This window comes from Miscanthus floridulus, chromosome 18, assembly GCF_019320115.1.
Source record: "Miscanthus floridulus cultivar M001 chromosome 18, ASM1932011v1, whole genome shotgun sequence".
NCBI lineage: Eukaryota > Viridiplantae > Streptophyta > Magnoliopsida > Poales > Poaceae > Miscanthus > Miscanthus floridulus.
Genome location: NC_089597.1, coordinates 2,404,264 through 2,465,484, shown reverse-complemented (window position 1 = coordinate 2,465,484; position 61,221 = coordinate 2,404,264). Strand labels below are relative to the sequence as shown.

Below are 61,221 nucleotides of genomic sequence, written 5' to 3'. Positions count from 1 at the left end.
TACGTCTGAAATGCATGAAACATATGGTTGCAATATGTGCTCATCTAATTGCTGCCATCCAATGAAGGATCCATGACGCGGGAATGGGGGAGTGCAGCGCGAGGCGTGGCAGCGCGCAACGCGAGGCACGAGGCGCGGACGGCGCGTGGCGTGAGACACGGACGGGTGCACAGCATGAGGTGGGTCCGCGCGTGAGGCGTGAGGCGCAGGGGTGTACTGCACGCGGTGGGTCAGTCCCAATGAAAGTGTCCAGATTTTTTTTAAATGGAGAAGGCGTGAGGGGAGTTGCACCGGTCAGACCTGGTCCGTAGGCCCAGCAAAGGCGTGCGTCCGTCCAAACAGACACTCGGTAGAATGCAGTACCGTAAAAAAAATGCGGCATCAAATAGTTGTTCCAAGAACAATTTAAAATATCTCATACAATAAGACCATCGGCTCCGTTCGCTTCGCTGAAAAAACAAGCTAAAATATTATTCCGGCTGATTTATTGTGAGAGAAAAATACTGCTCCAGCTGAAAAAACTAAGCTAAAAAAGATGGATTATAAGAGAAATGGACATGGCTATTATTACGGTAAATTCAATAGAAAAAGTGACAGAGAGAGAATGTGAGGAGCAATCATAGAGTGGAAGGGGAAAATATATTACCTTCGCGTAGAGTAACCTAAAGCGTCGTTTGATCCATACGAACAACGAACTCCAGTGCCATACTTTGTCTGTTATTAATATCACAACTATGAATTTGGCATCATATAAAACTACTTTTAACCATGAATCTGACGATACTAAATTTGTATGGCATCGTCAAAAAAAGTTATATAGTACAACCTACAAAATCCTGGTGTAAGTGGTAGCCAAATATTAACAAGCTTGAATCTTGGATTGTGTGTGCCATAATCCATATAGACAGTATTTTCGGTCATTCTATTCCACTCCATAGACTAGACCCTTAGTTACAATCAATTTTAAGACAAGCTAGCAAGCAATCGCGCACATTGCAACAGAGCTTACAACTTATTATACGATTTCTTTAATTATAGAATTTAATTAGACTTGGTCCGACCTCATTTTAACTAAATCAAATAAATTCTAAGAAAGATATTAGGTGCAATAAAAAAGATTAATCATGCATTGAAAATTGGCTAGAGATTGACTTAATATAAAGGGGCTCTTGCGTTTGTACCCTGGTTTTGTATCAAAATTGTGATTTTGCCCCTATTTTTTTGACTTTGTGAATTTACCCCTACTGTGCCATTCACGAAGCATCAGTTTGCCCCTGCTCCGTCATCCACCCCTAACGGTGTTAAACTTTATACAAAAGACATGAATGCCCATACGATTTTGCCCCTTATTTTTATGCCTAATTGTGATTTTGCCCTTGTCTGGCCAAGGCTCGGTTCCTCGGTCTCATGCCGACCTTACTTTCATCACCGTGTTGACTATTATCCTAGAAAACAACAGATCATATATAGGTACACAGCAAAAAAAACAGTAGTTGCCTTTATTGTTGGCGCATTTGATGCTGCCTGATCAAAAGTTGAGCATAAACCAGTTCATTCCAGGAATCTGGTACTCCAGGAAGGCACCAGTGGCTGCAGTCCTGATATCTTTCCGGCGATCTCCTCTCCTCATCAGTAAGGTTCTGCTTGCGGTAGATGGAAGGGTGTGCATCCTTTCTGTAGTCAGTCATTCTCGTTATGTTCAAATAAACAACAGGAGTTTTCATCTTGTGGATCACATCTTCCAGAATGCTCATCTTTGGTGGGTAGGTTGAAAGGTACTGTTCATTGGTTATTGGTTCGCTCTCCTTGTCACAGCTACCGCCTGAATTCCATTGGCCGCCACTGCATAGTGGAGATGCACAGCAAAATATTTGTTCAGTTGACCAAGATCAAATATATCATGTGGTAATTTGCAATATAAAAGGTGATGCACACCTAAAATGAGATGCTGAGTAGCCTCTGAATAACACAACAGTTTTTCTGGGGTTAACATTGGCATCAATCCACTTGGACCAGGTGAGAAGGGCTTTATGAAAGGCATCCATGACATTTAGCTCATTATACACATGGTTACCTTCCTGATAGTAGTCCTTCCTGTGGCACATTAAATCTGTCATCAGTGTTTAAGCAATAATGAAGTCGAGATTCTTGTTCAACCAAAGAACAAGGTGAGTTACCCAAGAGCAATTTTCTCATGTGTCCACCAATGCCCAGTATTGAAAATGAGAAAGTCTGCATCCTTGTACTTCAATGATGATTGCTCGACCAGATCAAGCCTGAGAGTTTCCTTTTTCTTTCCATTGCTCACTTGCATCTCCCATTCCTGGACTAGGAATGGGGAGCGAAAGAACTCCACGCTGCAGTTATAATCCTGAATGACACGAGTGGAAAAGAAAATTAGGCAACAATACTAAATAGTTCAACCTTCGAAGGAGCCGACGATGGTGACCCTCCAGGCAGTGTTCTCTGGCTCCGCCGCATCGAATCCTGCAGCAAGGTCGCTCGCCCGGGGACATCTCAGCGCGGAGAAGAGAATGCGCCGAGGGTCAGGGAGCCTCAGCCGGTGCTAGCGGCTCTTCGTGTGCGAGGACAGCCGCGCGACGATGGCGGAGCAATCGGCGGCCGTCGGCAAGGCAGTCGAGCCCCACCGGAGCTGCGCCCGGCACCCGCCGCCGCGCTCCGTAGCGCCGCACGCCCCGCCGCCGCTCTCCGGAGCCGCGTCCTCCGGGGTCGCGCCTAGCCGTGGCCGCGCCGGCTGGGACAGCACCCGCTGGGGCCGCGCCCAGCACCGGCCGCCGCGCTCCGGAGCCCCGGCCGCCCCACAGCTCTCCGGCAACCGCACCGCCGCAGGGAGCCGCCTCCGCCCAGCGATGTCGGGACGTGCGTTCGGACGCCACCGGAGCCCCGCGGCAGGGAGCCGCCGCCGCCCAGCGTGCGCACACCGAGACCCGCGGGGGGGCGCTGCGACCTCCCCGCGGCCGCCTGGAGGAAGCCCGCGCCCCGCCGATGCAGCCGCCGCGCCCAGGAGGCAGCCGCGCCCCGCGCCCTAGAGGCAGCCCCGCCCCGCTGGTTCTTCCGCCGCTGACGCCGCTGGAAGCCCGCGACCGGATGCAGCCGCGTAGGAGACTTGGGATGAGGCTACCCGTGCTTCTGTTTGGGACGAGGCGATAAGGATAGAGGGCAGTGTGGTCATTTCGCCTTTGCTTTTTAGATTTATAATTTTTTTAATTCGTTTAATCCATGTCCATCTAACGGATGTCTAAAGCAGGGGCAAACGGACCCTTCATTTCAAAATAGCAGGGGTAAAAATGCAAAGTTGAAAAAGCAGGGGCAAAATCACAATTAGACTACTGGAGAAGGGCAAGAACACCATTCTCCCTAATATAAATGAGTGGTCTTTGTGCGCGCTATGTTGAGAAAGGTGGAAAGTGAGCCACACAAGTGCACGTTAAGGCGTGCAAGTCACGACACGACACGGGGGCTCTGACTCAGGCTAGCTAGCCCACAACATGTCACATGAGTGCCACAATGCTAGCAAATATTTTATAGCTCGAAGTTGTAACCGACGCATGGAAGGAGGATATAGTCTACCTTGGCTTGGTGCCTAGGCCTTAGACTAAACTCGTGCCATAGGTTTATATTTGTCATCCATATAAGCCATAGACGACTGAGCTAAGAACAGAGAGGACCAGGAGTAATGCAAAGAGGGTTAAAAATGTAAGATGAGGAATAAATTATCTTACTTAAATATTAAACATATAATATGCATAGTCGTGCTGTGCCTCTCACGGTCACAAAAGAAAACCAGTTTTAGATATTTATGAGATCATCAATATATTACTTTAAAAGGTAAACACGAATGAGAAAGTGCATGCAAAATATGAAATGCTATAATAATAGAACTTTCCGAAGTGTATCTTAGATATATACTCCCCCCAACCAAAGCATTGTGCGGTCAAACAGCAGTAAATAAGCTGATTGGTTTACGGATGATTTCGGCTGATTCAATAGTATTCTGTGAGAGAGAATAAGCTGAAAAAAGCGAGAAGCTGTCGAACAGCCCGTATATTGCCATAATTTCCATGCCTGTAGGCTGCTGATTAACTGTTGATTAAACTGTGCTTTGCTGTCAGAATCTGATGCTTACAACTGAGTCAGCAGTGAAATTTCCATATCCCTATTTTTTTTTTATCCCCAAAAACCGGTGTACTGTTTCTCCAACGGGTCAAGCGCGACAGGAGTGCGCGGTCTCCGTCTTCGGTCCGCGGCAGTTCTTGCCTTCCAACTCCATTTTCGGTCGCCCTCCCCCCGTCTCCTCACTTCCTCGAACTCCGAGCGGGCGGCTGCGATTCCCAGCGTCCGAGCACCCCGCCCCCAGTCTCCTCCGCGGGGAAGGACCGGCCTTGGGCTGCTACGGCGGCGGATGAGCGAGCACGGCTGTTTCTTGGGCGAGCTGCCGGTCAGTGTAGCGGCGGAGTAGTGGACGGGCGGGCCCCATGAGGTTCGGCTCCGGGAGGGTGGAGGACGAGATGGCGCTCACGCGGCAGAGGACCGTGAGGTGAGCACAACGCAAGGAGTACCGAGCTATTTGCTGTTTCTCAGAACGTTTTGGGGGCTTGGGGAAGTGGTTGGTGGCCTGCAGGTGATCGAAAGCCTGGGTAAAGCAGCAATTTTGCAGCGAATTTTCTTGGTTTTGGAGGGGGTGGGAGGAAGACTCTTGGTTTTGGTTTTCGTAAGTTGGTTGTTCCCGTGCTCTTGGTCTCGGACTTGTTTGTAGCTCGTTAGTCGTAGCACCTGTGTGAAGTTTTTTTTCCTCGAATGTGCACTGTAGCATGTATTTTATTAGGAGGAAAAAGAGAACATCGTAACCAAAGGTTGTCCCGTCGAGCTGCACAAACATAAAACAGAGCGGTAAAAGAAAAACAAGAGGAAGCCGGCAACCGCCACACAAGAGACTAATTACATGAACGAAGCGAGCGACGACAGGGTCAAATACCCGGCCCGCAACCACATGACGGCCTCCTGTAGGATCTCCAAACACAGCTGGCGAGCGTCATTGGCTTTATTCCTGAACGTCCATGCGTTGCGTTCCTTTCAAAGCACTCAGCAAGTTAGCATGAGGAGCGAATCAAAGCCCTTCCTACTTCCTCGTGGCACCCTACGCCTAGCCCAGGCCCATCAGAGGAAGGGGTTGACGTCACCATTAACGACCACGGCTGTGAGCCCAAGCTTGGATAGGAGCATATTCCAAACCTGACGGCTGAGGACACAACCCAGCAGGATATGATCCAGAGTTTCGGAGGCTTGAAGACACATGATGCAAGCGTCACTGTCCTGCAGCCCATGACGCATCCGCCGATTCGCGGTCTAGCAACGACGATGTAGAGCCAACTAGAAGAAGAACCTGACCTTGGGCGGTGCGCGCGTCTCCCAAATCAACTTAGCACCGAATGGCGAGGTCGATCCGATGAACATCGCACCATACGCCGACGCCGCAGAGTACTTGTGGTCAGCGAACCAACGCCAGATGACCGAGTCCAGAACCCCCGCCACAAGCTGGACACCGCGAACCCGCTCCCAGAGGTCCAAGTACTAGAGGAAGACCTGAACAGTTTGTGCCCCAGTAATGTCGGACACCCAGGCGTGATCAGCCAGACCCAACGCCACAGACCTTGACCTCGCCTTCGCCCGTGGGACTGATGCGAACACCGCCGGTGCAATTTGTTCAACACAACACCCATGAATCCATGAGTCTTGCCAGAACAGCGTTGAGGTCCCGTCTCCGACGACCATCATGGTAGCTGCACGAAAGAGGGCACGCGTGGCTTTATCTGATGATGACGGAAGGTCGATCCAAGTTTTGTTCGGGTCAACCTTCCGCACCCACTCCCAACGCATTCTTAGAGCTAGACCAAACCTTCGCAAGTCGATGATGCCGAGACCACTGAGCTCCTTGGGCCTACAAACGACCTCCCACGCCACGCGACACATGCCCGCGCCCACTGTGGCCGACCCAGACCAGATGAACGATCGACGTAGCTTATTGATGCGGTCGACCGCCCATGGCGACAGGCACACGACAATGGAGAGGTGCACTGGGATGGCCGAGAGCGTCGCCTGTGTCAACGCCACCCTGCCCGTAGTGTTCATGAGATGAGCTTTCCAGAGCGGAATACGCGCCGCGATGGTGTCAATGAGGAATTGCTCCTCGGTCCGGTGTAGCCTGTGAGTAGAGAGAGGGATGCCCAAGTACTTGCACGGAAAGGCTCCGATTGTGCAGGACAGCATGTTTTCAACCAGCTGAAGCTCCTTCTGTGAACAGGCAATCAGGTTGGCGACACACTTGCCCAAGTTTGTGTACAAACCCGATGCATCGCCGAAGATCTGTAGGATGGTTTTGATGGCGACGATGTTGTTCATCTCTGGCTTAATGAACATGACGACGTCGTCGTCCGTGTATAGCGACACCCGTGAACGCACCGCGGCGCACCGGAGAGGTGAGAAGATGGACTAGGACTCAGCCCACCGGATGAGTCCGCCAAGCACCTCCATAGCTAGGACAAACAACATCAGGGACAAGGGGTCACCTTGCCGCAAGCCTCTGGCATGGCAGATGCGGTTGCCCGGTCTGCTGTTGAGGAGGACTTTGGTGCTTGCCGATCCAAGGAGGATGGACATCCAGTTCCTCCACCACCAACTGAAGCCAAGCCGTTGTAGGACCTCCAAAAGGAAAGGCCAACAGACTGAGTCGAAGGCTTTCGCAATATCGATCTTAAGAAGCAGGCAACTCTGCTTCTTCTGGTGCAAGGTCTTGCAGGTCAGTTGAACGGCTCTGAAATTATCATGTATGGACCATCCCTAGATGAACGCGCTCTGACAGGAATGCACTAGATCATTGAGCACCAGAGCAAGCCAACGGGCAAGACATTTGGCAATAAGCTTTCCAAAGCTATGCATAAGGCTGATCGGGCGGTAGTCTCTGATCTCCTATGCTTCATTCTTCTTTTTGAGGAGAATCATGAAGGCAACATTGATTAAATTGAAGCTGCGCCCGTCCAGCGACCAGAACACGCTGAAAGCGTTTACGACGTCCTGTTTGATGATCGGCTAGGCTACTTTGTAGAACAGCCTGGTGAAGCCATCCAGCCCTGGAGCTTTGTTCGACGGCAACTCCGAGATGGTCACCCAGATCTCGAACTCGGAGAAGCAAACGTCCAGCATGGATAAATCGTGCTGGGCGAGACCCAGGCTGTCGAAAGACCCAGGCTGTCGAAATTCATAGCGGTCGCTCGATGGAATGGAGTGCCAAGCAGGGCACTGTAGTTGTCATACACTGCATCCACCATCTGCTCATTGAGGACAAGGTCGTTCCCTTGGACCCTGAGCGAGGCAATGTGGTTCTTTCGACTGCGGTGGCAAGCCTGAAGATGGAAGAACCTCGTGTTGGCATCCCCTTCGGCTAGGAACAACAACCTGGAGTGCTGCCTGGCGATTGTTCTTTTGAGGGACGTGAGGCCAAGGCATTTGCATTTCATGTCCTTTCTCAGCGCAATCTCCTCAGTCGATAGGGGTCACCGGTCTTGTGCGCAGTCCAAACGCAAGATGACCTCACGTGCAATGGCGAGCTGCAGCCAGACGCTCCAGATATTGCGCATACTCCAACTTTTTAGCGCGCGAGCGATGTTCCTGAGTTTGTAGTCCATGATACAGAACACGTTTGCATGAAGCAAGGTCGGTTCCCATGCCGAGGCGACGACGTCGAGGAACCCAGGCAGCTTTGTTCAGAAGGACTGGAACCGGAAGCGCTTGCGCACCCAGGGAACGACATCCATGCACATTAGTAGGGGCGCGTGGTCCGAGCAGTCCGACGAGAGCGCACACAGCTGGTGGTTCGGTCTCGACAGAATATGCTCGACAGTCCACCGAGGGGTATCCCGCGATGGTAGATTTGTCGGTGGGGGTGCGCGTAATCAGGAACCGGATGGTGACACAAGGCGCAGAGATAGCAATTTAGACATGTTCGGGCCGTCTGATCAACGTAATACCCTACGTCCTGTGTCTTTGGTGTATTGTATTGAATACATGATGTCGAGTAGAGGACCCCTGCCTCTCCTTATATACTCTGGAGGGGTAGGGTTACAAGTAAAGTATCCTATTTGGTACTATACAATGTCTTGCGGTGCACGTCGAGCAGCGCCGTGTATGCCTTGATCTTGTGGGTCGGGCCACCTCTGATGGTGCGGCCCATGTCTTGGGGGCCATACCCCCACAGCTAGTCCCCGAGCCTAACAGTAGGTGATATAGTCATGTGGTGCTAGGGTCATAAAGTAGAAGACCAGCCGAGCAGGCAGCTAGTCCCCGGGCGTAGCCTCGAGATGAGAGCAAGCACATTTACCGCAAGGTGAAGTGTGCCCACTTAGTCCCCGAGCCTGCTAGAAGATGAAGAATGAATCTTGTAGCAGGGTCAAATAAGTCTAAAAGCTTGCCGATGTCGTCTGACATGCGCATATCAAGACCCTAGACGTGCTGCCCAAGATCAGCACCCTGATCCAAATAGCATGGAGCAGCTTGATAGCACACCGATGAGACGTAGCAAGATCTGAGCACCGAGGAGTTCCCGGCGTAGGCGGCGATGTCCGAGCACCAAGTAGCGAGGAGTCCCCAGCGTTGCTGGCGATGACCGAGCATCGAGGAGCGAGGAGTCCCCGGCATCGCTGGCGATGACCGAGCACCGAGGAGTCCCTAGCGTAGGCGGCAATGTCCGAGCATCGAGGAGAGAGGAGTCCCCGGCGTCGCTGGCGATGATCGAGCACCAAGGAGCGAGGAGTCCTCGACGTCGCTAGCGATGACCGAGCACCGAGGTGCGAGGAGTCCCCGACGTCGCTGGCGATTATCGAGCACCGAGGAGCGAGGAGTCCCCGGCGTAGGCGGCGATGTCCGAGCACCGAGGAGCGAGGAGTCCCCGGTGTTGCTGGCGATGATCGAGCACCGAGGAACGAGGAGTCCCTGGCGTCTCTGGCGATGACCGAGCACCGAGGAGCGAGGAGTCCCCGGCGTCGCTGGCGATGACCGAGCACCGAGGAGCGAGGAGTGAGGAGTCCCCGGCGTCGCTGGCGATGACCAAGCACCGAGGACCGAGGAGCGAGGAGTCCCCAACATCGCTGGCGATGACCGAGCATCGAGGAGCAAGGAGTCCCTGGCGTCGCTGACGATGACCGAGTACCAAGGAGTCCCCTACGTAGGCGGCGAGGTCCGAGCACCGACGTAGCTGACGACGCCCATGCGGTGAAGTGTGCCCACTTAGTCCTCGAGCATGAAGTATCCGTGCGTCGAGGAGTAACTGGCGTAGCTAGCGATGAAGCACGAGCAGCGAACAGTCCGATCAACTGGGCGGCGATGGAGTCCATGAACCAAGTGGTCTGACCAGTTGATCGGTGGAGAAGTCCGAGCACCAGGTGATCCGATCACCTGGACGATGATCCTACAATATAAACATGTAGAACGGGTAGTACATGACGCACAAATAAATAAACTCCGGAGAAAAATTAGCAATGGTGATGAAACGGCGTATGCAGTTCGACGATCAGTTGGCGTGAAAATATATTTATGTTTAATATAAACCGCCCGAATAGTTAGTATGTAGCTAAGTCTCTAGCCCTAGCTAGCCCATAGTCCATAACGTCGAGCGCGGAGCCCGTGCACGTGTAGGAGGAACAGGCGTGACCAAGGAGCCGCTGCCGACCACCCATAACATAGAGCGCGGAGCTCGTAGCACGTGTAGGGAGGAGCCGGAGACAGGGCCATCTCTGGAGGTGTCCGAGCATCAACACGACTATTCGGGGGTTCAGAAAATCGTTTGGAGAGCAAATATGGAGAAAACAGTTCGGAGAAACATTGCGGCGATATATGAAGATTGGAGAATATTTAGAAAAATATTAAAGCATGACTTAGCTTTGGATAGAGCGTCTGGTCGGTGATGTATGGCGTTATCTGGTCGGCGTTGACGGCGAACACCTGGCGGGCGGTGAGTTGTTGGTGAAGGCGACCTCGGAGGTGGTTTCGAGATCAGATATGCTGTCGCAGGGGCTGGTGTAGCCAGTGATGAATCATCGTCATGGACCGGCATGGATCTCCACGAGATTGATGATGAGAAGACGCTATTGATTTGAGGTCCATCTAGCTCGCCATGGATCAAGCGCACACCCCCAACCTGGCGCGCCAACTGTCAACAAAATATGCTCGGCAGTCCACCGAGGGGTATCCCGCGATGGTAGATTTGTCGGTGGGGGTGCGCGTAATCAGGAACCGGATGGTGACACAAGGCACAGAGACAACGATTTAGACAGGTTTGGGCCGTCTGATCGACGTAATACGCTACGTCCTGTGTCTTTGGTGTATTGTATTGAATATATGATGTCGAGTAGAGGACCTCTGCCTCTCCTTATATACTCTGGAGGGGTAGGGTTACAAGTCGATTAGATCTAAGAGATAACCAGAAAGTAATAACTGATTACAGGAATCTTGAGATCATACATATCCTAACAGATCTCGTAGTATCTTTAGTATATCTTCCTGATGTCTTGCGAAAGGCGCCGAGTAGAGTCGTGCCTCGCAAGGCTTCTTCTTATGGGCTGGGCTACCCCTAGGGGCGCAGCCCATGTGGTCTGCCGTGGGTATCCGGGGTCGTACCTCCCACAGCTAGTCCTCGAGCACCTTGTACCCGTTGTGCAACGCCACCTTGAGCTTGTCCGAGCAGTTACAAATGATGCCGAGCAGTCAAGCCCATGGTCCAACCACCATGCTTAACTGCCGAGCAGCGTGAACCGCCGCCGAGCAGTATGAACCGTTGTAGAGCAACACGACCTATCGCCGAGCAGCGTGAACTGTCGCCGAGTAGCGTGACCCAAGTATGGCTTGCCATAAGGGTGTAAGGAGCTCAAGTACAGAATCAAAAATTTCTCTGCAGTGAACCAAGTGTGCCCACTTAGAGTACGAACAAAATTGTAGGAGTCAATCTTCCTCTATAGTCATGCAGTCTTCAAGAAAAATTCTCGCACATTCGGGTATAGTTCCAACCAATCCACCAAAGCGAAAGCGCGGTCAATGCGCTCGAGCGTTGGGTGCAGGCGCTCATTAGACCATGTGAATAGGTGACCATTTAGGTGTAGCTCCTCGACCGCCACTGCACCAAGAAAACGCCCGAAGCGGCGCATGCACCGGCGATCAAGGCGGTCGTTGTTCTTATCCGCCGCGCGGTAGATCATGTTGAAGTCCCCGCAAATGAGCTAGGGACCCAGCAGCGAGGAGTGGAGAGCCACGAGCTCGTTAAGAAAAGCCTATTGGGCATTAGCATCCAGTGGCCCATAAACGACGGTGATCCACCAGGCCATCCTGGGATCATAGCGGCTGGCGATTTTGGTAGTTATCGAGTGTGACTGCAGAGACACATGCAACGCCGACCAGGCGTCCGTCCTCTAGCCGAGGAGAACTCCACCGGCAGTATTCATAGCAGACAACAAGGCATACTCAAATGATGTTCCTAGGCATTCAGAAGCAAGTTGGTTGCAGACATTGGAGAGCTTAGTCTCCTGCAAGCAAACAAGCGAGACCCTCTCCTGGACGATGAAGTCCCTAATGATGTTGCGCCGTGCGCGACCATTGAGGCCACGAACATTCCAGACTAAGATGTTTTCGTCCAACATCGACAACATTTGGCGATCAGGATGCAGAGGTTGCCTAGACCTCAAGCTCGACCCCCTCGGCAAGCTGGATGTTGTCGATCGCACAACCGGCCGGGAACAACATCCTGATCGCTTCCCGCTTGGACTCCGAGAGTGGCCCGCCGAACAGGGCCAGGTACTCGTCGAAATTGTCGTCCGCTCCAGTCTTTGCCGGCTGCCATGGGCATACTCCCCACTTGGCCATCAACACATTTTGTGCCTGCACCGTTGGGTTAGGTGCCCTACATTTGCTTTTGGCCGCGAGCCTAGCGCTCCGACGCGGCGGTGAGAACGCTGTGTCCACCACATGGCTCCTCCTAGGGGCACATAGTCGTGGGGGCTCAACTATGATAGGCTCTGTGATGACAGAGCACAGCTGCGACCAGAGGCACCTTGAGATCTCCCGCGGTGTAGCCGAAGCCGGCACCGCCGTCGTCGACCCTGCCACCGAGGCCGCCGCATGTTGCCCAGGCTCGGGTGGAGAGGCCGTAGTCAGTGCAAAAGGCCTAGGTGGCGTCCTCGCGTGATCAGGCCTTGGCGTCGTCCATGCAAGGTCTGGGCCATCTTGGTATGTTGTGCATGGCGGCCGGAACGGGCCGACGAACTCTGCTTGGACATGATTATTCGAAGCCATAGGCACATGGGGACCCACGGACACGTCTGCCCCTAACGTTGAGTAGGACAAAAGGGTTGGGCCTACGAACTCGGCCTCGATGCAATGAGCCCACCAATCCTCGTAGGTCGCCGAATAGGGGGACGCCTGGATACTACGGCCCCCATGGAGTATCTGTGGGTCGCCTACGAGCAAGCGGCCCACAAAGCCAGCCGAAGGGCCTTTGGGCGCATGCATAAGCATAGGAGATGGGCTCGGCAGTACCAGCATCCGGCAGATGCCCTTAGCACCGAGGCAGAAGTCAGCGCTACAGCAACCGGCGTGGGCGGCGTGGAAGCCAGCTACAAAGGAGATACGTCAGTGGCGTGTGTAGCAGTGTCCGACAGTGACGGGGCCTCAGGCACGCGCTCCCGAGGATGCGCAGGCACACGCACTCAAGGCCGCGGCGACGCGACATCCGGAATCTCGCGTGGACCACCAATTGCGATGCCCGCACGCATGAGCCCATGCCTGCCAGGGACCAGCGGGCAACAAACCATCCTGACTATTACGGATGGTCGTGCCAATGCGGTCGGGCAAGACGGCGATGAGGGACGACAACGATGACGGTCGATCCCAGGATGATAGCGGTTAAAGTTGCTATCGATGGAGCCATCGTCGTCGCTGTCATGGCCGCCGAAGTAGTCATCCTCAGGGGTCGGCCCCCATGGCGGGCCACCGCTCCCGTCATGAACCCCGTAGCGGTAGTTGCCATCGCTTGTACCATCGTCTTCATCAGCATCACCCCCATCATGGCACAACCAGGCGTAGCCTCACGAGGTAGCGCAGCCCCGGAAGCACGGTCAGAGCGGCCTCGACGGGGCTGAGGATGCACGGCTCCAGGATGAACACGACCTTCTCGTCGGGGATGAACCGTGGATGCAAACACCATGTTGTGACAAAGAATTCCCGGTCGTCATCCGTCGGGACGTCACTTAGCCGGACAACATCAACCTCAGCACAAGCGGGGCCGAGGATGGTCTACGCCGTGGTCGCGTTCCGAGCATGGAGGGGGACGCGCCTCATCCCCACCAGCACCCTAAACGGGAATGACCCAGCACTGGCCAACGACGTCCTCCGCCATGGCCGCCAGATGAGGGGAAGCAGCCCCCCAGCGGCGTGGCAAGGACGCGGTCTCTGTCCTCTTGGCGCCTGAACCGTACGACGAAATCCTCTGGATCATGTCGCCTAACCACTGCATCCTCTTCCGTCAATCCGAAGCGGCCGAAGTGGAACCAGGCCACCATGGCCGATGACACCGGTGGGCATGTACCGCCAACCACCACGACAAGCGCAAGGCCGAGCGCGTCCTCGGCAGCCAGCAACTCCGCCGAACGAGGGACGACGACGAACTCCATGTGACGCCGGCGTTTCGCACGGCTTCCCACAGGCTCCTCGACGGCCGCCCCCACTGGAGTCACGACGGCGCCAGGGGACGGCGGTGGCGGCGGAGGTGGGGGAGGCGGAGTCGGTGGAGCGCAGCAGCGTGGAACCAATGGCGACCTTCCCGTGGAGGCAGACCGCGCTAAGGGCGTGTCATTATCGGTGCGGCGAGCCCGCCGTCCACTAGACTTCGTCCGCCGCCGGGAGACCCTTGGACCCCCTGGCGACGCGGCGGAGTGCGCCCGCGCTTGGTGCCCGCGGGCCTCGCAGGGAGCGGGCATGCGACGGTGCGGTGCCCAACGCACCAACAATTGAAGCACCTTGCCGGGAAGCTGCACTCTGCCTTGACATGGGAGCTCGCCAAGCAGTTGAAACAGAGGCCTACCAACGCCGGCGGGATAGGCCTTGCCGGCTTGGGCGGTGAGCGACGACGCCATCGACGGCAACTCCGCACCTAGAAGAAACCGTCCGCGTCCGGTTCTTCCAGGGTACGAGCAGGGTGCGCCGTAGGGGTGTCACGGCGTTGGCAGGAGGCGGCAGCCGTAGTCGGGTCGAGCTGGGGGTGTGAACGACGAGCTGCAGCCATGAAGTCCCCGTGCCCCCGCCGGAGACGACGACGACGACGCGCACGCCGAGGGTGCCCACACGGCCCCGCGACAGCCTTACCTTTACCAGACGGCGGCGGTGAGGGCGGCTCGGAGTCAGAGTAGTCCTCCGAGTCACTGAAGGAGATCCGCTCCCCGCGACCACAGCCGATGAACTCGCCCGAGAAAAGGCCCGGTGACCCCGCTCCAAGGGATCTCGGTGACGGGAGCTCCTCCTCGGCTTCATCGGCCCAGGATCGACGGGAGGGCGAGCCATCCTCCATCATGGTGGTTCACCTGTGTGAAGCTTGGAACTTAGTGTTTGATTTTAGTTCCTTGATTCGGATATAAAATTAGTTCGGTACTAAGACTATAGCGAGTTCCGTGATTTTGATAGCTAATTGGAGTTATAGTTTAGTTTCTGGTGAGTAGAAACAGATAGGAGATTAGCAGTATGTGGATGGATGGGATAGCACGATATACCATTTTTGGGTGTGCTGATGGCGACGAGCTGATAACTGATACTCCTAAGAGCAAACAATCACTGAAGTGTCCAATATGCTATTTTTGGTGCTACCTATATAGGGCAATCCTAATGCTATTTTCCATTCACAGATTCCATGATGAGAGGGCAAAGGCAACTATTCCCATTCACCAGAAGCAGCATGGGCTGGCTGCTAGCAGGCTTTCCTTGGGAAGTTGGGGGAAAAACAAGGTCTTTGTGGCAGGAGATGACTTGTGGTACAACAAGATTATTGACCAGGGTTTACAATTTCGGCGAAATATCGCCGAAATTTCCGAAATATCGTCTTTTTCGCTGAGGTCCGAAATTTTTTTGTATCGGTCAAAATTTTTCGGTTAAATTCATCTTTCACTCTAAAATTACACCAAACCACACTAAAATGACCCTCCATATCATCTAGTCTTATCAAAGCCCTAAATTTCTTCAAATTTATTTAATTTTCTCACTCACACATTGGACGGCACTAGTATATGCAGCTCGCCCACCGTCAGCACACTGTATTACCGCGGCTCTACTTCTGTGATATATTATGTTATTTCGTCGATGTTATATAAATTTATGATGGATGATGGATTATAGAGTTTTTCTAGTGAAATGATGCTAAATTTGTTTAAAACTCAATTTAAATTTATTTAAATTTGAACCGATATTTCTGAAATTTCGTATTTATCGCTGGGGACCGAAATTTTTTTCTTACCGGTATTGTAAACCCTGTTATTGACCCGTCAAGCGACTTCATCTTGACATGGATATACGTCTTCTGTGTGTCATGCTTCATTGCTCTGTCTGAAACTGGCTGAAAAACACTGTTCCGGCTGAATTGTTGTGAGAGAAAAACACTGTTCCGGCTGAAAAAAAGAAGCCGAACAAGCCATTTTTAAAACAAGCGAACGGGGCCAGTGCCTGAAATCGATTACAGGCAAACCAATCATTGTGTCAGGAAGGATACACGCCTAGCCATCATCGTTACTGTATTCCGATCAGTTGTCGACCTCTTTTATGTCATCCAGATGATAATAAAGTTCAGGACTGCATACCTTAATCCAAGCTCAAACTTAGGGGTTTTTGGTCGAGGAGATCTCATCACAGATCCTAAGGAAATCTCAAAGCAGTACTTGAGATCTGACTTTGCAGTTGATTTGGTGGCTTCTTTGCCTTTACCACAGGTAATTCAGCTCATTTTCGGAACTGAATGCTGCAATCTGTTAAGTCGCATATATACTTCGTTATTGACTTGTTGTTTTAATTCAAATGGGCGCTACTGAATTACCAAATATAACTTTCTTTTTGAGGTTTCACCCATTGTCTCATTAACCGTGCCCCCCTGGTACACCTGCTCTCTTGTGGGAAAGAAGTTACTAGGAAAAAAATATGAAACATGCCTTCTCAATTTCTTAACTTTGAGGATTATATGCTATAGTTGAGAGTTTGTGGATGGTAAAACCATCTGATATCTGATGTTCTTAGTTACAGCTGTAATCTGACTATCTCTAATATATACCTTTTCTTCTTTCTTGCAGATCATTGTTTGGTCTGTGATACCAGCTATCAAATATTCTTCATCTGAGCATGGCAATGACATGCTGCTTCTGGTTGCTCATTTCCAGTATATCCTAAGATTATACCTCATTTTTTCCTTGAATGATAAAATAGTCAAAATTACTGGAGTTTTTGCAAAGACTGCTTGGCAAGGAGCTGCATACAATCTGCTGTTATATATGATTGCTAGCCATGTATGATGTTTATATGAGTCATACTTGAATGTTTTGCCATTTCATATTTTTGGAATTTGTCATATTACTTTTAGAATGCTACCGTTTTTTTTTCTGTCTTGCTATCCTACTGTGGAATATCTAATCATGCAGTTCTCTTATTTCAGGTTTTAGGTGCGCTGTGGTACCTTCTATGTGTTGATCGCCAGATCGCTTGCTGGAAAAGTTTTTGCAATGAAACTGATTGCCACACTCGGTATCTGTATTGTGATGTAAAACCAGATTCGAGTTGGAATGGGACCTTAGTCTTTTCTAGTTGTGATGCTAAGAACACTAATAAATTTGACTTTGGTATGTTCCAGCCATTGTTATCAAACAAAACTCCTAATGAGAGCTTCCTGAAGAAGTATATCTATTGCCTTTGGTGGGGCTTGCAGAATCTAAGGTATGACTTGCCGAACACATGTTCTTTTATGACTGTTAATTGTGTCTCAAAGAAAAAAGGTACCGCTGTAATTTACAACTTGTGGAAGTACAATATTAGTATTCTCTGTTATTAAAAGAGAAACTCAGAGATAATATAAGCAGATCTATGTTAAGTGCTAATATGCTATGCTAACTTGGGTTATGCATGGAAAGCACGCACAAAGATATAACAGGAGCAATTAACCTAATAATCTGTATGATGATCATATTATGTTTCTAACATGCTATTTTGGTACCCATTTTTTTCTACAGTTGCTATGGCCAGACATTGAATGTGAGCACCTTTATTGGTGAGACACTTTATGCTATACTCTTGGCAGTGGTTGGTCTAGTCTTGTTTGCACATCTGATTGGAAAAGTTCAGGTACTTTCATCTATGCTATATGCAATGAGGAATAGAATCCTAAGATTTTGCTCTTGATTTGTTCAAACTTCCCCGTTCATATCCCACTTGGTAGTGTATGTGTGTTTTTACTAATGTGTGATAGTACATACTGACTCTCAGTCTGTAAATATTCTAGCTTATCTTAAGTTGGTAGGTTGAAATTACCGGTTAACCTTACCGAACAATCTCCCCAGTCCCATCATGTTCATGCATTAAGTTAGTTTTGTTTTCGCTGCGTAATGTCAGTGGTTCTTTGACAAGGAACATTGTTCTGATCAAATTATATTTTCTGCTAGACCTACCTGCAATCAATCACCGCTAGGGTTGAGGAGTGGAGGCTAAAGCAGAGAGATACTGAGGAGTGGATGAGACATAGGCAACTGCCCCATGAACTACGGGAAAGAGTGAGAAGATTTGTTCATTACAAGTGGCTCGCAACTCGAGGTGTGGATGAAGAATCTATACTGAATGCCCTACCTACAGATCTTCGCCGTGACATCAAGTGCCACGTTTGTCTGGATCTCGTTCGTAGGGTAAATTAGCTTACTACCTTTGCTCTCTTATATTTTGGTCAGCAGCACAGTTGATAGTGTTAGTTGAATGCTTATCCCTTTGTGAGGTGATGAATGGTACACCTGTAACGGTTACAGTCTAAGGGATAACCTGATCATGAGCATTACTTATTAATCTTTTATATTGCAATGCTGCAGGTCCCACTTTTCTCCCAGATGGACGATCAACTTCTAGACGCCATATGTGAGCGTCTTGTATCTTCCTTGAGCACAGAGGGCACATATATTGTCCGTGAAGGCGACCCAGTGACTGAGATGTTGTTCATCATTCGTGGTAAGCTGGAAAGCTCCACCACAGATGGTGGCCGAACAGGTTTCTTCAATTCAATCACCCTCAAACCTGGAGATTTCTGTGGCGAAGAGCTCCTCGGATGGGCTCTTGTTCCCAAGCCTACCGTCAACCTGCCGTTATCCACTCGGACAGTGAGGGCGATTGTCGAAGTTGAGGCCTTTGCTCTCCAAGCTGATGATCTCAGGTTCGTCACCAACCAATTCAGGCGCCTCCACAGCAGGAAGCTGCAGCACACATTCCGATACTACACTCACCACTGGAGGACCTGGGCCGCGTGCTTCATCCAGCACGCTTGGCGCCTCCTGAGAAGGAGGAAGATGGCCAAGGACCTGAGTATGAGAGAGTCGTTCTCCTCCATGAGATCATACGAAGGCGACAACTCCCCTGAACAGAATCTCGCGCTTAGAAGAGGAGCCAGCATCATCAGAGAACTGCCTAAGTTCAGGAAACCATCGAGTCCAGATTTCTCAGCAGAGCATGATGACTGACTGACGAAGAACTGAATAGCTGATACATTATTTGTTAAGGCAAGATTGCTGCTTCTGTTGCAAACAAACCCTGCTAGTCGCTTGTCCCCTGCAAACAAGCATTGGTTTCAGGCTGGCTGGTGACTGATTGTGGATAATAGTGGCTTGATATTGTGGGCTAACCTATTGTTAGTGCATTTTCACCAGGTGTGCATCCACCGGTTGTTCATACTGTACATACATATGTAAGTTGTGCTTGTGGCATTGTATTGTAGGGATCTCACCTTAGATTAGATGATTGCTTGTATCGGCTGGCCGAGCAGATTTTACTTCCCCCGGCCAGGGCTCTACCATTCTTATTTCTTCCACGTGTGTAAATTGCAGCAGGATGTACTGTTATCTGTTTCTCTTACACCGGTTTGGTTATTGATTCTGTGGAATTTGTGGTCTGATTACCGAGAATTTAATCATTTTACAGTTGTGCCTGCTCTCTTCTCAATGTCACAAATGCGGTTGGACTTGAATAGGCTGTACGTCGTAGCGCGTACAGCAGTTTTTTGTCACGTTGTTTTTTTACGAGGAGCTCCAGAAGTTCCATCCCGTAGCTTCTTTGGCAAACACCGCATCACCCTTGATGAACTTCTGGCTGTACCCTGCAACAACGCTTAACCTGAAAAGAACATTTTTCACGATATTTGAATGAAGAACATCTGAATTAGCAAATCTCCTAAAGATCGTTGCATCATTGTCAGAGAGAATTGTTTGTCTAGAGATACCAGGTAACCATCTTCTAAAACTCAATTACCATTGTTTCTCCTTGCAAGCTTGCATGGAAACATCGAAAAGGGTCAGACTCACAGGTCGAATCTTGCCCTGCTAAAAGCCTAAAACTTCTTCTGGGTCTGGGGTTGCCGGCTTACAATGTTCAGAAGGCACAACTGCGAAATCAAAATGCCTCACAGGCAAATATAAATTATAAAACCTCGATGACAACCCAACTGAACTGCTATTACCATCGAAGCTACCCAGCCAGCCGAGCAATGAAACCAGGCTAAACGGAACATATATACAAAGATCATGAACCATTTTAATGACAGCAGCACACTCATCAGTCATCAAACCTCACGCGTTATTATCTTCAAACAAGTGAATCTTTTAAGGCAAAATGGTGCGGTCATGAGATCCACCGGTTGGACTTACCTATATAAACTGCTATAAGATCAAGGAAGGAAGCAAGTTCATCTAACAGAAGGACAAAAAGTACATCTGATTCCCTTATGCATCTCCTTGACGCTGACTTGATCCATACCCATCCCTCTCATACTCACCTTCCTGCCTATTGATGATGGGCGACTCCCTGTGCTTGTACTGCGAAGGTGTTCAAGCCACATGTGCAGTCTCTGCAGTGACATCGACCTGGTGCGAGACGCTTCAGCCCAGAGCTTGTCTCGCTTCTGGTAGACGAAACTGCTGAGGCTGATGAGGAGCGCAAGGCCAGAGGTCACGCCTGTGATGAGGAACAGCCCACTGAAGTTGCTGAAGCCAAGCCTGGACGAGTTGATGCCACTGCTACTGCTCACACAGGCTCCTGGGTCGCCAAACCATTTCTTCTCTATCTGCGCCATCTCTTCCTGCACTGCAGGTGTCATGATGGCCCGGGATACGTCATCCACCATCGGTGACCCTATTGGGAAAGCCTAAAATATACAATGAAAATCAAATAAAATACTGTTCTTTCTACATAGGAGTATGAAATATCAGATAGATTAGTGAAAGGACTTACAAAACCAAAACCTCCCAGCCTGTAGGTCGGGCCAACCAAGGTGTATCCTTGACAGTACTTTGACAAGAAGATCTTCAGGTATGGGTTTTCGTCAAATATTGCAGAGGCCCCTCCATTTTCTGATCCCATCTGTAGGGCCTCAGCATACTCTTCCACTGTGTCATAACCCAGCAAGTTCTCCTTGTGGAAGCCCATTTCATCCAGCCAGTACTTTACGGTAGAATCCCTTTGGTACCCAACGAAGTGACCATTTCTTACGCCTTGTTTAGTTGGACTCCAAAGTCTAAAAAGTTGCTACAGTACCTGTCACATCGAATGTTTACGGCCCGTGCATGAAGCATTAAATGTAGACGAAAAGAAAAACTAATTGCACAGTTTGGTGGGAAATTGCGAGACGAACGTTTTAAGCCTAATTAGTCAATGTTTGGATACTATTTGCCAAATAAAAACAAAGATGCTACAGTATTTCCAAATTCCAAATTTCGCGAACTAAACAAGGGCAGAAGATCTTGCACGCTAGTCACTGTTGGCTGGAGCTGCTGGAATGTCAGCATTGATGTCAAACTAGCCGTATAGCTTGAGGTCAAGATAAGCACGACAAATACCCATATAGTTACGACGAGTCTTGATAGGTTGCTCTCCAGTTTCTCCTCTGAAATCAACACGTGATACTGTAGGTCATCATTTAACCAAGCATCTTTTAGCAGCAAACATGGAGGAAATGCTTACTGTGGGAGAAGACAAGAGTCGAGAAGGCAAAGTAGAAGATGATGCCAAATTGTTGCCAAGGTGTGCCACGGAACTCAGGGTTTATCTGGTGCTCTATCGCCAACACAACAAAACCAGTTAGGAAGAAGAAGGCAAGGCTGGTGAGCCAGAGGGTATGAGTCAGTGGCTGCAGGAAGATCCACATGCTCCTTCTTGAATCTTTCTTCAATACCACGATCATTGACAATCCTGTGTCGGTGAAGGGCATTGTGAAGGCCACCTTATCCATCCTGTCCATGGAGATCGTCGTATCACCAACCATGGCATCAACTTTCTGCAACCATCACTGCAAGCTGTCATTCACACAAATCGCTTCAAAATTTACCATGGTCATAATTCATATTAAGTACATCTGTCATGTCTACCTGTACACTAACCTTTTCATACACCAGATTGAGAATACCATCCTAAGTTCTATTAAAGGGTACATATTGGTAGGCCACTGAATAGGGCAGATTCTTCATCAGCACATCAAAAACATCTATGCAGTAACCTGTAACAATAAAGGGAATTTTTGCCACAGGACATCACGAAAACGCATATTTTGCTGCAACACACCGCCAACGCCATCGTTTGCTGAGTACCATTATGAATTCGATTATGTTTGCCACAGCACACCGCGACCATTATTTTAATGATTTCCAGAGTTTGGGAGAGAGAAACCTTCTAAAATGACATCAGATGCCCCTGTGGACCGGCATTGGTCGACCAGACCCGACTTGGTGGAGCCAAACCAGGTTTGAGCCGGACCCGACTAGGTCGAGCCAAACCCTAGCCAAACCAGGTCAACGCCGTCGCAGCTCGTCTTCTCCACTCTCCCTTCCGCCGTCACCACTCTCCCTTGCAGACACTCTCCCTCGCCGCTGTCACCTCCCTCACGGCCTCACCGCCACTCTCCGTCGCCAACCGCAGCTGCTACCCTCGCCGCCACCCCCGACTCCACCCTCGCCGTCGTAGCCGCCGTGCCATTACATGGATGCGTGAAGATGGCTTCGCCGGTGCAACAGAAGCGGCTCCGCCCGAGCATCGATTCACCGTCGAAGGGGGTGAATCTGTCATGGGTTCCTGACGGGTATGCACTTTCCCCTCTTCCACCAATTGTTTGTTGTTCTTGTCTTGCAATGAAATCGAGGACGATTTAGTTAGGGTTTTCACGAATTCTTGTTTTAGGATGGACATTAGTTCTGCAATACGGATAGCGGTGCGTGTCCCAGCTTACTATGAGGTTTGCGATGACGGTAGGCACGTTGGTCACAGTGCAACAGATTTTCAGCTAATTCGGGATAGGGACACTCTTAATCTCAAGGATTTAACTACGGATGTATCTAAAAGGGTGTGTCCTGGGAAGAATCAGGGGTTCAATTTGTGTTTTTTTAACAAGCACAAGCGAAGTTATACCAGTCTAACCTCTGATTCAACTTTGATGAATGCTACTGAGAACTATTGGGAGCTAAGGAGGCTACCTTTGTTTGTGAGTTTCTATGATACAGTTCCTGTTTCATTTAGTCAGAGTGTGTCTTTGGATAATGAGGCATGTGCTACTGTTGATCCCCCATTGCTTGGTAATGATGGTGGGCAGAACAACCAGTCTGTTGATGCAGCCATGTCTAGTTTAGGTTCCCAGGAAGTTGAGTCTCTCAGCGAGGAAGTGAGTGATTCAGACACTGCTGACTCAACTAACTCTGGTGAATCAGCTGAGAAATCCATACCTGCTCAAGGAAGAAAGGGAAGAGGCAAGAAGCCTGCTGATGATGATGTGGCATGGGAAGAAGATGATGAGGAGTATGTTGGGATCAATGATGAGAACCAATATATGGCAGACCAACAAGATGACCAAGAAGAAGGAGCTGCTGACTCTGACTCTTTTGTTCATGATGATTTGTTAGTTGATGATGAAGCTGGTTGTGAGACTTCTGAGCATGTTACTAACTTAGAGAACCCAACTATAGCTTGTGGTGTCACATTTGAGGATGGGGACACCTTTAAGAGGGCTATTAGACAGTATGCTGTTCTAAAAGAATTTGAAATTGCAGCTCATTATAGTGAAGCCAAAAGGTATAGAGGGCACTGCAAAGGATACAAGAGCAAGAAGAAAAGGTGCAAGTGGAGGATACATGCTTCTCAATTGCAGGATGGGAAAACTTGGTAGGTCTGTTCATGATGTTTAATGATGTATACTTATTGATGACTTTTGTTGATGATCATGATGTTTACTTATTGATGTCTACTTGTTGTTGGCAGATAAAGAAGATGTATCAGAAACATACTTGTGCTACCACAGCAAATCTAGAAAAAAACTGCATGGCTAACAATCACTGGGTGAGGGACAGGGTTATTAACATCCTGAGGCATGACCCAACAGCTAGAGCTTCCCAAATGAAGAAGGATTTGGAGAAAAAGTACAACATCACACTTTCATACTATGTTGTTTGGGATGGAATGGCAATGGCTCTGGAAGAGCTTCAAGGCAAGTGGGATGACAGCTTTGAAGATGTTTTCAGATTCAAGGCTGAGGTGGAGAGGACAAATCCAGGAAGCATTGTGGACATTGAGTGGGCTCTGGTTGGGAAGAAGATGATGTTCACAAGGATGTTTGTGGCATTCAACAGCTATGTTCAAGGTTTTTTGAATGGATGCAGACCCTTCCTTGGTGTGGACTCAAGCCACCTAACTGGGAGATGGAGAGGGCAACTAGCTTCAGCTTCAGCTGTGGATGGACACAACTGGCTTTTTCCAGTAGCATATGGTGTATTTGAGTCAGAATCTGCTGACAACTGGCAGTGGTTTTTTGAGAAACTAAAAGTTGCCATTGGATCTCCTCCAGGCCTAGTGATCTGCACAGATGCAGGGAAAGGTATAGATAAGGGAGTTGCCTCTGTCTTCTCAGATGGAGTAGAACATAGGGAGTGCATGAGACATCTAGTGAAGAATTTCAACAAGAGGTATAGAGGTGCAGTGTTCAAGAAGCACTTGTGGCCAGCCAGCAGGGCTTACAACCAAAGACACTTTGATCGCCATTACAACATCATGAAGGTTGCATCACCAAGAGCAATGCAATGGATATAGGACAACCACAAGCACTTGTGGTGTAGATGGAGGTTCTCCCATGCATGCAAATGTGACTATGTTACTAACAACATAGCAGAGACTTTCAACAGTTGTATTAGGAATGAAAAGTCCCTTGCCTTAATTCCTCTGTTGGATAGGATTAGGCAAATGATCATGGAGAAGCAAGATATCAGAAGGGCATTGTCACTGAGGTTGATAGACAAGATCTTGCCTCAAGTCACCAAAGAACTTCATGCTATGAGTAGAAACTTGCAGTATGTCATACATAGGGGGTCCAACAACACTGCAGAGATTGAAGGTACTACTAAAGAATTGAAAACTTGGAGGCATACTGTGGATCTTGAGAGCAGAACATGCAGCTGTCAAAGGTGGCAGATTTCTGGATTGCCATGTACTCATGCTCTCTGTCTCATCCATTCAATGCGCAATAGAAGTGTTGAGGACTATGTGGATGACTACTTTTCAGTTGATAAGTTCAAGAAGGCATATGAACATGTGATCAAGCCCATGACCGATAGGAATCAATGGCCTGAAGTAGATATGGGTTTCAAACTTTGGCCCCCATTGTTGAAGAGAGCTGCAGGCCGTCCAAGAACTAGGAGGATCAAAGGTGTTGAAGAAGGTGGAAAGTCAACTTCCCAGAGACAGTGCAAGAGGTGTGGTCAGTTTGGTCACATGATGAAGACATGTAATGAGACTGTGTATGACTCTGATGCACCACCACCAGCAAAGAGACCAAGGACAAAGAAGACCACTGCTGCAGCAACAACTGTATCCACCCAACAATCACAAATTGAAGGTGCACCAGCTCTGTCTCAAGAAATCAGTGTTGCACCACCAGCTCTGACTAACAGCCCAGCAGCAAACACTAGGAGGTATTTAATCTCTGTCTTGAAATAGCCCAGCATTGTCACTTGTTTCCTCACCTTTTCCTGTCATTCCTATTGTTTTATGTGTCTAACGGTCGCAAGAGGGCATTGGAGTATGCTGCTGAAACTTCCCCCCCCCCACCAGCTGACATGAGGCAGAAAAAGAAAGGGAAAAGAATGAAGAAGGACCTGAGCAAGAAGACAACCAAGGCAAGCAAAGTGAGCAAGACAACCAAGAAAAAGAAGTCTGAGAGTATGGAAACAAGCAAGACAGTGGCTGTTTCAGAAGAGATGACCAACAAGAGGATCAACAAGAAGAAGTTGATCTGAGAGTATGGAAACAAGCAAGACAGTGTACTGAACCTAGGGTTGGCAGACTATGTTTCCCTTTTGCGTTTAAAGTCACAGCTTATGGCTGCTGTGTTATGAACACTGATATGTAAGCTTGTTATGAAGGCCAGACTTTATTGGCATGCTGACTTTATTATGTGTTATGCCAATTTATCTTAATTCCTGAGTGTGATACAATTATGTGTTATGCCAGTTCAAAAATGAGTGTGACACAATTCTGTTGCAAGAAGATGCAAGATAAGATGCTGGATACATGATTACATACTGATACATGATAAGGTTCACAAATTGAGTCTTTGAAATAAGCTGCTAATAGCTTGATACATGATAAGCTGTTGTTATGCATCACTTAACCAACAACACTAACAAAACCAAAACTAAAATAAACACCTTTACAGCACCAACTACAAGCAGTCTCTCTCCAAACTTATCCATCTTTGTCATCAATTTGCTATTGCTATCAACTAATGCCTTAAGCAGTGCCTCTGAATCTTTGAGATGAATGACTGCACTCTCCATCAGTTCTTGGCAGGCATCAACACCTTGGCAGGCCTTCAACATGTCCTTGCCATCCTTCATCACCTCCAGCCCCACGCCATCACGACCTCTAAGCTGACTGAAATGGCGAGGAAGAACACCTTTGGAGACCAACAAAGGGACATAGTGTTCTTCAAAGTAGTATGTGCGACAGGCATAATTGGTCTGCAAACCAGAGATGAAAAAATCAACAAAAAAACGCATCCAAAAAAGAGATGCAATTCCACCACAACTTACATGCTCCAACAGTGGACACTTGTAGAACCGCTTCCCCTTGCTGCCCTCCTTATGTGAAACGCGACCGATGAGAAGGGTTCCGCACTTGGAGCAAGGTACCAATGGCAAGAATCCTGCTTCATCTCTGTAGGGCTCGAGCTCTGGAATCCGAAGTTCGTCTCTGTAGGCCGAGTGCGACGCTCCGAACGGCGTGGATTGCGAGCTCGAAGCCATGGAGATCTAGGGTTCTGGGAACGGGACGGCGCCAGCAGAGGAAGAAAAAGGGAGGCGGCGGTAGGAGGGAGACGACCGGGCCGACTTTACCTGGTCCAACCAGACCAGCAACGCGCAGGGGCAAAATTGTCTCCTCATTGCGGTTTCTCTCTCCCAAACTCTGTAAATCATTAAAATAATGGTCGCGATGTGCTGTGGCAAACATAATCGAATTCATAATGGTACTCAGCAAACGATGGCGTTGGCGGTGTGTTGCAGCAAAATATGCGTTTTCGTGATGTCCTGTGGCAAAAATTCCCAACAATAAAACTGATGTTTGCTGGGCTGTAGGAAACCTTCACGAACTCATTGAACCCATGTCTTGAAGGCACACTAACACGAAGCGGGCTTCCAGTTGAAGACACATACCACCCTCTCGGAGGAGTTGCTAGATCACCTGGCCATAGGATTTGTTTGAGCCCTTTCTCATTATTGGCTTTTACATTCTCGAAGATCCCAGATTCAGGTGTCCAGAACCCAACTGTCCTTGCACCTTTACCAATGATGTTAACGACCTCATATGTCGAGACTTGTAGCAGGCCATTTACCAGCCTGAACCTCCCAGCCAGCCCATCAAATTTTGTGTTGAGCACTGCACCAAGAAGTGTTTTTCCAAGTGTTGAGCAGGACACTCTGTTTCTATTGACTGCTGCAGCAAGAGACCATGCTGTGTCATACACCCAGAGAAGAAGCAGGCTTGGGTTAGGCACATCTCGAATACCTGGAGTCTCCATCTGGAATTTCTCTTTGAACCTTACAGTGAAGTTCATGATACGGTCTGTTGACTGGACATAAGGTCGGAAGGTAACAACCCCCTGCATGTCATCGATCCTGTCAGGATCAAGGCTGTCCACTGCACTGCCATAACCGGCAGTGGCTATCCAGACATAGCCATCAGACATCATATCAGCAACGCTGGCCTATCGGCCGCGTTTAGTTCCGAAAATTTTTGGCTTTTGGTCACTGTAGCACTTTCGTTTGTATTTGGTAAAAATTGTCCAATTATGGACTATTTAGGCTTAAAAGATTCGTCTCGCCAATTACAGGCAAACTGTGCAATTAGTTATTCTTTTTACCTACATTTAATGCTCCATGCATGTGCCGCAAGATTTGATGTGACGGGGAATCTTGAAAATTTTTGGTTTTTGGCTTGCATCTAAACGGGGCCTAAGCGAGCAGCAAGATCTGGGAGCATGTGCACAATAAACACCCGTGTGGAATTCTCCCGGAGACTGGATACTACCGTGTCCAGGTAGTTCTCAGTCGCATCAATGGGCAAAGCTACACGATCCGCAATGAACGCGTTGTAACCCTGAAGGGCGTACACAAGCTCTGGGAGAATGCCAACTCCATATGGTGAGTCTTCATATACCAGGATGGCTTTCTGCCATCGGCAGCAGTCAGCTCAGCCTGGGAGGAGTAAATAGGTGCAGTATGCAGAAAGAATGGTGCTACCGATGGCGTCAATGCTGCAGAGATTGGAGCAAGTGCGAGGATTAGTGTGAGTGTGTGCTTCCCAAGGTAGGCAATGAACTCGGCTTCGGCTGAAGTCAAAGGCCCAATGATGGCTTGCACTCTATCGTTTCTGATCAAATCTTCAGCTGCAACACATTCGCATAATTTACACTGGTCCAGTCAATGTTGAAGAAATCAGATATGCATCCATTCTTGCTGACAGGAATCAAAATTACATGCTGACTTATGTATCAAAATAACAGCTGCATCTTGTGCCTCTTGTGCCTAGAGGATGAAGCCAGCTGTTCTTCCTTTATCTAAAAAAAAATATCATTCCTTGCTTTTCCTACCGTCACAGTTCTCTATTTCCCTTGTGTAGGGTGGTTAATTAATCTATAATCTTCCAACTAAATGTAGCACTGCTCACTAATAGTCTTTCTTTAAAAAGAGAGGAGGAATTCAATTTCCAATTTTGCATACTACTAGAGTGAAGTAATTGCTTCGCATTCCCAGCAAATAGCACATGATATTTGTCGCCGACGAATGTTACAGATTTGCAGTTAGGAAAGATCCATCCACTTATCTGTATCTAGGGTTCATACTTCTTTCCACACAAAAATTTCCTAAACATTCGTCATCAGTTTACCATCTTTCACATTTTCTTAGATCTTCTCATACGTGAATACACTCGTTCAAACAAACGCACGGCTCACTACCCGATCGAGTTGAATCGATCTAATTAATGGAACAGCGTACCTGCTCCGTTGAGCTGCACTTGACAGCTGTAAGAACAGGTTGCAGAGGCAAGAGGTGTGCGCATCCTGGCTCCTCCGAGGAGGGGATCAGCAGCAGCCTTGCCGTGGGGATTGTGGAGCGTGGCGACGGCGCAATTGAGGTCGAACCGGGGGCAGTGGCAGCGTGGAGTTCATCAGCGCCTCTGCGGGGTGAATGGTAACGCGCATGGCATGCAACTCTCCAGATGGTCGCCGGCTGGACGCCGTCGAGGATGAGTTACGAGAGAGGGCGGGAGCTCGACGGCGGCCATGGCAGGGTTGTGCGGGCGACAGGAAGAAAAGTCTTTTTACCCCCTCCGACCGACATTGCGCGGAGTGTAATTTCCTTCATCCTCAATAAAATCAAATGTTAGTTAGCTTTCAAAACGGTAACGCTCCCTCTGGGCATCCGTCCTTCGGACGTGGCGCTTCCGGGGCCTGCGCGTTACCGGTCCAACGATACCTGCTCTCTCTCTCTCTCTCTCTCTAAAGTCTCTCTCCCACTCTCCATGGAGAGTCATCCCCTCCACTCCGCTCGTTCCTTTCGAGGCAGATAAGGCCTGCCGCTGTGCCCGCGTCCGACCACCGCCGGCCATGGTCGGTGCCGTCGTAGGCTTTGCCCTCGCGACGGTAGTGTCCGGCGTGTCTTTTCAACCAGGCCCTGCCTTCCACGCCTCTGGCCCCTCTTCATCGGTGCGGTTCCTAGCCAGGCCGTGGGTGCAGGTGCCACTGGCGGGGCTCGTGATGACCGAGCACCGAGGTGCGAGGAGTCCCTGATGTCGCTGGCGATTATCGAGCACCGAGGAGCGAGGAGTCCCTGGCGTAGGCGGCGATGTCCGAGCACCGAGGAACGAGGAGTCCCCGGCATCTCTGGCGATGACCGAGCACCGAGGAGCGAGGAGTCCTCGGCGTCGCTGGCGATGACCGAGCACCGAGGAGCGAGGAGTGAGGAGTCCCCGGCGTCGCTGGCGATGACCGAGCACCGAGGAGCGAGGAGTCCCCAACGTCGCTGGCGATGACCGAGCATCGAGGAGCGAGGAGTCCCCGGCGTCGCTGACGATGACCGAGTACCGAGGAGTCCCCTACGTAGGCGGCGAGGTCTGAGCACCGACGTAGCTGACGACGCCCATGCGGTGAAGTGTGCCCACTTAGTCCTCGAGCATGAAGTATCCGTGCGTCGAGGAGTAACCGGCGTAGCTGGCGATGAAGCACGAACGGCGAACAGTCCGATCAACTGAGCGGCGATGGAATCCATGAACCAAGTGGTCTGACCAGTTGATCGGTGGAGAAGTCCGAGCACCAGGTGATCCGATCACCTAGACGATGATCCTACAATATAAACATGTAGAACGGGTAGTACATGACGCACAAATAAATAAACTCCGGAGAAAAATCAGCAATGATGATGAAACGGCGTATGCAGTTCGACGATCAGTTGGCGTGAAAATATATTTATGTTTAATATAAACCACCCGAATAGTTAGTATGTAGCTAAGTCTCCAGCCCTAGCTAGCCCATAGTCCATAACGTCGAGCGCGGAGCCCGTGCACGTGTAGGAGGAACAGGTGTGACCAAGGAGCCGCTACCGACCACCCATAACACAGAGCGCGGAGCTCGTAGCACGTGTAGGGAGGAGCCGGAGACAGGGCCGTCTCTGGAGGCGTCCGAGCATCAACGCGACTGTTCGGGGGTTCAGAAGATCGTTTGGAGAGCAAATATGGAGAAAACAGTTCAGAGAAACATTGCGGCGATATATGAAGATTGGAGAATATTTAGAAAAATATTAAAGCATGACTTAGCTTTGGATAGAGCGTCTGGTCGGTGACGTATGGCGTTATCTGGTCGGCGTTGACGGCGAACACCTGGCGGGCGGTGAGTTGTTGGTGAAGGCGACCTTGGAGGTGGTTTCGAGATCGGATCTGCTGTCGCAGGGGCTGGTGTAGCCAGTGATGAATCATCGTCATGGACCGGCATGGATCTCCACGAGATTGATGATGAGAAGACGCTATTGATTTGAGGTCCATCTAGCTCGCCATGGATCAAGCGCACACCCCTACCTAACGCGCCAACTGTCGATAAAATATGCTCGGCAGTCCACCGAGGGGTATCCCGCGATGGTAGATTTGTCGGTGGGGGTGCGCGTAATCAGGAACCGGATGGTGACACAAGGCACAGAGACAGCGATTTAGACAGGTTCGGGCCGTCTGATCGACGTAATACCCTACGTCCTGTGTCTTTGGTGTATTGTATTGAATATATGATGTCGAGTAGAGGACCTCTGCCTCTCCTTATATACTCTGGAGGGGTAGGGTTACAAGTCGATTAGATCTAAGAGATAACCAGAAAGTAATAACTGATTACAGGAATCTTGAGATCATACATATCCTAACATATCTCGTAGTATCTTCAGTATATCTTCCTGATGTCTTACGGAAGGCGCCGAGTAGAGTCGTGCCTCGCAAGGCTTCTTCTTGTGGGCTGGGCTACCCCTAGGGGCGCAGCCCATGTGGTCTACCGTGGGTATCCGGGGTCGTACCTCCCACAGCTAGTCCTCGAGCACCTTGTACCCGTTGTGCAACGCGGCCTTGAGCTTGTCCGAGCAGTTACAAATGATGCCAAGCAGTCAAGCCCATGGTCCAACCACCATGCTTAACTGCCAAGCAGCGTGAACCGCCGCCGAGCAGTATGAACCGTTGCAGAGCAACACGACCTATCGCCGAGCAGCGTGAACCGTCGCCGAGTAGCGTGACCCAAGTACGGCTTGCCATAAGGGTGTAAGGAGCTTAAGTACAGAATCAAAAATTTCTCTGCAGTGAACCAAGTGTGCCCACTTAGAGTCCGAACAAAATTGTAGGAGTCAATCTTCCTCTATAGTCATGCAGTCTTCAAGAAAAATTCCCGCACATTCGGGTATAGTTCCAACCAATCCACCAAAGCGAAAGCGCGGTCAATGCGCTCGAGCGTTGGGTGCAGGCGCTCATTAGACCATGTGAATAGGTGACCATTTAGGTGTAGCTCCTCGACCGCCACTGCACCAAGAAAACGCCCGAAGCGGCGCATGCACCGGCGATCAAGGCGGTCGTTGTTCTTATCCGCCGCGCGGTAGATCATGTTGAAGTCCCCGCAAATGAGCTAGGGACCCAGCAGCGAGGAGTGGAGAGCCACGAGCTCGTTAAGAAAAGCCTGTTGGGCATTAGCATCCAGCGGCCCATAAACGACGGTGATCCACTAGGCCATCCTGGGATCATAGCGGCTGGCGATTTTGGTAGTTACCGAGTGTGACTGCAGAGACACATGCGACGCCACCAGGCGTCCGTCCTCTAGCTGAGGAGAACTCCACTGGCAGTATTCACAGCAGGCAACAAGGCATACTCAAATGATGTTCCTAGGCATTCAGAAGCAAGTTGGTTGCAGACACTGGAGAGCTTAGTCTCCTGCAAGCAAACAAGCGAGACCCTCTCCTGGACGATGAAGTCCCTAACGACGTTGCTCCGTGCGCGACCATTGAGGCCACGAACATTCCAGACTAAGATGTTTTCGTCCGACATCGACAACATTTGGCGACAAGGATGCAGAGGTTGCCTAGACCTCAAGCTCGACCCCCTCGGCAAGCTGGATGCCGTCGATCGCACAACCGGCCGGGAACAACATCCTGATCGCTTCCCGCTTGGACTCCGAGAGTGGCCCGCCGAACAGGGCCAGGTACTCGTCGAAATTGTCGTCCGCTCTAGTCTTTGCCGGCTGCCATGGGCATACTCCCCACTTGGCCATCAACACATTTTGTGTCTGCACCGTTGGGTTAGGTGCCCTGCATTTGCTTTTGGCCGCGAGCCTGGCGCTCCGACGCGGCGGTGAGAACGCCGTGTCCACCACACGGCTCCTCCTAGGGGCACATAGTCGTGGGGGCTCAACTATGATAGGCTCTATGATGACAGAGCACAGCTGCGACCGGAGGCACCTTGAGATCTCCCGCGGTGTAGCCGAAGTCGGCACCGCCGTCATCGACCCTGCCGCCGAGGCCGCCGCATGTTGCCCAGGCTCGGGTGGAGAGGCCGTAGTCGGTGCAAAAGGCCTAGGTGGCGTCCTCGCGTGATCAGGCCTTGGCGTCGTCCATGCAAGGTCTGGGCCATCTTGGTATGTTGTGCATGGCGGCCGGAACGGGCCGACGAACTCTGCTTGGACATGATTATTCGAAGCCACAGGCACATGGGGACCCACGGACACGTCTGTCCCTAACGTTGAGTAGGACAAAAGGGTTGGGCCTACGAACTCGGCCTCGATGCAATGAGCCCACCAATCCTCGTAGGTCACCGGATAGGGGGGACGCCTGGATACTACGGCCCCCATGGAGTATCTGTGGGTCGCCTACGAGCAAGCGGCCCACAAAGCCAGCCGAAGGGCCTTCGGGCGCATGCATAAGCATAGGAGATGGGCTCGGCGGTACCAGCATCCGGCAGACGCCCTTGGCACCGAGGCAGAAGTCAGCGCTACAGCAACCGGCGTGGGCGGCGTGGAAGCCAGCTGCAAAGGAGATACGTCAGCGGCGTGTGTAGCAGTGTCCGACAGTGACGGGGCCTCACGCACGCGCTCCCGAGGACGCGCAGGCACACGCACTCAAGGCCGCGGCAACGCGACATCCGGAATCTCGCGTGGACCACCAATTGCGACGCCCGCACGCATGAGCCCATGCCTGCCAGGGACCAGCGGGCAACAAACCATCCCGACTATTACGGATGGTCGTGCCAATGCGGTCGGGCAAGACGGCGATGAGGGACGACAACGACGACGGTCGATCCTAGGATGATAGCGGTTAAAGTTGCTGTCGATGGAGCCATCGTTGTCGCTGTCATGGCCGCCGAAGTAGTCATCCTCAGGGGTCGGCCCCCGTGGCGGGCCACCGCTCCCGTCATGAACCCCATGGCGGTAGTTGCCATCGCTTGTACCATCGTCTTCATCAGCATCACCCACATCATGGCACAACCAGGCGCAGCCTCACGAGGTAGCGCAGCCCCGGAAGCACGGTCAGAGCGGCCTCGACGGGGCTGAGGATGCACGGCTTCAGGATGAACACGACCTGCATGTCATCGATCCTGTCAGGACCAAGGCTGTCCACTGCACTGCCAAAACCGGCAGTGGCTATCCAGATTCCAGACATAGCCATCAGATATCATATCAGCAACACTGGCCTATCGGAATAAGTGAGCAGCAAGATCTGGGAGCATGTGCACAATAAACACCCGTGTGGAATTCTCCCGGAGACTGTATACTACCGTGTCCAGGTAGTTCTCAGTCGCATCAATGGGCAAAGCTACACGATCCGCAATGAACGCGTTGTAACCCTGAAGGGCGTACACAAGCTCTGGGAGAATGCCAGCTCCATATGGTGAGTCTTCATATACCAGGATGGCTTTCTGCCATCGGCAGCAGTCAGCTCAGCCTGGGAGGAGTAAATAGGTGCAGTATGCAGAAAGAATGGTGCTAACGATGGCGTCAATGCTGCAGAGATTGGAGCAAGTGCGAGGATTGGTGTGAGTGTGTGCTTCCCAAGGTAGGCAATGAACTCGGCTTCGGCTGAAGTCAAAGGCCCAATGATGGCTTGCACTCTATCGTTTCTGATCAAATCTTCAGCTGCAACACATTGGCATAATTCACACTGGTCCAGTCAATGTTGAAGAAATCAGATATGCATCCATTCTTGCTGACAGGAATCAAAATTACATGCTGACTTATGTATCAAAATAACAGCTGCATCTTGTGCCTCTTGTGCCTAGAGGATGAAGCCAGCTGTTCTTCCTTTATCTAAAAAAAATATCATTCCTTGCTTTTCCTACCGTCACAGTTCTCTATTTCCCTTGTGTAGGGTGGTTAATTAATCTATAATCTTCCAACTAAATGTAGCACTGCTCACTAATAGTCTTTCTTTAAAAAGAGAGGAGGAATTCAATTTCCAATTTTGCATACTACTAGAGTGAAGTAATTGCTTCGCATTCCCAGCAAATAGCACATGGTATTTGTCGCCGACGAATGTTACAGATTTGCAGTTAGGAAAGATCCATCCACTTATCTGTATCTAGGGTTCATACTTCTTTCCACACAAAAATTTCCTAAACATTCGTCATCAGTTTACCATCTTTCACATTTTCTTAGATCTTCTCATACGTGAATACACTCGTTCAAACAAACGCACGGCTCACTACCCGATCGAGTTGAATCGATCTAATTAATGGAACAGCGTACCTGCTCCGTTGAGCTGCACTTGACAGCTGTAAGAACAGGTTGCAGACGCAGAGCTCAACTAGGAGCCTAAGAGGTGTGCGCATCCTGGCTCCTCCGAGGAGGGGATCAGCAGCAGCCTTGCCGTGGGGATTGTGGAGCGTGGCGACGGCGTAATTGAGGTTGAACCGGGGACAGTGGCAGCGTGGAGTTCATCAGCGCCTCAGCGGGGTGAATGGTAACGCGCATGGCATGCAACTCTCCAGATGGTCGCCGGCTGGACGCCGTCGAGGATGAGTTACGAGAGAGGGCGGGAGCTCGACGGCGGCCATGGCAGGGTTGTGCGGGCGACAGGAAGAAAAGTCTTTTTACCCCCTCCGACCGACAATGCGCGGAGTGTAGTTTCCTTCGTCCTCAATAAAATCAAATGTTAGTTAGCTTTCAAAACGGTAACGCTCCCTCTGGGCATCCGCCCTTCGGACGTGGCGCTTTCGGGGGGCCTGCGCGTTACCGGTCCAACGAAACCTGCTCTCTCTCTCTCTCTCAAATCTCTCTCCTACTCTCCATGGAGAGTCATCCCCTCCACTCGGCTCGTTCCTTTCGAGGCAGATAAGGCCTGCCGCTGTGCCCGCGTCCAACCACCGCCGGCCATGGTCGGCGCCGTCGTAGGCTTTGCCCTCGCGATGGTAGTGTCCAGCGTGTCTTTTCGATCAGGCCCCGCCTTCCACGCCCTTGGCCCCTCCTCATCGGTGCGGTTCCTAGCCAGGCCGTGGGTGCAGGCGCCACTGGCGGGGCTCGTGGTGGTCGCGTGGTACTCGCCCTCGTATGAGAGCGAGGAGGAGGAGGGGCGGCGGAGGTTGGGGGAGGAGGGACCACGAGTTTGTTGCCTACTACAGTTCCCCAACAGGGAGGTCGACGACGATGTGTTTCAAGTGTTTCAAACTCATGTTTTAATTGTTTTTTATCTGAGTCTTGTAAAAGTAGATCATGGGTTGTTGCATATATTGCAATAACAATATACGCATGTTGCAAGCTTATATTTTAAGTGTTTCAGTTGTTTTCAGATGTATGTTTCAAGTGTTTCATCTGGATGTTGCATAACATGCATGTTTTAAGTGTTTCAGGTGTTTCATATGTATGTTGTAAGTGTTTCATCAGGATGTTGCAAAAGTAGTTCGGAATGTTGCATATGTTGCTATGGCTATATACGCATGTTTCAAGTGTAAGTGTTTCGTCTGTTTTCAGTCGTATATTGCAAGTGTTGCAACTGAATGTTTCAAAAGTAGATCTGAGGGAGCACATGTTGCAACAGCCCCAGTGGCTGGGGGACAATGGCCTGCCGTAGCCGCCTGCTACTGCTGCTGGGGCGCCACTTGAGGGCGCATGAGGCCGGTGGACGCCTCCGCGATGCGCATCCGCAGGTAGGGTGAGGTGGGCGCACTCCTATATGTTACGGACCTGTTATGTGGGTGCGACGGGCACATTGAGTTCGAATGGAGAGCAGCGTTTGGACGCCTCCTACGGCCGGACGACGTGCGCTAGCCCTTTCGTTTTAAAAACATTTGTTTTTTACACTATAAGGTTTAGACGGTTGTTTTAGGATGGCACAACGTCATCAGCAGAGCTCAAACAAATCTTATTAAAAAATAAATACTTTAACAAAATCTAAATGTTATTTAATTTTGAAAAAATGCAATTAAGAATCTTGAAATTAGGTGAAAATACTGAAACAGGTACTTGTCCAAGCTAAAACCAAAATTTTATGATTTTTTAAGATTTAAACTAGATTTTAGAAATTCTGCATAACTTTTCTATGAAAATATTTTTCAAAGACATGGAATGGCATCAAACTAATGGTTGAAGACAAGATGATCGCTCCAATGAGTCAGGGATTTGAAGGGGGGAAACTGGGTCTATTTGGATTGAAGGGGACCATGACGTCTAAGAGAGGGGGGGTGAATTATGTAACTTAAAATTCAACTTCTAAACTATGACCTCTTTTTTCTAACCCTAGCAAAACCTATGCAAAAGATAAGCTATCTAAATGTGCAACTACGGTTTTACTAGTATGTTGCTATCTCTACCGCAAAGGAGTAATATAATCAATGTAAATGCGGAAGCTAAAGAGCAAGGTAGAGATATGCAAACTCCCATCGACGACTTTGGTATTTTTACCGAGGTATCGAGAAGCGCGCAAGCTTCCCCCTAGTCCTCGTTAGAGCCCCTCGCAAGGAATCCCTCGTAAGGGCCAAGCTCCCGATCGGGTAACTCCGTGGATAGCCTCGGGCCTTCCCCACGCGCAAGTGGGTCTCTAACATGCCTTCCGGCAAGCCTCTCCCGGATGCTCCCCGCCATCTTCACTATCAAGCTTTCGGCCAAAACGTCGCGGGCCTTGTTCCCTCCGGTACACGGTGGCGGCCACACCACAAACACGGTTGGTGTGATCTCGCAAGACTACAAGCCCCTCCGATGTACAACAATGGTGCGCGCAAGCACCAAGTGGTAAGAGGTATGTAAACCTCACTAAACACTAGGCTTAAACCTAGAGCAAGCGCATAAGCGGTAGTCTAATCAACCTAAGCACTTCGCAAAGCACCTACGCTAATCACCTAATAAAACACTAAGCACTATGCAAGTGGAGATCACTAAAATGGTGTATCAACACCCTTGATATGTTTTCTCAGCTCCACACTAGTCATTTGGCCGGTTGAGGTTGTATTTATAAGCCCCACTGAGAAAGTAGCCGTTGGGGACAAAGTCCCGCTTTTCTGCTACTGACCGGACGCTGGAGTCGTCCTGATCGGACGCGTCAGGTCGTCTCGGCCGTTGGAGCCGCGAACAACTGATCGGATGCTGCCAGTGTCCGGTCACTTGCCACCGGACGCCTCCGGTCGCAAGTTCACCGCTCTAGAACCTCTCTGTACTCGATCGGAGGCTGCTGTCTTGTGTCCGGTCGGTTTGCCGCCAGTGTCCGGTCACTTGCTGAGTGTGTTGCTGGACTAATGAACAGTGCCATCGGTGCGTCCGGTCGAGTCACTTGTTTAGCGTTCGGTCGCTGCTGCTGATGCCTACGGTTGCCGAGCCACTGATCGGAGCATCTAGTCACTTTCTTCCAGCGTCCGATCCAGCGTCCGATCACTTATGTGAGCTCGTTTCTTCATGATCTTGCGTGCGGCTTGGTTCCTATCTTTGTGCTTGGACTTTGCTTGATATCTTGGGTCTTCTCTTGTGATCCTAAGGTCTTGCTTAAGGTGTTGATCATCGGATCATCACGTCGCCTTCATCTAAGTCACGTCTTGCATCCTATTAAACTACAAAATAATCACTTGTAAATTCATTAGTCCAATTTAGTTATGTAGGTCATCAAACACAAAAATCCAAAGTAAATGGGCCTAGGGTCTATTTTTCTTACAATCTCCCCCTTTTTGGTGATTAATGACAACACGACCAAAGCAAGCAAATAATAAAAATTTGAAATTTGAAAACTACCTACTTGCTAGGATGCAATGCAAGGGGCAAGATTATATGATGCTAAAAGATACTACTTGTAAGACTATATAAAAACTTATCTTGCCCTTGCAAATGTCCCCATGTGGTATTATGGATTTAAGCCTTGCTTCCTACAAATTCTCCTTATTACATAGGCTAATCCATAATCCACTATCCTCCCTTTCTCAGACCATTACCACTTGTAGACACCATTTGTAGACCATTACCACTTGTAGATGATCTAGCTTTTGGTCCTCTAAATTCTCCTCCTTTGAAATCAAACACCGAAAAGGAAGACATTAGTAGCACATGGGAGGGTCAAACTTTGTGATCCTTTGTATGTAGAGTGAAGTATGTCACAAAATTTGACTCTCACATTATATAGACTAAACTTCCCCTAGATATATGCATACATATGATAGAAGGCAAAGCATATGCATAATTGGTAATTTTTTTGCTCAAGGGAATTTAATCTATATAATGTATGGAGAAAGCATATAAATATCAAAATAAAATCAACATGATGATATCGGTTTAGAAATATCACATGTGAAAACCAATTTAATTTCTACCACTTGCAATAGGTGGTGGATATTTGAAGTATGATTCTTAACTCCGGGGACTCTATTTTCCTTGCAATGAGACTACTACACATGATAAACTTGAAAAATGTGTTAGTCTCAAAGCATCCAACTTATAGAGTAACCTCCCCCTAAATTTGTGCACACAAGTATAGAATACTTGTAGGTAATATGCACATTGATTTTAGAATAAAAAATACCACTTGAAAGATGGCATCATAAACATGAGAGTCATTTTTTAAGGCGATATTTGGGAGAGATTATCTATAATTTAGACTTTGGCACATATTAGATGAATAATCGAAAGACAAGCTATGTGTCGTGCTTCTAAACAATTTTAAATCATGTAGGTTTGCTCCAAGGGTTAAGAATGAAACCAAGCAAGCCTACCATATGATATACCTAGTGTATGTATGACAAAAGATGTAAGCATACAAATGCAAACCTAGACATGAAGAGTAACTAGATGCTTAAAAATACCAATTTATAAGAAAGTTAAATCTAATACCAATTGGAGCAAATATAATCTAGTTACCTAACATGGGAAGGGGAATTTGGGTCCATAGTATTCATTAACCCACTTGGCAATTGCTTTGTCCATCATGATGCACCCTATGAAATGCATCCACACTTTGCCAAGTCTTCAAATTCCCCGAGGTCCATCGGACTTCTCACTTCCCTTTCGGGATACAAACCTTCTTGGTGCTCTTTATGTTGGAGATGATTTCCTTTAGCACCCAAAAATGTTTGACCCTATTGTTGGCTTGCTTGTTCACTTTGATGGCCACCACCTTGTCATTTTTCTTCTTCTTCAAGAGATAAGGTGTGGAAGCCTTTTGTCCACCTTGTTGGTGTAGGTGTTGGAGAGCTTGCTTGTTTGCTTTTTCTCCTTCTTCTTTGCTCCTCCCCCATTCTTCACTTTGCACTCATAGGACTTGTGGCCTTCCTTGTGGCACACGTAGCAAACCATGGTTTGTCCTTCATCAAGCTTCTTCACTCCCTTGACGGTGTTATCTTGATGAAGTTGGGCTTGCTTCGCCTTGCCTTTTACTTGAGTCAAGTCCTTGGTGAGACGAGCTACTTCTTGCTTGAGTTTCTCATTCTCCTTTGCAACCTCTTGTGTGTATGTATCTACAATAACTTTCTCAACACAAACTTAGTTGCACAAAGGTGAGTCTAAACATAAATCATTACAAGAAGTAGAGGCATCCTTTTTAGACATGTTAATGATAGAATTTTTCTTTTTAGATGCCTTGGTGGGGGTAGTACTAATGGCTTCAAGATTAGCAACTTTATTAGTTAGCTCATCACAATGTTTGCACATGGTTTTTATTTTAGCAAGCAAACTTTTATAAGCATCTTGTGAGCTAGCTAACTTTTCTTTTTAATTTTTCATTTCTCTTTACAAGTTGCTCATCATTGATTGTGCATGCATTTGTTGTTGCACTAGCCTCAAGTCGCTCAATTTTAGTAGATAGTTCAACATTGAGATTAGCAAAGTTCTCATATTGTTCAAGCAAAGTTTTATATGCTTCTTGTGAACTATCTAGCTTTTCTTTTATTTTTCTGAGCTTCTTTTGTTGACTAGTGCAAACTTTAGCATAATTAAGATTTTGTTGCACAATTTCTTCATAAGAAGGCATTTCATCATCACTATCACTCTCACTAGAGGATGAGCTTTCGTTACCTCATGCCATAAGGCACACATGAGAAGAGCTTGATGATGAGTGCTTGCGCCCTCGCCTCTTGTGATGGTGTTCTTCTTCACTTGAAGAATCATCCCATGTCCTTATTGATGTGAGAGCTTGTTTCTTGCATGCCTTCTTCTTTGTCTTGGATGTGGGCTTATTTGGATAAACTTCCACAAAGTGCCCCAACTCGCCGCATACATAGCATCCTCTCTTTCTTTGCTCATTTCTTTGATTTGTGAAAATGAGATCTTGGATTTGGATGGGCACACCCTTGACATTGATCCTTTGGATCATCTACTCCACTTTGTTGATTAGTTTGATTGATTCTTCATCAAGGTCGGAGGTGGAGGAGGAAGATCGATCATCATCACTTGAATCTTCATCATCATCATCATCCTCATCTTCTTCTTCTTCACTTGAGGAGCTTGAGTTTGTCTCAACTTGCTTGCTCTTCATCTTCTTTTTTTCGCTACATGTATTAGCTAACTGGCACGCCAACTATCAACAGAATATCGTCGGCAGTCCACCAAGGGGTATCCTGCGATGGTAGATTTGTCGGTGGGGGTGCGCGTAATCAGGAACCGGATGGTGACACAAGGCGCAGAGACAGCGATCTAGACAGGTTCGGGCCATCTGATCGATATAATACCCTATGTCCTGTGTCTTTGGTGTATTGTATTGAATACATGATATCGAGTAGAGGACCCCTGCCTCTCCTTATATACTCTGGAGGAGGTAGGGTTACAAGAAAAGTATCCTATTTGGTACTATACAATAGTTTGCGGTGCATGTCGAGCAACGCCGTGCACGCCTTGATGTTGTGGGCTGGGCCACCCCTGATGGTGCGGCCCATGTCTTAGGGGCCATACCCCCACGCTAGTCCCCGAGCCTGATAGTAGGTGATGCAGTCACGTGGTGCCAGGGTTATAAAGTAGAAGACCAGTCGAGCAGGCAGCCAGTCCCCAGGTATAGCCTCAAGATGAGAACAAGCATATTCACCGCAAGGTGAAGTGTGCCCACTTAGTCCCCGAGCCTGCTGGAAGATGAAGAATGAATCTTGTAGCAGGGTCAAAGAAAAAGAAGTCTGAAAGTTTGCCGATGTCATCTGACATGCACGTATCAAGACCCCAGACGTGTTGCCCAAGATCAGCACCCTGATCCGAACAGCATGGAGCAGCTTGATAGCACACCGATGAGACATAGCAAGATCCAACCATCCTGGAGTCCCCGGCGTAGCTGGCGATGTCTGAGCACCGAGGAGCGAGGAGTCCCTGGCGTCGCTGGCGATGTCCGAGCACCAAGGAGCGAGGAGTCCCCGGCGTCGCTGGCGATGACCAAGCACCGAGGAGCGAGGAGTCCCTAATGTAGGCGGCGATATCTGAGCACCGAGGAGCGAGGAGTCCCCGGCGTAGCTGGCGACATTCATGCGATGAAGTGTGCCCACTTAGTCCTCGAGCACGAAGAATTCGAGCGCTAAGGAGTTACCGGCGTAGCTGGCGATGAAGCACGAGCGGCGAACAATCTGGTCAACTGGTCGGCGGCAAAGTGAGCATTGAGTAGAAGCGACCGGTGAACAGTCTGATCAACTGCTCGGTGATGGAGTCCATGAACCGAGCGGTCTGACCAGTTGATCGGTGGAGAAGCCCAAGCACCAGGTGATCCGATCACCTAGACGATGATCCTGCAATACAAATATGTAGAACAGGTAGTACATGATGTAAAAATATATGAATTCCGGAGAAAAATAAGCAATGGAGATGAAATAGTGTAAATAGCTCGGCGATTAGTTGGTGTGAAGATTTATGTAATATAAACCGTCCGAACAGTTAGTGTGTAGCTGAGTCTCCAGCCTTAGCTAGCCTGTTAACCACAACGCGGAGCACGGAGCCTATGCACGTGTAGGAGGAACAAGCATCACTAAGGAGCCGCTGCCGACCACCCATAACGCAGAGGGCAGACGCTCGTGCACGTGTAGGGAGGAGCCGAAGGCAGGGCCGTCTCTGGAGGCGTCCGAGCATCAACTGGACTGTTTGGGGGTTTGGAAAATCATTTGGAGAGCAAATACGGAGAAAATAGTTTGGAGAAACATTATGGCAATATACGGAGATTGGAGAATATTTAGAAGAATATTAAAGCGTGACTTAGCTTTAGACGGAGCGTCTGGTCGACGACGTATGGCGTTATCTGGTTGGCATTGGCGGCAAGCACCTAGCAGACGATGAGTTATTAGTGAAGGCGACCTCGGAAGTGGTTCCAAGATCGGATCTGCTGTAGCGGGGGCTGGTGTAGCCAGCGATGAATCGTCGTCGTGGACCGACATGGATCTCCACGAGATTGACGACGAGAACGCGTTGTTGATTTGAGGTCCATTTGGCTCGCCATGGATCAAGTGCACACCCCTTACCTGGTGTGCCAACTGTTGATAGAATATCATCGGCAGTCCTCCGAGGGGTATCCCACGAAGGTAGATTGATTGGCAGAGGAGGGTGAGATCAAAACAAGAAGGCAACAGAGACACATGAGTTAGACAGGTTTAGGCCATTAGTATGATGTAATACCCTACTCCTATGGTCTGTTGGTTTGTATTAGCTATCGTATGATATACCGTGATTTTAGAGGGGGTCCTTGCCCGCCTTATATAGTTCGGGAGGTAGGGTTACAAGTCGGTTAGATCTGAGAGATAATCAAAAAGTAATAACTGATTACAGAAATCTTGGGATCATACATATCCTAACAGATCTCGTAGTATCTTCAGGATATCTTCCTGATGTCTTGCGGAAGGCACCGAGCAGAGTTGTGCCCCGTAAGGCTTCTTCTTGTGGGCTGGGCCACCCCTAGGGGCGCAGCCCATGTGGTCTGCCATAGGTATCCAGGGTCGTACACCCCACAGAGAGCTTTGTCTTTACTTGATGAAGAGGCTTCTTCTTGACCCATCTTGCGTGACATTTCAAATACCACTATCTTGCCAATGACTATGGCCGGGGTCATGGTGCTCAAGTCCTCCATGTTGTGAAGGATGATGATGATGCTTGCATATTTATTTTGTGGTAGCACGGAGATAATCTTCCTCACGATCTCCGCATCATCTAGCTTTGTTAATCCTATAGAATGGAGCTCATTGATAATTAGATTCAAACGAGAATACATATCACGAACAAGCTCATCATCATTCATTGTAAAGGAATCATAATTTTGCTTAGCTAGACAATGCTTTTGCTCACAGACATTAGATGTGCCGTCATAAAGCTCTTGGAGTTTTAACCATATTTCATATGCCGTATTTAAAGTGAATACTTGGTTAAATACACCCATGCTAAAAGATTCAAACAAGCATTTCTTAGCTCTAGCATTGAAATGAATTTCCTTTTCATCACTCTTTGTGGGTTTATCGGGATTCTTAATGGGTTTTATCCCATCACGAGTGACTCTCCAAACTCCCAAATCAACTGCCTCAAGGTAGCAAGCCATTCTAGATCTATAATAGGAGAAGTTAGTGTCGTCAAAGTGCGGAGGCCTAGAGATATCTATCACAACCACTCTAAATAGCGTCTGCTCAACGGCGGTTAAGCTAAAAGTCTAAATTGAGCCAACTGGCTCTAATACCAATTGAAGGGGACCGTGACACCTAAGAGAGGGGGAGTGAATTAGGCAACTTAAAATTCAACTTCTAAACTATGGCCTCTTTTTCTAACCCTAGCAAAACCTATGCAAAAGATAAGCTATCTAAATGTGCAACTATGATTTTACTAGTGTGTTGCTATCTCTATCCTCAAAGGAGTAATATAATCAATGTAAATACGGAAGCTAAAGACCAAGGTAGAGATATGCAAACTCCCATCGACGACTTTGGTATTTTTACCGAGGTATCGAGGAGCGTGCAAGCTTCCCCTAGTCCTCGTTGGAGCCCCTCACAAGGGCCAAGCTCCTAGTCAGGTAACTCCGTGGATAGCCTCGGGCCTTCCCCACGCGCAAGTGGGTCTCTGACGTGCCTGCCGGCAAGCCTCTCCCGGATGCTCCCCGCCGTCTTCACTATCAAGCTTCCGGCCAAAACGTCGTGGGCCTTGTTCCCTCCGGTACACGGTAGCAGCCACACCACAAACGCGGTTGGTGTGATCTCGCAAGACTACAAGCCCCTCCGATGTACAACAATAGTGCGCACAAGCACCAAGTGATAAGAGGTATGTAAACCTCACTAAACACTAGGCTTAAACCTAGAGCAAGCGCATAAGCGGTGGTCTAATCAACCTAAGCACTTCGCAAAGCACCTACGCTAATCACCTAATAAAACACTAAGCACTATGCAAGTGGAGATCACTAAAATGGTGTATCAACACCCTTGATATGTTTCCTCAGCTCCACACTAGTCATTTGGCTGGTTGGGGGTTGTATTTATAAGCCCCACTGAGAAAGTAGCCGTTGGGGACAAAGTCCTACTTTTCTGCTACTGACTGGACGCTGAAGTCGTCCTGATCGGACGCGTCCGGTCGTCTCGACCGTTGGAGCCACGAACAACTGATCGGACGCTGCCAGCGTCCGGTCATTTGCCACCGGACGCCTCCGGTCGTAAGTTCGCCGCTCTAGAACCTCTCTGTACTCGATCGGAGGCTGCTGTCTTGCGTCCGATCGGTTTGCCGCCAGTGTCCGGTCACTTGCTGAGTGTGTTGCCGGACTGATGAACATTGCCATCGGTGCGTCCGGTCGAGTCACTTGTTCAGCGTTCGGTCGCTGCTGCTGATGCCTACGGTTGCCGAGCCACTGATCGGAGCATCCGGTCACTTTCTTCCAGCATCCGGTCCAGCGTCCGGTCACTTCTGTGAGCTCGTTTCTTCGTGATCTTGCGTGCGGCTTGGTTCCTATCTTCGTGCTTGGACTTTGCTCTATATCTTGGGTCTTCTCTTGTGCTCCTAAGGTCTTGCTTAAGGTGTTGATCATCGGATCATCACGTCACCTTCATCCAAGTCACGTCTTGCATCCGATTGAACTACAAAACAATCACTTACAAATTCATTAGTCCAATTTAGCTGTGTTGGTCATCAAAAACCAAAATCTAAATTAAATAGGCCTAGGGTCCATTTTTTTACATGGATGTTATGGTTTTTTTTGAAGAAAATATAGTATAAAAAAACTAGTTTTAGGAGAAGAGATGTGAAAAACTATAGTTTAGAAAAAAAAAAGATATAAAGTGAAGCTTTTAAAAAACTAAAAGACTACAGTTTTTAGTAATACCATGGTTTTCAAAACTACGAAGACCTTTACGTCCAAATACCTTATAGGTCTCAAAACCATGGTATTAAAAAAAACCAAAATACTTTACATCCAAACAAGACATAAGAAGTATTAAACTTTGTTTGTCTTCGATAGAAATGAACTTCTCTGTCTAAAATATTTGTGCGAGAACACAGACGGTTTTTATTTAGAGGATTTGATGATGATGATGATGCCTTTTACTGGTCCAGAAGAGGAGAAAGAGACAGTCAAAGCCCAATAGAGCCTCAGCCTTAACAAGACGAGTTTCAGTAAGCTTGTCGCCTTAAGCTTGGGCTCCGCTAGTTAAAAGAGTTGAGCTCAGCCTTAGAACCATCTAAGCCTTATAAGGTTAACTTGTTTGTGATTCGAGCTAAGACGAGCCAAACACGGGTAATTGGTGATCAACTCTAACATTTGCTTACCAAAATCTATCTTGTATAATTGGGCTTCAGTTCTGCTAAGCCCATGTTTGGTCAGATTTCTGCTGGCTCCTACTTCGACTCCGGCTCTAGTGCATCGTTGAGTACCGTTGAATCTACTGAGTACAGTAACACTAAGCCCTTGTTTAGTTGGAGAAATTTGGATTTTGGGGCTACTGTAGCACGTTCGTTTTTATTTGGTAAATAGTGTTCAAACATAGACTAATTAGGCTTAAAACGTTCGTCTCGCAATTTCCCACCAAACTGTGCAATTAGTTTTTCTTTTCGTCTACATTTAATGCTCCATGCACAAGCCGCAAACATTCGATGTGACAGATACTGTAGCAACTTTTTGGAAATTGGGGTGGAACTAAACAAGGCCTAAGGCCTTATTTGGATTTACCTCAATCCACCCCAGCACATGTAGATTGATGCGAATTCAACTGCATCTAAACAAGGCCTAAAACAGCTCCAACTCCTATAAGTCCAGAAAGAACTACGGAGAGCAAAAAGGTTTTCTCTGGCTCTGGCTACATTATTATCTTAGGGATGATTTGGTTTCCAGCTATGGGACGCCAAGCCACAACTAAGGCTGCCACACTACTGTTTGGTTATTGATTAAAATTAGGTAGTCATAGCTTTTACATGTCATATTTTCACCACGGTGTGGCACCCAATTCTTAGGAACCAAACAAACCTTTAGTTGTGGAGTTAAGCGCCTGATGTATGGTAATAGTAGGTTTTGAAGCTAGGATAGTACCGGATCTTGTTACAAATTGCAACGAGCAAAACGAGAATGGGCCGAATCAAAGGGCCTGCTTGGTCTGCGACTAAATTTTGCCGAGCCAAAGTTAGGTAAAAAAAATTTAACATAGATTTAACAAGTCAAATATGAAAGACTAGCAAGTCTTGGTAACAAATCAAATAATAGTCCAAATTATGGCTTACCAAATATTTGGCTTGGCATAATTTGGAAGCCAACCAATCAGACACAAAATTTTCTGGCTCATTTTTCAAATCAAAGTACCTGTATTCAAATTAGGTTTTTTGCAATTTGATTTGCTTTGTTACTGAAATGCTTAATTCCAAGACAGCAGACATGGGTGGGCGTTAGGTGTGTTTTATCTTCGTCGGGTGTGTGTTACCTTTATGTGTAATTATCGCCTGTACTGCTGTATTTGGGTTTGTGTCGGTTTTCCATGCAGGTCCGGTTTCCCTCCTGCCATTTTTAGCGTTAAAAAAAAGAAGAAGCAGATAAAGCCGGCCTTACCAGCGTGTGCTGCGGCGACGACATCTCCACGCGTGTCCCCCACGAGCAGGTGCACCCGCCGGCTGGAGTTGGCATGGGCAGAATAGAAGTCGTCTAATGCCATGGAGATGCAGGTGAGGCTCTTCCTCCCCGCCTCGCTCGTCAGGTCCAGCACCACGCCGACTCGCACGGCGGCCGCCGCCGGTGGCAGCTCGGAGGCGGAGGCGGACGGGAGCACGAGGAGCAAGTGGAGGAGAGCAAGGCCGCCTGCGATCATGGACTGTAGTACCATTTTAGCTCACACTCCCAACCAACTAGTCGCAGGATCGGAGTTGCAGAGGCGTACAGTAGCCACGCGTTTCAAGTATTCCAGCAAGGGCTAAAATCTCCCAGAAAATTCCAACTTATACCGTACCCACGCGCTTTAGAATTCCAGTGATCGGTCTGTTCGTTTGTTGGTTTTAATCAGGGCTTATTAGTCAGCCAACAGTGTTTTTCTCTCACAACACACCAGCATCAGCCGAACTTATCAGTCCAGAAATCAACCAGCGAACAGGCTCAATGGTTGAAAGTCCCCTAAAATTCAAATCTATAGCGGGAGCCGGGGGAGCATGCTGCAGTGGCGCTATCAAGATGAAATTGACAAGACGACAAAAAATTAGACCGCTCCTCCTGAGTGACTCATTCGGAGGAGACGTTTTAGAGGAGCCACTCCTCCAAAATAGTGTGTCCTTTGTGAAATGATTCCAATTCTTTTGTTTTTCACTAAAAAAACAGCTCATTCAACAAAAAGTTTGGTATGGCTCTTCCGGAGAAGCCGGAGTTAGGAAAGAGCACTATCAAACATATCCTAATAACAAGCAAAGAGTAGCATCACCCTTAAATATACTCTTGGCCGGAGCTTTACGTGATTACGTCGGCTTGTTTTCATTGGTAGTGTTTTACGAGATTACGTCGGCTTGTTTTCATTAGTAGCGCCACTACCACCCTTTGACCACAGCTGCAGGGTTTGTTTCCCAAAGCTCCACCGTTAGTTCCAATTCTTTAGTAAACCGGATCCTTTGCATTTAAGGTATAAATAAGAACTAAAAAAACTCTATTTTACCTTGTACTGTAGTAATCAAGGAGTTGGAGCCCAATTTTTTTTTAATTTGGCCCTTTTTTGAACAAAATTCACGTTTAGACCCCTATACGACCTAAACTCAACTAGGGACCCAGGGGTCGGCGCCGTGATTCAAGGCGCTGAGGTAACACGTCTCGGCGCCGTGACTCACGGCGCCGAGGTGCATGGACCTATTTTGTGTGTACGCCGATCTCACGCTTACGTGGCACCGGCGCCACAGATCACGGCGCCGAGCTCGGTGCCACACATCATGGCACCGAGCCTGGATTCAAAACCCACGGACACCTCTCTCTCTATCCGAGGCTTCTTCCATTTGTTACTCCTCCCTCTCGGGTTCTTCCTCTCCCCAACCCGCCCAATCTCTTGAATCGACTAATTGCACCTTGAAAACTTTGATTTGATCCATAGATCTTCAAGAGCAAGGTATCATGTCTCCCCTCCCCATTTTGTACGCATTGATTTGGTGTATATTAAGTCTATTTTGTAACCCTAGGTACGTCATTACATAGGGTTTTAAAGTAATTATTAATTTTTGTATTATGCAACCGTAGAATGTCAAGGCATGGTAAATCTAGTAAACCAAGGTAACCTCTGTCCATCTTGTTGTATTACGGGTTTAGGTTTTAATATTCATTCATTTCGGTAATTAGAACAAAATTGGTTTAATTGTAGTTATGGCCGGATGACCGGAAATGGCTTCGACCCTTTGCCTCTGTCTAGTGGTGTTCCAGTGCCCATGTGCTTTTGCGGCGATCGTTGTAAGGTAGCCAAGTCCGATGAATAGGACACGTATAGGCAGAGGTATTGGATGTGTACCAATTTTACGTTTGAGCCTACACTTCGTCAGCGTCGCATTAACAAGATGGTAAGAAATTGATATTGTGTCATACGAAGTCATGCATAGTTTATTTGGTGTGTAACATTTTAATGTATTGTAGACCCCTCCACGACTCTGTGATTTTGAGCAGTGGATCGACACTGAGATTAAGCAGGAAGACAAGGAGTGGATGCAGAACTATTAAAGTGGGAGGCAGAGGACAAGGAGATGATGGAGAAGAGACGCAGAGAGAAGGCTGCAGAAAAGGGGCACAAGGAAGAGGAGAAAAGGAGGCATGTTGATGCATACAGGGAGGAGAGAGAGAAGCTTGAGCGTGTGTGCCGAGCGAAAGAAGCGGTGGACGAGAATCTCGATGCCCTGAGGAAGGGAAAGTGGCCTCGTTGCACTCAGTAGTCTCCATAACTTGCTGATTCTATGGTTTATTCATGAACAATGTTGTTTAGTGTTGGACTTTTCATTCTGTTGTCATATAATACACTTTAAGTATGGACGTACTTAGGTCATGTACTGCATTATTTTGTTTGTCGTCATGTACTTCTAATATTATTGTGTTGTTCACTGTGCCCTAGTATTGGACTTTTCACTGTGTTGTTGTTTTTATTATTTCTGGTTATAATATTCATGTTAATATTCCGGAGTTAGTGAAATGAGTTCATGTACTGTAAATAAAACCTAACGGAGTAGTTCATTACATAATTCGACAAGCACAACACATGTGATGGCATATGAGAACATGTACCAAACAAGGGTGCAAAGGTCCTGGACTAAACCTAACACGCCGCAGCCTATGTGCTAGCCTATTAGTAAGCAAGGTAAAAACACTCCACATACTAATATTGTGACTGTGTTGGCGTCAACTTACTCCTAGAAAGCTGTTGAGTGTGTGTTCGTCCACGCCTGTCCTTGGAAACTGTTCGATGTCAAGCATAAATTGCTTCAGCGTGTTGCCCTGCAAAATAAAACAAATATTATATCGCTATTTGTTGTTTATGGTTATTATGGTGATTGTAGTACAGAAAAGTTTAAAGGTCATTTACCACTCGGTCTAAGACAGGTGCTGCCTCCACAAGTGTCCCTTGTCGCGTCACAAGGTCGTAGGACGTGTCTTCATCATCTGAAGAGTCAAGGTTGGCGTAGTCGGCTTGGGTCCATTGAGTTTTCAACCTTGTCAGTGTGACACCATAGTACCAAGATAGGTATGCGTGGAAGTTGTAGTTGGTGTGTGGCTGGTCGTTTTCGTACAGGTTGTCCTGAAGCTGATCCCACACTTCCATGTGCTCATGGTGTAGCGTCTCAAACTCAACCGTCTTCTTCTGTTTCTGACGATCAATTCAGAAAGTGTTCATTGCTTGTGATATACAATTTTAGGAAAAAATATCATCTCCTGACACTTACATTTGTATGAATCAATTGGTGATTTAATAATATACTACAGAACTAGATGAACTATTATGTGAGTCTAAATCTGAATTTATCTGAAAACTAAGCTAGATATGTCATTGTAATCTTAAACGACTGAATACATTTATTTTTGGAGGCAGTTGATATATTCACAATGAAAGGACAAACACAGTTTCACTAGAATGTACAGAGTAAATGTAGATATCATGGCCTCACATCAAAGTGAAAATGGATCCCTAAAATATACTGATGCACATCTTGTTGAGTTTTCATGGCCTCACATCAAAGTGAAAAATGTACAGAGTAAAATCAAAGGTGAGATTTATGCAACTGGAGTTCTATCTTGTGCATGCTACAACAGTTGTAATTAGTTATGGCATCAATAAAGCATTTGGTCTTAAACAAAACAAATATATAAAATAGTTATGTAAATGCCACCAAATGTCACTTACTTGTGCAACTACACGGACGTCGAGAATGGCTTGACTGGCCACTCCTGACTCAAGTCAAACTGGCGTGCAACTCTATGTGGAAGGTGATACTCAACAGCGTAGAAGCAGATCAACGGGCACCTCATCTTGTATAGGTCTTCGTCTGCGCTACACATGGTGCTTACTCCAAGCTGCACCACCTCTATGTCCTTGTAGGGCTACCAAGTAACCTGCAAAAGTAAGGCATTGAGGGTCTAAGTTAGAATAGTTATCCTAGATACATACTAGACAATAACAAATGCATTTAACTCAGCATCGATGGCCTAAGTGTGTCGAGCTCGTTGGCGTACTGGACGTAGGAACGTGCAGTCCTGCTAAAGGGGACTTTGACCTGGCCCCAAAGTTGAGCAACCGTCGGTCGGTGTTGAGGGTTGTTCATTGCGAACCAATCATGAGGATGTTGCACTATGGGCTGGCCAATTGGTAGACGAGACCACATCCAAAGCTAGAGAATGTAGACACACCCGCCTATGGACATGCTCTGTGAAGTATGATGACACGCCTTGCAGAGGTGGTGGTACAAGAACGTCAACACTCTGGAAGCCTAGCTGTAACCCCCTGCGGTGTCCCAGCCAGTGAGGCACGGGAGGTACATTCAAGACGCGGTGTCCCCATCGTGTCAGGGAAGAGAACACACCTAAACAAGTGTAGGATCCAAGCCCTGCAGTAGTAGGTAACTGTCTCCTCGTTTGCACTTGCTAGACATTGAGCAAAGTTCTGCCTGAGCTAGTTAATAGATACCCCTGTGGTGCGGGTACCCGTTGCCTCCGGTGGAAGTGGTCTCCCAAGGAAGGCCTCCACTCTGTCTCTCCAACTATCAGGCCTGCAGTGCCTGATAACTGGACGGCCTCTAACACTCACACCAAGGAACTTCTGAGTATCCTCAAGTGTAACAGTCATCTCTCCACAAGGTAGGTGGAAACTATGAGTTTCCGGCCTCCACCTACATAAGCAATGGAACAAGTACTATTGTTAGGAGGACATCAAGGACCTAAAAAAGATCTGGAAAATAAATGATTAGTATTGATAATGGGTGTACCTATCAACCAAAGTTGTGATCGCCGCGGGGTTGATGACAGGTGTTGGTATATTTTAACGCACACAGATAAATCCGCAAGCGCACGGATACCGTTGTAGCTTTCACCCGGAAGTATTCCAAGTATCGTATCCACAAGGAAACGTGTGAGACTAACTACGGTCTAACTTAACAAGGGGTAACGATTAGGTTATGGGTTAATTTAACTAGGACTAGCAACAAGGTTAGGATAAATAGGAGCATAGAGGGGATAACTAAGGGTCTCTAGTTCTGACTTGGGTAAGCTTATGTCTTCTACTGTTTAACTGGGGACATTACTTAAGGAAAGACACCAGCAGATGATACTTTCCTTTACAACCGCGTCCTACGTGTGCCTATAGACGGGAGGTGGACTACAAAGGATCAACGATGCTATATAGTACGATGCTATATAGTACTGATGTCACACACATGATCTACCACCGATCCGGAATGCAGGGTGCATCCACGATTAACCTAAATCTAAGCACCACGCTTACACTTACGTTTAATACTCTATTCCCTCTAGTGCAGGAATAAAGCACTCAAAAGAGTCATGAACCTGAAGAACAATATAAACAAGATACTTACTTGAATTAGAAGTTGACTACCAGAGAAATCTCATAAGCAAGCTCAATTAGAACTTGAATCCGCCAAGTTACAAGCCATAGAGAGAGCACCGATAGGCCATCATCTCCTCCAAACTCTTCTCTCACTCTCTATCTCACTATTTCTAATTATAAGACTAAATCGTATAGAGGACTAATCTTCTTTTGATAGCAAGCTCTGATCCTCATGATGAGAATATGAATTAGGGTTTCATGATCTGTTTTATGGATAAATTCTCCTGCAGTCATGAAATCACCAAAGCTCGTGGAATTCTTTAGTTTAAACCCCTAAACCTTCATTAGTGATTACATTTATGCCCTTATACATGTTTAATTGATGGTTTATAATGGTTGTTAACTACCGTCAACAATAGGCAACCCACGACGAACCTGATACGATACGACATCCAGGCTAGTCCTCTGTAGCAGAGGCGTGTACCTATCGTCATACCACATCTCCTCAGACTTGTCATGGGTTCGAGGACGAAGAGGGGCTAGTTCCTGCAACCATTGCAGTTATTTTATTTAATGCATGAGAAATAAAAGGTCACAACAAAAAATTCCAGTCAGTACCTCCCCCTCCACGGTGCGTCGTCCTCGATGCTTCTCCTCGTAGTACGGATCTAGGAGGTGGAACGGCTCCATCCTATACAAAAAGAGCAAGCAGTTGTCAATAAATAATAAGATAGTAAAACAAATAAAGTACCATGCATATAGAATTAAACAATTTAACAATTAGTGCACTAACTATTGACCAACAGTATTAGCTAGAATGTAACATGCACCTGACTAAGTGGCCAATGGCATGTACATGAGTTGTGCCCAAGTCTGCCACTCGGGGGTCAGTAAGAAAGGGGGTTGCTCTCCCTCGCCTCGTTCTACCGGAAACCTGGTCCATGACCATCTTGTGTCTTGTCCTCTTCCTGGTTCCACGTTTGTCCCAATGTGTACCTGAATCTACAATGTATTTTGGACCCGTGTACGGTGGCCACTACCCCTCATCTAGGTAAGGCTCAAAACGGGAAGACCAAGTAAGTACAAGGCTGTCAACACTGGACTCCCGCGGTATCTTGGTCTCATAGGCCAAGCTGCGATGCTAAGATGCTGCAACATAATGAGAACACGGAAAGTGGTACTGTCTGGTTCTCCCACATCTACATGAAAAATTACTAAGTACCACAATATAACTCCTTGATGGCTGGACCTCACCATCGGATGTTGTACCACCCCTTTCCATGACCTGGTACTTGTTAGTGTTGTGGTCAAAACAATCGACATCATGTGTGAGAGCCCTTTCGTTTGCCTTCTCAAGATGCTTGCTAGGTTTAGGTGCCCATGCCTGATTATTCCTCTATAGTGCAATTGCTTGAGCATGTCTCTCATTGAACCATGCAACTAGCCTATAGAAGGTGAATGATACAATGGCATTGACGGGCATGACATGTATACCCTTAAGCACACTGTTAAATGACTCAGCGATGTTGCTAGTCTGAAACTCATACCTCCATCCACCATCATCATAGGCTCTCATCAATCCTCTCAGCCACTACCTACCTTCTGCATTTGTTGCCGTTTTTAGCTGCTCCAACTTCTCCTCAAAGAACGGTACCTCAAGCATGTGAGCAACCTCCTCAAATAGAGGAAAGTTGTCCTTCGTACCATCATTCCCAAGTAAATTCTTGGCAAGGTGCCGAGTGCACCAATGGTGATGCAAAGGTGCATACCCTAGAATTTGCTCCTGTACGGCACTAAGTATGCCCTGGTGTCCATCAGATATGACACCAACCTCCATACTAGGTCCAATGACATGTATCCGAACAAGCCACAAGAACCATCCCTAGCCATCTTTGTTATCCCTCTCCACCAAAGCAAAAGCCAAAGGAATCAATGTGTTGTCTGCATCATAGGAAATGGCTACCAATAGTGTGCCCATGTACTTGCCAAGCAAAAAAGTACCATCAATGGATAACAATAGATGATAGTGCCTAAAGGCCTCAATGCACTAGAGAAAGCACCAGAATGCACGAAAGAATATCTGCCTCTCGTCTTTCCATTTATTCGGCTTTGAGATGTACTCGTAATGCATGCCTAGATTAGCTACTTTCATTACATTGAACATTGCTAGCAACTGCTCGTACCCTCCTCCCAATCCCCATATATCATCTTCCAGGCCTGTTGCTTTGCCCTCCATGCTTTCCCATACTTTATCTCATAATGAAATATTTTCTGAGGCATCTCTATAATTGTTCTGACCTTTAAGTTGGGCTGACCCTACAATATTGAGTATAGACTTCTAGCAATGAGGGTAGAGGTCAACTGTTGATGCTTCTATTTTATATCTTTCTCGGCATAGGTGTGTGGACTAATAATTTTGGTGATCTTGAACTTCTCTATGGACTTCTGTTTCCGAGCAGAGATCCTCCAATTGCAATCATCCTACTTGCACACCACTGTGTAACGGCGCTCCACATAGGAGTTCCTCACCTTGAATGGTCTTTTATGTCTCATAGAATATTCCTGTAACCACCTTCTCAATGTGTGCAAGTCCTTAAAGACCATGCCCTTCTTAATTTTCACACTGTCACCGGCCTCAAGAGCCTCTAGCAGCTCATCGTCTCTTCCTTCTCCATAACCAAATTGAGACGGACTGAGGTCGCTGAATTCATGAACTAGTGGATCACGATCAGGACACAAACGTCTGATGAGTTCTATTTCTTGTTCGCTCAAACCTACAACTGGGCGATCATCATCAGAATCAACGGCTCTTGCTGTGCCATAAGGCTCCTCATCATCCTCAATATTAATATCCACACTGTTATAGACTATAAACCTTGGGTCCACATTGGTTGATGGAGGCACATGAGGACAACCATCATTATCAGGATTGTCTCCTACATTTAAAGCACAAATATGGATAGAATTGAGACAAAGAAATAGAACGGAGGAAGAATAAGAAAAACCAAAGTGTTAATATATCACTAACTTGGATGATTCTAGGTCAAAGGGATCTCGTGAGGGGCAGCAACAACATCATCGCCACATATTCCAACCTCATTCGGGGTGGATCGAGCATCAGACACCATAACCACATCTTCCACATCCACCTCGCGGTTGGGGAACAGAGGGTCAAAAGGTGCCGGATTCTTTAGTTCTGGCGAGAACCCACGAGGGGGTGAATGTCCATTAGGGGGTGAATACCCATGAGGGGTGGAATCATTGGACAACTTCCGTACAACCAAATCCAAACAATGAAACTCATTCTTCATGACAGTTTTGACATATTTATCCCATTGAGCCTCTAATGCAATTGAGACTAACCGCCTAAAAATTGTCCCTGACCTGCCATGGTGAAGTACCCTCTCAACTAAGATGGCATCTTCATTTGAATTGCATTTAAGCTCATCACGAGCCCTACCAAACAACTAACAAAACAATGGCCGATCATCGAATATCACTGGCACCCTTTGCATTCCAACAAAACTGACATTCCCAAACTTATCTTCCTCCACACTTCCTCCATGATACAGGGTGACTATGTTGTCCATCTAGTTGGTATGCACAACACACAAGTTACTAAGGATATCACTAAATTACATACATAAATTAGTATCTAAGTGTGTACCTAAATAAATAAGAACCTAACTACCTAACTATCTATCTAACTATATAACTAAATTTGCTAACTACATTTACTACAAGTACTACCTATCTAACTAAATTACACAACTAAATTGTCACCTAAACTAAATAAATTACCTAACTAAATTACATCACTAAAAATAACTAAATTAGCTAGATAAATTATCTCACTATATAACTAAATTAAATAACTAGCTATATTATCTAAACTATGAAAACTAAAAAATGAAATTACTTAAATAAAAAAAATACCTGTGTAGCTGCTCACTGTCGGTCGAGGGGATGTGGGGAGGGGCAGGGTGATGGCTCCTCCTAGGCGGCCAGCGTGGGAGGGGGTGACGGCGCCAAGCGTGGGGGCCAGCGGCCCGCTGGCCGGCGGGTACGTCGGGGAGAGGTGAGGGCCGCCCTCATCGCTAGTGTGCGCGGAGGAGGAGGATGGGGCGACGAGGGCGGTCAGGGGAGCGATGGACGAGGAGGGGTGCAGTAGATGGCGCGGCCGGTGGCATAGACACCGGTGGCGCGTGAAAGGTCCTAATGGCTAGAGGGGGGAGTGAATAGCCTAATAAAAATTTCTACAACAACACTTAACAAAATGGTTAGATAATTATGAGGCAAAGCAAGTGTTACGCTAGCCTACTCAAAATGCAAGCCACCTACCACAATTCTAGTTTAGATAGTATCTATTCACACAATGGCTATGACACTATCCTATGTTAGTATGCTCTCAAAGGCTAACTAAAGAGCCACACCAACCAAGCAAGCAAGCTCTCACAACTAGCTACACTAAAGAGCTTGACAACTAGTTTGCGGTAATGTAATGAGAGTGATCAAGAAGGTTATACCGCCATGTAGATAAAGGAACCAATCAATCACAAGGATGAACAACAATGAAGACCAATCACCTCGGAATCAAATGATGAACACAATAATTTTTTATCGAGGTTCACTTGCTTCCCGGCAAGCTAGTCCTCGTTGTGGTGATTCACTCACTTGGAGGTTCACACGCTAATTGGCTTCACACGCCAAACCCTCAATAGGGTGCCACACAACCAACACAAGATAAGGATCACACAAGCCATGAGCAATCCACTAGAGTACCTTTGGCTCTCCACCGGGGAAAGGTCAAGAACCCCTCACAATCACCACGATCGGAGCCGGAGACAATCACCACCCTCCACTCAACGATCATCGCTGCTCTAAGCCGTCTAGGTGGTGGCAACCACCAAGAGTAACAAGCGAAATCCGCAGCGAAACACAAACACCAAGTGCCTCTAGATACAACCACTTAAGCAATGCACTTGGATTCACTCCCAATCTTACAAAGATGATGAATCAATGATGGATATAAGTGGGAGGGCTTTGGCTAAGCTCACAAGGTTGCTATGTCAATGCAAATGGCCAAGAGAGTGAGCTTGAGCCGGCCATGGGGCTTAAATAGAAGTCCCCATGAAATAGAGTCGTTGTACCCCTTCACAGGGCACAACACGGGGTGACTGGACGCTCCGGTCTGATCGACCGGACGCTGGCCCTCAGCGTCCGGTCACGTGATACATGCCACGTGTCCTTTGCTTCAAATAATGTTTGTCAGATTTCAACGGTCATCTATTGACAGGACGCAACGCAATAACTGACCGGACACTGAGCCACCAGCGTCCGGTCGTTTCTAGTAAGGTTCTAGAAACATATTTTGCCCACCGGACGCTTCTGGTCATGCATGACCGGACCCTGCCATCGTCTGGTCATAGACCCTAGCCTCTGTGCGCTGCCTGACAATAGGACCGGACATACCCTGCCAGCGTCCGATCGCTGAGTGACTCAGCGTCCGGTCATTTGATCGACGTCAGCGTCTCCGCTGTTACAACTGACCGGACGCGCCGGTTCCTCTAGGACCAGCGTCCAGTCACCTTGTGACCAGCAAGACTAACTCCTTATCACCTCTAATTTCTTCACCCTTGCTCAAATGTGCCAATCACCAAGTTTATCACCTTGTGCACATGTGTTAGCATATTTTCACAAATATTTTCAAGGGTGTTAGCATTCCACTAGATCCTAAATGCATATGCAATGAGTTAGAGCATCTAGTGGCACTTTGATAACCATATTTCAATACAAGTTTCACTCCTCTTAATAGTACGACTATCAAACCTAAATATGATTACACTCTCTAAGTGTCTTGATCACCAAAACAAAATAGCTCCTATGGTTTATACCTTTGCTTTGAGCTTTTTGTTTTTCTCTTTCTTCTTTCCAAGTCCAAGCACTTGATTATCATCATGGCATCATCATTATCATGCTATGATCTTTATTTGCTTCACCACTTAGAGTGTGCTACCTATCTCATGATTACTTGATAAACTAGGTTAGCACTTAGGATTTCATCAATTCACCAAAACCAAACTAGAGTTTTCAATCTCCCCTTTTTGGTAATTGATGACAACCCTTTCACAAAGATATGAATTGAAATTCAATTGAATTCATGTTGCTTGCCCAAGCATATTTATCATGTGTAAAAGGAAATGGACAAGTTTCATGAACCCCAAATGGTAGCAATTGCTCCCCCTACATATGTGCTAAGAATTTGGATTGTAGCTTGCACATATGCTTAGATAGGAAATATAGGAGTCAATGTCTACCAAATGATGCTAAGGTATAAAAGATGGACATTTGAAGCGTGATACCAATCGGAGTGCACCATTATACCATCCTTAGCACCATGGTTAGCTCTATACCACTTGAAAATACTTAGAAATGAAATCATTAGATATCCTATGCATACTAGTTTTCATTTTATCATTCAAACCTACAACTAGCATACACCACACAAGTATGGATATTAAAATTTAAAACTTGTGCTATGCAAGCAAACATATAAAATGCATATTCAAATGCACCATAGAAGTTCATGAGCTTACTCCCTCTACTTGTGTGCTCAAAATTTTAATTGATCCCTTTCCTTTGTCATATTTCTCCTCCTATTAATTGATCCCTTTCCTTTGTCATATTTCTCCCCCTATGTCAAGTTCTTCCTCTTGTTATCTTTTCACTATCTTTGTACACTATTTCTCCTCCTTTATCATCAATGACCATAAAGGTTCAAAATGTAGATAGGTTGAGATTATTAATGTCAATCAACGGGGTGAGGATCATATTCCTAAATTTGGTTCAATCTAGATTATTTGCCAAAGATATTTAACTCGGTTTGATCCAAGGACAAGCTTCTTCACACCTCCAAATAAGGATTATCTTATACCATGTTGAGTTAAACACTTAGAGCTTATTTTCTAGATTAAATACTAGATTTACAAGCCCATAAACATGTCATATGCTATCACTAGATCAAGTCAAGTATTGAAGCAATAGTGATACCATATAAACATCAAATTCATTTGATTTTCATGAATGAGCCTAATAAAATTGAACTACTTGGAAGGTCCAAATAAAATTAAAAATGTGACTAGATGCACTAAACATGTCCTTAGCAAAGATGTATGTCATGCCAATCAACTTTTACCTTAGATTGCTCAAAGGAGAGGCATGTCATGTAAGTGAGGGGTGCATCAACACATATTTGAGAAATTCAATATGTTCAACTCATTTCTTAGCTTACAAAACATTTTCTCATCCAATGGCTTGATGAATATATCGGCAAGTTGATCTTCGGTGCCAACACTCTCAATGCAAATGTCCCATTTTTGTTGGTGATCTCTTATTAAATGGTGGTGGACATCGATGTGCTTTGTTCTTGCATGTTGAACCGGATTGTTGGTCAACTTGATTGCACTCTCATTGTCACATAGCAATGGCACTTTCTTGAACTTGATTCCAAAGTCATTCAAGGTGGCCTTCATCCAAAAAATTTGTGCACAACAACTATCGGCAGATATGTATTCGGCTTCGGCGGTTGATAATGCAATACTATTTTGCTTCTTTAATGACCATGAAACAAGTGATCTTCCTAATAATTGACATGTGCCCGAGGTGTCCTTCCTTTCAACCTTGCATCCTGTATAATCTGAGTCGGAGTAACCAACTAGCTCAAACTTTGTTCCTTTGGGATACCATAAACCAACATTTAGTGTATGCTTTAAGTACCTCAATATCCTCTTTATAGCCTTCAAATGATTTTCTCTAGGTGAGGCTTAAAATCTTGCACACATGCATACACTAAATATGACATCCGGCCTTGATGCGGTCATATAGAGTAGGCTTCTAATCATAGACCAATACAATTTTTGATCCACCATATTTCCACTTGCACCACTATCCAAGTTGCCATTGGTGTACTAATGGATTTACTATCAATCATTC

The 61,221-nt window shown here is 47.6% G+C and overlaps 2 protein-coding genes and 2 pseudogenes across 3 annotated transcripts; 1 reads left to right on the top strand and 3 right to left on the bottom strand.

The window, feature by feature from the left end:
• Positions 1-1,471: 1,471 nt before the first annotated feature.
• On the bottom strand, positions 1,472-3,080 carry LOC136520675 (protein trichome birefringence-like). Of its 2 annotated transcripts, none has more exons than XM_066514289.1 (4): positions 2,425-3,080; positions 2,178-2,357; positions 1,936-2,094; positions 1,472-1,842 (listed from the first exon to the last, which is right to left on the bottom strand). In XM_066514289.1, the coding sequence occupies exons 1-4, from the start codon at positions 2,514-2,516 to the stop codon at positions 1,500-1,502; spliced, it is 774 nt and encodes a 257-aa protein (XP_066370386.1). In that variant the 5' UTR covers positions 2,517-3,080; the 3' UTR covers positions 1,472-1,499. The 2 variants fall into 2 exon arrangements, with proteins under 2 accessions (XP_066370386.1, XP_066370387.1); XM_066514290.1 differs by having other exon boundaries at positions 2,178-2,371; positions 2,425-3,079.
• A 13,799-nt stretch (positions 3,081-16,879) lies between these two features.
• LOC136520674 (cyclic nucleotide-gated ion channel 17-like) lies at positions 16,880-18,992 on the top strand. The gene is made up of 4 exons (XM_066514288.1): positions 16,880-17,019; positions 17,313-17,424; positions 17,742-17,978; positions 18,156-18,992. Exons 1-4 carry the CDS (start codon positions 16,928-16,930, stop codon positions 18,795-18,797), a joined length of 1,083 nt encoding a protein of 360 aa, XP_066370385.1. The 5' UTR covers positions 16,880-16,927; the 3' UTR covers positions 18,798-18,992.
• Positions 18,993-20,112: 1,120 nt separating this feature from the next.
• On the bottom strand, positions 20,113-48,051 carry LOC136522658 (glutamate receptor 2.9-like; annotated as a pseudogene).
• Positions 48,052-50,573: 2,522 nt separating this feature from the next.
• On the bottom strand, positions 50,574-52,051 carry LOC136521303 (serine/threonine-protein phosphatase 7 long form homolog; annotated as a pseudogene).
• Between the last annotated feature and the right edge of the window lie 9,170 nt (positions 52,052-61,221).

What these genes read in the sequence shown, in the direction of transcription:
- LOC136520675 (XM_066514289.1), bottom strand. Translation starts at nt 2,516, where the DNA reads ATGTCCCCGGGCGAGCGACCTTGCTGCAGGATTCGATGCGGCGGAGCC. An exon ending in CATGAGAAAATTGCTCTTGG is followed by an intron (nt 2,095 to 2,177) that starts GTAACTCACCTT and finishes AATGTGCCACAG; the next exon opens with GAAGGACTACTATCAGGAAG. An exon ending in TACTCAGCATCTCATTTTAG is followed by an intron (nt 1,843 to 1,935) that starts GTGTGCATCACC and finishes TCCACTATGCAG; the next exon opens with TGGCGGCCAATGGAATTCAG.
- LOC136520674 (XM_066514288.1), top strand. Translation starts at nt 16,928, where the DNA reads ATGTTCCAGCCATTGTTATCAAACAAAACTCCTAATGAGAGCTTCCTG. An exon ending in TGGGGCTTGCAGAATCTAAG is followed by an intron (nt 17,020 to 17,312) that starts GTATGACTTGCC and finishes TTTTTTCTACAG; the next exon opens with TTGCTATGGCCAGACATTGA. An exon ending in ATCTGATTGGAAAAGTTCAG is followed by an intron (nt 17,425 to 17,741) that starts GTACTTTCATCT and finishes ATTTTCTGCTAG; the next exon opens with ACCTACCTGCAATCAATCAC.